The sequence below is a fragment of the Sinohyriopsis cumingii genome, chromosome 15, assembly GCF_028554795.1.
Source record: "Sinohyriopsis cumingii isolate HCF-2022 chromosome 15, ASM2855479v2, whole genome shotgun sequence".
In the NCBI taxonomy this organism is placed as follows: domain Eukaryota; kingdom Metazoa; phylum Mollusca; class Bivalvia; order Unionida; family Unionidae; genus Sinohyriopsis; species Sinohyriopsis cumingii.
In genome coordinates this window covers 36,639,578-36,700,525 of record NC_142975.1, presented here as the reverse complement: position 1 = coordinate 36,700,525, position 60,948 = coordinate 36,639,578, and the positions used below count along the sequence as shown (strand labels likewise).

Sequence of the window (60,948 nt, the reverse complement as noted above, 5' to 3'; positions counted from 1 at the left end):
TTTACAGAAACTGTGTCCGTTACAGATGCTTGGTTTGGTTTTTGCATTTTAAAGCCGAAAAGAACCACCAATCCACGAGAAGCTACTGGCAAGCTTTCTTAGATACCCACATTGGTCGAGTCACCCAAGGCCTCGATTACATATGAAATATGCTTCATAGGGTCTCAAAATGGAAATGTATACTCAAAAAAATAGATATGCACATTTTTCTTTTCCAGTTATAAATATGTCATCCAAGCTTTAATTTCAACAGTGTCCACTACAAAAATATATAAATGGAATATCAAGAAAGTATTTTACGTCCGAAGAAAGTGAACCCTAGAAAAAGAGTTGATTCGACACAGACGTAATCTAGAGTTACTTTCTAAAATAATCACTATTTTGTACAGCTCTTTGAACATTTCTGGCTCGTATGTTTCTCACACCTGTTCGAAATTTCTTTCAAACATTATGCTCGGACCGCTGACAACGCTTTTGCATGCAGCCAAACAGGTTGAAACAGAAAGGTTATCTTCATTCTTTTAACTGTTGTAGATCTTCTAAGATGAGATTCTAAAAGTACTTAGAAACGTCAAAAAGGAGCTCAAACCCATGGCTATTGGCATCAGAACTGGTCTATCGCATCAAATCATGTAATGGACACTTCCGTGCGTCTCAGCAGGTGGCCAAAACGTTGATATCCTTCATGTCTTCTGTTTTTGTAATTTTATAAACTAGTATAATTTTTGTAATTTCTTTGTTTTTATCTAACTGTTTGAACTTGTTGTTGCTTAAATCCTATCGTTGTCATCAATTTTGTCATTATTAAGGACAAATCCGTCGTTACTTCGTTTGCGATATTTGCACACATTGTTCAAGACATGTCAATAGTTAAATTACAGACTAACAGACTTTTAACTAGTCAACTACTTCTTTGAGGCCTACACAAGGCACTTCATGTGATATTTTTGCTCTGTGTTGAATAACTTAATTTATACAATATCCAGTCCGTAAATACAAATAAACATACTTCAAAAGATGAGGTGTATCGTCAGTAAACAAAATTGCAATGAAGTTAACACAACTGTCTTGGATTCTATTTCAGCTTTTTGTAACATTTACTATCCTCGGAAACTTTAAATTGACAATTACTGAATAATGGATTTTAAGTAGATAAATAAAGTTTAAAAGTGCCAATGAATGATTCATGAATCTAACGTAAATAAACTTTTAAATTGCCAATTAATAGTTAATTAATCTAAAAAAGATAAAACTAGATAGCTTATATGATCTGAAGGATGCTTATGGACCAAAAACAGATAATATCATGAATTCAGTCAAATTTTAAAGTTGTTATGAACATATGAATTAAAAACAATAATCAATCATTCATTGATACATATACAATTGTGAACATTTACTTGTTGTATATGGTGTACATGTACAAAGTAACCGTGCTGAAATAAGCTTATATTTCGTAAAGCTCATGCACGTAATATGGGAAGGGACTTTTGATTGGTGCCCTTTGGCGCGACTGTTAATCACACATCTTTTAGTCACGACTGGTGTGTCCCTACGCGTCTTCCTCCTCCCAGTCGCCCTGGGGCGAGCTTGTATTTTTTTGCCGATCACTTCCGAGTCACGCCGACCAAAACGCCGACCAGCATTTAGCGGCCGCATCGACAGAACTGCTTTCATTCTGTACGGAACAGCAACCGAAAGCAGATAGTAGGTCATTAAAAGACTATTTATGATAGTCCAACCTTTGGATTTAGTAACCGGAAACATAATTTATACTACATAAACAGAAGTAAGAAGCAAGGAACAAGAGGAATTTTTCACCATGTGGGGATTTATCTTTTTATCCGGTAAGAACACATGCACATAAACATATATATCCGTTTCAAACTTAACATTTATACGGAAAATGGTTTGTTTTCTTCCTTCTTTTATTTGGGGGAGGGGGTTAACCCACTGCAATAAATGGTCAAACTTAAATTTAATTACTGTTCCTCATCGAGTAATTGTAAGTTAATGATGTTTTTCTTTTTGTCTGAAAAGATAATGAAAATTTGACAAAATTATGTTTCTTATCGACAGGTACTGTAGCTATATTTCGTTATAGGACGATGTCTACTTCCAGATTTTGTTATTATCAGAGAGGACGCAATTGCTTTCTGTTTACTTTAGTTTTTTTTTATATATAGCAAAATTAATTGTTCCTTGTGAGTGATATCAAATACAGTTGACTATTTGCAAGAATCTGCTTAAAAGCATTAATAAATCTTTCATAAAAGGTCCCAGAATATCCTTAGTCCCCGTTGTTCTCTACTTTTCTCAAAAGTTAGTTTAGCTTATGTCCTTTTTAGTACACTATTAAGTTGACTTTAAAAAATTAGGTAATGACACTGTTAGAATATCGATGTAGGTCTTCTCTTTTTTTGCTTCATCAACCATGTTGATAGTCTACTGGCAATTCGACCATTGATTCAATACTGCATTTAACACTTGAACTAAATTTTTCGAATTTCAAGAAAATAGATCATACATACGTGAAACAAATTGACACAGAAGTGGCTTCCATTCAGTATATTTATTAGTGCGTAACAAGTGTGCTGATTTTTCCTCTATACGCATTGCAAAAAGTGGGTTTTGCTTGACTATTCCAAGTCCAACGGTAAATTGTGTCCACCATCTCGTTCAAATCGACTGAAATTGTCTGCCAGGGATCTCAGCAGATTGGTCTATTGAAATTTGGATTGGAAAAAATAAAACCAACACCACCGTTTCTACCTTGGGCAATAGTGGTGTGAGAGTATTAGAAATAACGAATCCCATAGTTCTTGGTTGTGATCTGTATCCAATAACGAAAGCAACTTTTGCAAAGGAGAATATTTGTCTTTCTATCCATATTGCAAAGAAGACACAATAAATCACAAAAGATGAAGTTAATACATATGTTCTTCTGTACTTTCTTAAAGCAAAGTATGACGTTGAAAATTATGATGCAGGATATATATATATATATATATATATATATATATATATATATATATATATATATATATATATATATATCAAGAAATAGCTACACGCTCATAGACCTCACGTTTGTTCTCTAGCTACAAGTTGTCAAAGGGGATGAATTAATTAAAATCAGATCTATTATTATTTATTATTGAATGCGGGAAAAAGAGATAAATTTTACATTTCATACACGTGACAATGGTCTTAAATCATAGAAAGTGCCACGTCAGCAGTTAATGTATAGGTAGGTTAAGTTTATTGTAGCAACTGTGGTGAATAGGAAGCGGTGTGGTGACAAAGGAAAGGTGTGACCCTTTGATCTTGTACCATTACCTTCAGTGACCACTTGATTGCACGTTGATTATACCATAAGTTAATTTGATTATCCTAATTCATCATCTAATGTTGGGTCGATACAGGTAAATCAACAGAAACCCTATATAATTTTATGTTATCATGATAGTTTCATAGTTGTTAATAAATTGAATATAGATCGATCTTTGTCATTGGGTAAATGGATGATTTTTCTAGAAATGTACATTTTAATTGTCACAGAATTACCATATCGGGTCATAAAATGACCACAGTAATATATGCATAATGTAGGTTTTGTATGTTTACTAAGAACTTGATAAGGAAAAAGCACTATCGAGTTGTCATCATTTATTGCTTCAGGCAAATTGCCCTTGTAACTGTCATGTATGTAGATTTGAATAAATATATGTCCTGATATAAGATTGAAAGAGTTTCCCATCAGACATAGGTAAATATTAATAGACTGATTGATGACTGACAATTTCCTCTTGACATTTTTATTACCGAACTTCCGTCCTTCTTCCCTTTTAATCGTTGTGGCTCAGTAGGTAGCGCGTAGGACGCGTGACTGGGTGAGGGTTCGAATCCTACAAACAATCATCCTAGATCAGTAACCCGTAGTATATCTTTGGGCAATGTACTTTACTCAGATTTTCTGAGCACTAAATAACTAAATAATTTCATGTGTTGCTGTGCCATTAAAACATTAAATCAAATGTTCTTTCCTTCTTTGGTTGCTTACATTCCGCCGTTCTCCATCAGCTATGAACCTGTCTTTGTACCTACATTTTATCTACTTTCCTTCATACATGCCAACCTATATATCTAATCACATACCTACAATATGTGCCCATGTATAATTAGCAGCTAGTTATTTTTAAGTTCAAGTTAACAGCATGTAGACCCTGACTGGAATAGAAATAGACAGATCGGACACTGCTGAATGCAGATCGATGCGTACTACATGCGTATAGATATTAAACACACACAAACCCATACCATATTTTAGGTGGGAACAGCAAATAACACAACTAATGACACACATAACAAATACAAATAAGCCACATAACATGAACACAGTATGTCCATATATAAAGACAGTTGTAACGCAGTATTATCCACCACCCAAAATAGTTTATATTGAAACAAAAAAGAACAACAAAACAAAATCGTATTACCATTTAAAATCTGTCAGATGAAAAGTTTTGGTCATTGTACATTTAGGGATAATTTATGACTACATTTTGTAACTTATATACTAGGCTATGCAAATAAATGACCATTAGACATTACAAGCTACAAAACTGATTTCGGAATCTGAAAATATTCCGAGTTCATAATAGAAAATTATCATCGATATATTGGGCTGCATTGTTTGAAAAAGGTATGCTTTAAATGCCGATCTGAAAGGATTCAAATTTGAAATGTCTTCATTAAATATACAACTTGAAGTGACAAAATGGTAATTATCACTGTATGTTCGCAAATCTTTGGCTCATGTAAAATGGAGAGTTCAAAACTTGTTATGACCCTGATTTAGTGGCAGCTGACCTACTCTATATTCCAATGCTATGATTCTCAAACTTCAGGTTATTACTTCTAGAGTTCAAGGTTATTTAAACAATATTTCAGATTATTTTGTGATACTTGGGAATTGTTTTGTTTCGATTTGAGACAGATATGATGCATTCAGTTTGAAGGGATAGGATTTTATCCGCAAGCTAAAGATTCTAGCATTCTGCTTCTTTCCAAAGATTTTCTGAAATGCAGTCAAAATCCTGAATAATAATAATAATAATAATAATAATAATAAAAGATTACAATGTGTGTGTGTGTGTGTGTGCGTGCGTGCGATATGGAGGTTTAACGTAGCTTGAACAATTATGCAGTAATATCGCTACGATATCTGCAGTATGTCAGTTTACTGGGGCATCATACCGCAGACATGAAGCATAAACGTCCCACCCAGTCCTAACACCAGGCCGACCAGTACTAACACTAACCAGTTAATGCTGAGCGCCTAGCGAGGCAGTTGTTAGTACCATTGTTTTATAGAAGTCATTGGTATGACTCGTTCGGGTTCGAAGCCGGGACCTCCTGAATCCGAACCACTAGGCCATCGGAGGAGTCTGATTACAATCAGAGTTTGCTGGTCATCACCTTGGCATCTGTCCGTCTACGGGAGACGATGGTATAGCTCCAGCGTAAGCTTTTCCTTCTTCTTCTTTCAAGCTCTCTTTTCAGCTTGCTTTATGTTCCTGTCTTCCTCGGCTTTTTGAACTCCCTGTCTGACAGCTAGACGCCAGGACATCACCATATCATTGATATGACACAAATAAAAATCTGGCATGATAAGAGACGTGCGGAATTTGGAAATTTACATTCCCAGCTTTTTGTATTCGAGGCATATTCACTGTTCCTTTTCACATCAGTCTAAAAGGTATACGAAGCACACAGTGTGTTCCCACGTAGTGATCATTTAGTGGTTTCAGACTTTCTTTACAACAACGATATTTCGTCTTTACCGCAGAACAATTATCTTCTTTTAAACTAGAATTATATATATATATATATATATATATATATATATATATATATATATATATATATATATATATATATATATATATATATATATATATATATATATATATGTATATATATATATATATAATGTAATAAAAATAAAATCCAATGTCGCCTCTTTCCCTTTCACCTCCTGTCCTCCCCCCCCAAAAAAAACCCAATAAAAAATTAAATCATAGTGGGATCAAATACATAAATGAATAAGAACGGAAATGTCCTGTCCTGTGTAAGTGTGATTTATTGTTGGGGTACAAAGTTTCCATTCTAAGCATGAAACGAAAGTGGCAGCTTTATGGCCTTTGATCAATTTGTCATAGATATCACTGACCTACCTTCTGCATGTTTATGGCCTTTGATCATTTTGGCATCAATATCAATGACCTACCTTCTGTATGTTTTTTTTTTGTGTTAGACACGTGTTTCATTACAAGTACTCGTCACCCAGTTTTGCTATGAAAATGGTACACGCAAGTAACGATGCACGTTTTTGCTACTTTGTTCCAAGTTCTTCGATTATTTTCGGAAATTGATTACGGCACGTTCAATTCCGTTCAAAGATTGCACCTGTTTAGAAAAACTAAGCAATCGGGGGAATTTAAAAATATTTTGAAAAATGAAAGTTAAAAAACACCAAAAAAAAAAAAAAATCAACAAAAAGACCCAACAAAACACACAACAAAACAAACAACGACAAACAATAATATTTTCAATGAACATTTTCTGTTTATTTTCAGTTTTTATATACACAGTTCAGGCACAGCCTCAAGCCCCGCCCTCGCAGTGTGTACAACAATTTGATGGCGCGTTCCGGAAGTGTTTTCAGGACAACGGTGGATACCAGTTAGAAATAATATTTTCACTGGTGACAAATGGTTCAAGCGGACCACTTCCGCCTAATATAAATAGACAGAATCTTGCACAGGCTGTTTGCGGGTATTGTACTGTTATATTATATCCTACTTTTCCCCTATTTCTTCCTTGAGAATGCTAAAGATGATACAATCCTGTAGTAAAGACTATTCTTTGTGGATCCATATTATTGGAGAGAGAGAGAGAGAGAGAGAGAGGTTCTTTTTCTCACGTAGCATCATGACCGATTCGTTAACGTATTCCAGTTATACGTTTCATAGAACAAACTGGTAGGGTTATCATAAAAATCATATATGTGTTCTCGGATTCAAAGCTTCACTACAAAATTAGGTAAGTTTGTTTTAACCTACAGATACACTGTGTAGAGCATCATTATTTTAGACTATGTGCACAAAAAACGGAGTTATTTACTAATAATTTTCACTAAAGATATTTAAAGTTGATCAAACCTGAATCATTTGTTGAACATGCACGTGTAATGCTAACAAAGTTACAACAGCACACGATAAAACGCCTAACTTACCGTAACTGCTAGAGTTGGAAATTATGGCATGATCTGTTTCACAACAACCAGCGATATAAAAGTGTGATGCTAGTTTTGCTGGGTAGCAGTTAAATTCCGTTTCAAGCAAAATGCGTAAGTCTTCATGGAACTGTTTATCTCATCCTTTAAACCTTCAGGAACAGGCAGAAAATTAGTGGCTGTATTTCTCCACTGCCAAGTCAGGCGTCTCAGCAATGTCAGCAGATGGAAGTCGGCATGATGGACGGCACTGTTCGCTCAATGCTACAGGGACTTGGCTCCATGTGCGGCGACCGTAAGTAGACCATCTTATTCATGCGAGAGAAAATGTAGAACCCTTATTGACGCTAGGCACTATGTTCAGCGACCGCAGATTTAATCCTTTATTCAGAAGTCATTCAATAGTCAGAAAAAATTGATACTTTTCAGGGCTTAAGCACCGTTTACTACCACTGCTACCAGTATCCATTAGCCAAAAATATTAAAGGATTTTTCAATCTCGACCACAATGTTTGGATACAGTAATTTGTTCGTTAATTCGTTAGCAATTAAATATAAAATCTTTCCAAATAGGTCCAGACTGCTTCTTTTCGTGGAGACATATGATTCCTTTCAATTTATATGCTGCTCTAGAGTCCAACTCAAAGGATATTAAATATGTTATTGTATCAAACGCATATTTAACTTTCTCCACACAATTACTCTATTTGTAACACTATATATGTAATACACAAGCTATTGTAAGTATGGACTATAAAATACCAATTTTGTAGCACTATATATGTAATAAACAAACTATTGTATGTATGGACTATAGAATGTCAATTTTACCTTACCAAATTTACAAACATTTTAGGAACCACCAAATTCAAGTAACAAATCTTTTTTGTATTTGTTTTGATCTTTAATCTTCTTTTCTCCGAATAGATATGACAAATTATTGAAAATATGGATTAGTAGACTGACTTGATTTTTTCTTCTTTCCTCTTTTCTTTTGTTCACACTTTGTAAATATTTAAATAAATCAGTTTCGTCGTATTTCTCTATTCTTGTTTAATTATAAACGTACATATTTCAGAACATCTATTCGTTGAACGCATATAAAATTATGTATTAAATCTACCTTTTTACACATCATTATTTTCAAGCTAAAATGTTACGCTGGTATAAAATAACTAATTTAGTGTACACACCATTTATGTCATTGCAGTTGTATCCGATATTTGGTATTTTTCCCTGCTTACATCATTCAGACCAACCGTAAATAGGTATAGGCTCAGCTAAGATGTTAATGTGTGATGGAGGTGCGTGTGGTACCAGTATTTATTTCATATTCGGTATAACCTTGGTTGTTTCCTTTAACGTAAGATTAATATTTCTGTCAGATTTACAATGAACCATATACTGTTTACATAGGAAGACAAAGGTGTTATGACGATATGGTCTTAAACTATGTAACAGAAAAGAAGTGAAACCAACAACGTAAGTAAAAATCAACAAATAATTTATTCATGTAGAATGCAAAGTGAAAATTGAAAATTCCTTTACATGATTGTGTACTAAGTTCCAGATAATTATAAATATTATATAACAAGTCCAAAAGTATTGAATATTCCGAATGAAGTCTAACATTCGCGAATGTCCTGAAGCACCAAAATGATTTAATCCAGAATGTCTTTGAATGAGTTCGCAATAATCCATAAGAAGTGTTTAGCCCAAATTGTCAATGAATATTAAATCAATTATTCGTCTAAAATTATATCTGAAAACAATTGCAAACTCTGATCATAGATTCCCAAAAGACGTACATGAAACAGGAATGATTACTTGTTTTCAAAAGTCTGTATTCTTGCATATTTCACTGGACCTGTAACGTAATAGATTCTCACGGAAAAACACACTAACTCCTCAACAAGGTCAGGTCTTGAACTTGAATTCAAGTAAACATCTTGTTTTCTTCTTAAAATCGTGACAAAAGTCAGATAGGCACAACCCTCAATCACAGACAAAAATTCAGCACAGATTATAAATATACCCAAGAAAAGACGTGTATGTGCATGTGTGTCTGCACGTGTATGTCTTTATGTGTCTTTGTGTGTGCGCGCGTGAGTTAGGTGATACTTACTCTGACAAGTGCCATTGAAAGAGAGCTCCCATAGGTGCTTTAATCAATGGGCACAGGGATATTCTTTGATTGATGAAACCTTATAAACCCTCCTGAACACCTGTTTCTTTTCCACACAGCGTGACACGCAAACATCACCTTAAGAGTAGTGTTTAGATATATTAAGATCAATATCAATAAAGCACGTGCGAATAACCTTTTTCAGATATGTTTAGATTAATCTCAAATTGCCTTTTTAAACAGCGGTTCAACCTCCACCCTGCCTGAAAAACTTTGATGCTGGATTTAGAGATTGTTTGCAGAAAATGAACATAGTTCCAGAACAGTTCTTCATGTTGCTCGCCAACCAGACATTGCCACAGGGTGTAAACAGGGACCAGGTTAAGAATATGGTCTGCAAGTGAGTGGGAGTTGATATTGTTTCTTAATTTAATCATCAATTTATTTCCTAGCTGCATCCAACCACATGCTGATATTAATACATAGGTTTTAATTGAATTAATTATGGTTTCACTGACATGGATAAAAATCAGACCCCATTGTAAAATATTGTGAACAAATAGATCCTTGTCAAAACACATCTACCAATATACTTAACTTTAAGATTTGCTATAAAGACATGCTTGCCGAATGCGTCATATACAATGTAACAATTTGTCGGCGTTCTTACACCGTGACTCCTCCTATAACAAGGTACTACGAGAATAGTCCATTCAGAATACAGCCATGATTAGGCAACCCATACACCTCTCAGTTCAAATTCATTGATAAGAAGGAACCAAATGGCTCGAAACTGGGTGATAATTTCACCTATATATTTTTTGTGATCCATCAGTGATTACCACCGTACAATTATTTACGTTACGGACGTCTAACATGTCCGGTATATTCTTGTATACATATTATACCAAAACAAGGGAGTATAGCAGTGACCTTGACACTACACCAAACGATTCTCACTTATCATGTCTTTCCAGCATTCTGCCACAGCATTCCCAAGTCACATTTCCTCTACTTCCTTCTCCTCGCATAACGTTCCCAGGATATAATCTTTATTACATACTGTAGTTACTGATTGCCAGACATTGGCACAGGATCATTATTGTTTCCTACACATGTTCTTTTTTATTCTTAAGCCTGGAATTAGGTCGTAGCTATTTAAATCCCCGTACTAATGACACTCATCTTCTATATTGCCATTCCGTTCGTTTTTTGTTATTGAATTTTTATTCAGATCCTAACATATTAAAATGAAAGTAGTTTCCACTTTGTATACCGATCTGCATTTGATGTTGTCATTACTGAATTCTTTATCCTATGTCATTCAAACGTGTGTGTATATATATATATATATATATATATATATATATATATATATATATATATATATATATATATACAGACACACACACACACACACAACACATTGATTAATTGTTGCACACAATCTTGCAGCGACCAAGCAAAGACTACCATGATATCATGCGGTACAGGTGTTGTGAGCAAACTTCAACAACAGTGTACTCCACAAGAGCAGGTCATGGTGGGCACAACTTTGCAAAACATGCTCGGCGCTTATGAAGGAATGTGTACGTATATATTAATATATAACGCCATTAATCTCTCTTTTACTCTTTATTTATTAAAAAAGCCCAGACCGATGGAGATTAATAATAATATGTGTAGATTACATGGATATGAAGTTACCTATCAGATAGAGTCAGTCACGTGATGTAGAGAGTTACAACGCAGAGCTAATCAGATACTTAATTGCCCATTTACATTTCAGGAAAAATTGACAGGGCATACATTTAAAAAAATGTCATTGCATATAACATTCGTTGACTGATGTCAATTAAAATGCAAGCGATTATAGCATTAACGAATACAATTGGCTAGTAATTAATTTTATCTCTGTGTGCATTGTAAATATGTCAAAGTCAATTTTAATCAAATTTAAGAATATATTTGTCACGGACCATATTACCATGTCCAATCTGCACAATACTCAAACTTTTAAACATGTTAACGTGCAAGCAATAGCAAACAATGTATATAGTGCTATTAAAATCAAGTCAATGTTTCATACAAATATAGAAATCAATGAATGTCATAAGTATAAACCAATCAGAGATCGTCATTCGTTTGTTTGATTAGGTAATACACTTTACATTTATCATTATAACTCCTTTAAAGTTCAGAATGTATTTTGTCGTTCAATTATGCTGTATTGGGTTTTGAGACATCCGTTGTCTAATCTTTATAAGCTTTGTTTTAAATGCAACGTATATGGCTATTTTTTTAAAGTTCTTACATGGGACTTGGACAATGTCTGAATAAACCCAATTTCATCTTTCAGAAACGAAGTTCTGCCGTGTATGCTAAACTTATTGATTGTTACACAATCTTGACCATATTGCGTCTCTTTACTCTAGGTACAGGAAAAGTTGTACAACCTGGTCAATGTATGGCACACTTTGAAAGCGGTATGGATGCATGTGCCCAGAAGACCTTTAATATTCCGATGCAGACAATTATGATGGTAATTAGCAATCAAAAACCGCCTCCAGGTGTTGATGTAGATGCTATAAAGAAAACAGTCTGCGAGTAAGTAAGAATACATGAGTCCTTATACTGAAATATGGTTGTGCCTTCAGAGTCTTGGATACTGATCAGTTTAAGTTAAATGACATCAAATGCAGCAATGGTAATCATTTCTGAAAGTAAACCATACTGGTATATTCAGCAATGATTCCTGTAAACAGTAGCGTCACTAGGGTTGGTGTCACAGAGTGCAGTAACTCATGGTGTCACCCCCCATGGACATCCTTGTTGCACAAAAATTCAAACATTTTATAGACAGTCATTTTGGCGACACCCGCTCTTATGGTGTCACCTGGTGCGATCCGCCCCCCGCCCCCCAGTGACGCCACTGCCTGTAAAGATGATCTTTAATTGCTTGACATGACATTATGTGATTTAAGGTAATTCATTATGTTATTCCTTAAGTTTTCACGTTAATTCCAAATCCCTTGTGACTTGACCTGTCCACTAACTGTAATAAAGACTGTCCGGTCCGAATCTGTATATATGACAATGCGTGTGAGCGGAGTTATACATTGCTGAATTACCTCCCCTTACAAAGTGATTGACAACGATTAGGTACGATATAATACATACTGCATGATAATGAAGGTCCTCTTGGTACTATATGGACTGGTCAATCAACCCCAAAATGGTACAATGACCAAAGGTCCATCTTTGCGTGACTGTTTGGTCCATAAGATGCCATAAGACTCTGAATATCATGCAGTACTAAAATTGCTAAATTTAACATGAAATTAATTTCTATGCATACCAAAGAAAACTTTTAATCAATATTATTTTAATTTTGCAATCCTGGAGCTTTCCAAAGAAATCGTGTGCAACGAAAGTAAATAATGAGAAATTCATCAGAAACAGAAAACTGAAGGAAACAAATATACGATTAAAGCGATTTCGAAGAAAGAAAAGGAGTACTTTGAATCTGTGAACCTCAATATACCAATCTATCCATCAAACCTTCAAAAGTAAACTCAATGAGGATGAAAAGGTAAAGCGCGAATGTCCTTTATCACTCGAAAAATGCACTACAACGTTAAAAAGGATGCATTTAAATACGAGTTTGGGCCCTGATGACATTCCATGCGAGTTTTACACGACTTTAATAATTATTTTATTGATACCTTTAACTCCAGTCTCCAAAAAGGAAGACTACAAGATTCACAAAATCTTGATATAAGAACTCTAATTCCAAAAAAGGATGTGACTGACATTTCCAATCACAGTCCTATCACTTTATTGAGTATTGACCATGAAATTGCCAGTAAAGCCATTGCAAACAGAACCATAACCGTTCTCCCAAGGGTTATGCATGATCGGCAGGCAGCCTGTATTAAAGCTATATATATATATATATATATATATATATATATATATATATATATATATATATATATATATATATTTGCATGCATCTCTTTGGCTGCTTTTAAATATTACTGAACATGCATAAAAAACAGAATCTCCAGCTCTCCTCTCATTTGCTGATCTTGTAAAAGCCTTATGCAGCTGGGATCATTCTTTCATGTACTAAACCATTGAATTTCTGAATCAGTAACCGATCCCATTGGTATCAGTTTGGCACTAATTAACCATGAAACGTCACTTTAATCCCAACAAAGGTCTAGAATTAGACAAGGCCAGGAAATATCACCTGAATCAGTGAATAAAGGATGACAATTCCCCGATGAACTGGAATCTAATTACAAATAACGAGGATGGTATTTGTTATTATTAAGAAATGTTTTGTTGCTACAGTCCTTACTGGCTAGGCATTTTGCTCTGTTTTGTCATATATCTTAATGCCACCGTGTGTTCAAGCTATCAGAGCTCATCGACATATTAAAGGATGGAATACTTACTCATGTGATAATGCAAAAGTATAAAATATTTATATATACTATTGTCTGTAATTTCACTGCAATACATACTACATCTCTCTTCAGTAAATGGAAAAATGCAGAAGAATGCGGCAAAAATGTGATTGCCAATTCCGGTTGCGCCCGTAACCAGGTCCTAGGAGTTGAGGCCGCTTTCGCTAGCATTATGATTGGCATAGCAACAGCGTGTGGCGATACATGTAAGTCAGTATGTATGTATGTATGTATGTATGTATGTATGTATGCATTCATGCATGCATGCATGCATGCATGTATGTATGTATGTATGTATGTATGTATGTATGTATGTATGCATGCATCATGCCATGGAGAGATGCTTGCTCCTATGTTCACTGGTTTAATTATGTGTAACTAAGGAAATGTTTAGACATCGGCGATGGTATGGAATCTTCGCTAAGCAACACTGTGGCAATATCTAGCTCCTACAAGTGTAAATGTTGAAAAAAGTTGTCAAATGAGAGAGAGAGAGAGGTTCTGCTGTTCGATAGATGATTAATTGAGTACATGAGCGAATGACTTTCGCAGTGCAGGTGTAACACAGCCTCATGTCCTCTACCGCTAAAAACTAGAAACAAAGCTTTAGGTCCTTTAAAGTTTATGCAGCGACCTAGTGCTGATAAGGAATCAGACATGAAGGCTATATCCCAAATTAGCTTTAACAGCGTACACTATTTATATCAGGAATCTTGAGAATCAGGCTCAACATTGCTCCGTCAAATTTCAACAATATGATGGAGAAGGTCTTATGGAGTCTTGCAAAGGGGTAGGCAGATGAGCCATATTATGGTGAAATCACCAGAGAGCTTGGGGCACCTCAAAATTCGTTTGAAATATATCAATTTGTGAATTTGGATCTTATATTTCTTCCGAAGGTATTCATGGTCGCCGAGTCATTTTTGTAACGACTATTCGTTCCAAAGGTCTGTCACACTTGAGAAAAACTTTGACATCCCATAATATTTTATTTACAATAATTCAATTGAATTATTCTACAGCAATTCCAGGAGCGTGCCTACTAACCATACAGCACGATTTTGGATCCTGTTTCTCGAAGGTAGGGTTGGATCAGAAGACGTACGTTAACAACCGTACCGAGTCTGCAGGAGCTCTGATTGGCGCTAACAAGCAGGATGCCGAAGTGTACTGCAGGTGAGTAAATTAGTATAAAGTTAAAGGAATTGTTTTCAGACTACTATGCCACTTCTCGATTATATGTATTACAAACTGACGAAATTAGTATTGTCAATAACTTGCATTTACGTCTTACTGCCATCTTGTAAAATGTCGGTGTTTACTTTTTTATCTAATGGAAGTCAAGATTTCATTCATTATATTCAGTTCTTCTTTCACTAGCTCTTGATATTCTTAAACATAATTTTAAAAGTCACATAGTAACAATCACATGTGCCTTTTTGTAAAACTTAACTTCAGCAAGTAAAATTTATTTGTGTATTGTGTTATCCAAACAGCAAGAAACACGATCTGTTCACGTGCATGCAAGACATTCTACACAAATGTCCAGGGGCCGAGCAAACAATGTCCATGACTGGTTTTGACATACATGCCATGGAACGAGCTGTTGGAATACTATGCAACGATGTTGATGGTAAGCAAAGAAGTTTTGCTGGTTAGCCTTTGAGGGACTTATACGTCAAAATTCAGATTGTTTATCTGTCTCAGTCTGATGAGAATATTTGTCTCAGTCTGATGAGAATATTTGTCTCAGTCTGACGAGAATATTTGTCTCAGTCTGATGAGAATATTTGCCTACTCAAAGCATTTGATTATGAATAATCGCAGAGCAAAACGCAGAGTCAACTAAGCGGATGGGTAGGGGATCACAGTAAATAGTCAGACGATCATAATGTTTGGATATTTCTGGTGTGCAAGGTATATCAGTTTACAGACTAAATTGAAGAAAACGTTTTTAAAAAAGACTTTATTTCTTCCTTATCTTAGTAATTAATTCACTGGAGCATATACCATATCAAAATCCTGTTTTCTCTAGGGATTATTCAAATGCAAAAGAAGATAATGTTGAGCTTGATTGATTTTCTGGAATCAAGATTGGCAACAAGCAATTCGTGTAGTTTCGTTGAAAGTTTTATGAAAAGCGTGCCAGATGGGACACTTGAATTGTCTTATTGACGAACAGCTGCCGGTAATATGCAAATGATAATGTCAACAATGTAATATTCACCTGTACTTCCTGACATAATATATTTCATTAGAAATGGACGGTTTCTTCGGTTTATGTGTCTTTGAGTCAATCAGTCTATTTAAATGTCCATATGACTGTATATTTATCAATTTGTATCTGTCTACCTATCTGTTTATCTATCTTGTTTTGACAGAATATCTTGAAGGATTAAATTGTTTCGGTACACCAACCGAACAAGCCATAGCATGCATGAACAAAATGACAAGCGATATAACAACGCTCTCTACTCAGCAACTGACTCAGAAACTGGACATGGATGCTTTCCTGACGGACTTCTGCAGGTAGGTTCGAATCTGCGCATGTAAAGTAAGAAGAACGTTCTGAAAAATAGTTTGATATTGTTAATTCGATTATTTTTTTTTATTTCTGTCTTACATTTTAAAGAAAAACTACCTTCCTATGTATTTAAAAGTTGTTAAATCCCCCACTCATTTGATGGTAAAACACTAAACATTGATTTCCAACAGATGTCACAGCACTGCACTATGATTTTAATTAGAATTCACAACACTGTGCAGTGATGTTAATTAGATGACACAACACTGCACAGTGATTTCCATTGTATGTCACAACACTGCACAGTGATTTTAATTTGGTGCCACAAAACTGCCCAGTGATTTTCAGTAGATGTTACAACACTGCACAGTGATTTCCATTAAGTTCCCCCCAAAAGCACACCAGTACAGTGTTCTTGGTTTGGAGGAAAGAACCAATCGTCTGTTCCACTTCTACATATTTTTCAAGGTGGTCATTTTGTTAAATCCCTCATGGTTTTTAATATTTAGTAATGTTCTGATTTCTTCGTTAACACCACTGACCATATTGCTTTAAAGTAGGCGTAGTTTACTTGCTAATATTGCTATTTATTTTTCTCCTCTTTTTTTGTCTCGAAGTTTTCTTTAAGATAACATCCATTATTAATATTATTATTATTATTTCTGTTATATATATATATATATATATATATATATATATATATATATATATATATGTATTAGTTCTCGTGTACGTCACGTGACCTGCGACGCAAAGGCTTGGCCATCATGTAACCCCAAGGCAGTTGATCTGAAAAACAAGTTTGAGTGTCAACTAATACCCACCAAGTGTTTGAAAACACACGTGAACGAAATTTCTGGAGTCTGCCCTAACACCGGTGAGCTTCTTGTTTAAATATATATGATTGTAATATAAAGAGATCACATTATAGCCAAAAACATGAAACAATACTGGATTTCTACAAAAACAAACGATCCAACTGAAAATGACCCCGCATCACCACCAAAACATGAAGAATTAAAATGATATAAATCACAACCGAAATATGAGCGTAAATGGAAAAGAAAGACACGAGGAACAGATATGTCAATGTTATGGTAACAACAAAAAACATGTCACGAGCTTTACAGGTAAAAATATTTCCAAGATATAAAACAATACTCGATTTTAAGAAATCTCTCAATCCTTACCGGCCAAATAATAATTAGCTAGTATCAATGGGTGAATTGTATAGGGTCATGCTTATAATAGTTATTAGCAAAGGGAAAATCTCGTAGTGTCCGGCTCATAACATCAATTAGCAATGGGTGAATCGCACAGGGTCCCGCTCATGGCAGCTATTAGGAATTGATCCATCGTATATGATCCTTTTCATAATATCAATTAGCAATGGATGAATCGCATAGTTTTTTGCTAATAATAGTTGCTAGGATTTGGTGAATCGCGCAGGGTCCAGCTCACTTCAATTGGCTTAGCGAAGCTTTAAACATAAAATTATGTTGAGAAAACAAGTAAAGAAAAGATGGTCATTGAGGGCAATAACTCATCCAAACGATGATGTATAATGGTGGTAAGTAACATATACTACGCCTTCAGAGTATTAAAATGCTTGCCAGCGTAGGAATCATATAACAGGATTGGCACTTAGGAACCATATCAAAAGAATTTGCACGTATGAACCATTTTCAGAAGAAATGGCATTTAGAAACTATACCAAAAGGATTGACACTTACGAACCATATCAAAACGATTGCACTTCAGAAGAACCATATTGAAAAAATTGGCACCTAGGAACAATTATCAGATGGACTGGCACTTAGGAACAATATCAAAAGTATTGGCAATTAGGAGCCATATAAAAAGGATTGGCACTTAGGAGTCATATAAAAAGGACTGGTACTTAAGAACAATATCAGAAGGATTGGCCCTTCGGAGCCATTTTCAGAAGAACTGGCACTTAGGAACAATTTCAGAAGTATTGGCAATTAGGAGCCATATAAAAAGGACTGGCACTTAAGAACAATATCAGAAGGATTGGCCCTTCGGAGCCATTTTCAGAAGAACTGGCACTTAGGAACAATATCAAAAGTATTGGCAATTAGGAGCCATATAAAAAGGACTGGCACTTAAGAACAATATCAGGCATTTCGAACCATATCAAAAGGGTTGGCATTTCTGAACCGTTATCAGAAGGATCGGGACTTTGGAACCATATTAAAAGGATTGGCACTTAGGAACCATATCAACAGGACAGGCATTTCGGCAATATTATCAGAAGGATCGGCACTTCGGAACCATATTAAAAGGATTATCACTTAAGAACCATATCAAATGGATTGGCACTTCAGAACAATTTTTAAAAGGATTGACATTTCGGCACCATTATCAGAAGGACTTCGGAAACATATTCAAAGGATTGGCACTTAGGAACCTTATAAAAATGATTGGCACTTCAGAATTATATCACAAAGATTAACATTTCGGCACCATTTTTAAAGGACTGGCACTTAGGAACCATCTCAAAATGATTGGCACTTCGAAACCATATCAAACATATATGCAGAAATCAAACATGTTCAAGGTCTTATCAGAATAATCTGAATACTAAGTTTGGTTCAAATCCAACAGTCCTTGGTAAAGTATTGATGCAGAAATCAAAAGCATGAGGAAGGACAGTTAGTGACCTGAACTCCTGTAAATGATGGTGTAGAAAGCTATAAATTAAACGTATTCTTGGTTTTGTCAAGATATTTATTATTATGGAGTTAAACGCCATTTTTTTAGCACAAGATAGGTTATACATGGCGGCCAGTATAACAATTTGAGGAACAACAATGGAAAATCCCGTGAAGAGCCACGGACCCACGGGAGGCTACTGGAATGCTTTCTCATGTACCCACATTGACCGTGCCCGAGACTCGAACCCGCGCAGACAGGTGAGATGGCAGAGATACGTAACAGTGAGCGTTTCTAGACCACTCGGGACTCCTTTTTGTCAAGACAAATATGCATTCTAATTTTGATCGAAATCAAACAATCGTTTCAGAAGGAATACTCAGGGGTAATATTAATTCTGAAAATCAATTTTTTTCTTGATCATTTTAAACATAAAGTAAGGGGCCAAATTTAGTTGAAAGTCAATTATCCATAGTCATGTGGACACATAACCAGGGGCAATAACTCTGGTAACAAACATCATTGAATGTTTGATATGAATTTCATTCAAGATATATTGAGCATCGGCTGCATGACAGACTAATTGAATTTCAACAATATTTGGTAAATGCGTGGAGCAGAAAGGCAGGTAAGGAGAACAGATAATCAAGGGTCATAACGATTCTTTAGGATGAATTAGAATGTAGAAAATCAAACGTTCGAGAGATTTTATGAATATAAATATTCAAACCGGTTTGGTTAAATTTAAACTATTTCCAGTAAAGTTATCTTGCAGAAGCTAAATTGTTTACGGTCGGATGTATCGATGGACAACATAACTATTATAGGACTAGGCCGACTTTGTTGGGCGGGGCTGGATTAATAAACCTACTGGATGTAAAGTAAATACACAGTAAGGTACGTCCAGAGAGTCCACTTATGAAGAAGGCATTTTCTGTTCATTGGAGATAGTTTTTAACTCTGCTGTTTATAGATCACAAGACCTTATCGGATGATTTGTTATCCGTCTTCAGTCCTCTGATGTCCATCCATCCGTTAGCACAAAATGGTTTAAGCTAAGTCTCCTAATCTTCTTAGAGGATTGCCATGAATCTTTACACAAACATTTATCTGGTGGTTTAGTTGGTCATAAATGAAATAGTACTGATTGGACATCCAGTATGACCAACACAACAGCTATTTTGAAACTCCTGGTATATCTACTGTGGCTGGACTGATAAAACTTCTAATGGTATCTAGGTGTCCTTAAATGAAAATGGCACCTTTTCAGACGTCTAGTAAGATGGCCTCCACTGCAACCATCTTGAAAATCTTGTTATTGCTTCTAATGAAAGGAACGTCAGATTAGCATGGAGTTTTCCCATAACACTTCTTATGATATCTAGTTGGACCTACAAAGTGTCAATTGGATGTCCAATATATCTGCCAAAGTGGTCATCTTGAAAGTCCTTTTGATCCTTTTCCTCCTGAATAGATGGTCACCTTTGCATGGGGTTTTCACTCAATACTTCTGTTGATGTCTAGGGTGCTAGTCTTATCTCTAGTATGGTCACCATACCAGCCTTATTGAAAAGCTTGTGATTGCAACGGACAGGCAGATTGATGTGCGTTTTTAGAAGATTTGATGTGTATGTCCGAAATGAAACTTGTGCTGCACAGACATCTAATATGACCACTACAGTGTCATCTTCATAATTTATTTTATCACTGTTTCTCCAGCATAAATGGTTATATCAGTATCGGCTCCTTCATTGAAAGACTTCGTATGATATCTGGTTGGTTGACAATGAAAATAGTGCCGATTTGACTTCCAGTATGGTTGAAACAATGTCCATCTTGTTAACGCTACTGTTACTAGATTGTGAATGATATCGACATTGTGCTGCCACCAAAAGATTTGGTATATGGAGACTAAGTGGTCCTAAATGAAATTGGTGCTAATTTGATATGCAATATGGCTGCCTTGACAGCCATCTTGAAGACTGTGCTATCGAAACTCCTGTAAAAGAGAAAGTGATGACGTTTTTAACAGAAGACTTCTTATGATGCCTTGTTGGTCCTAAATGAAAATGTTGCCAATATGACATCCAGGTTCAGTATCTTCTTTGAATAATTTGATATTGCTGAAAATATTAAAGCTGGTTTCAACACTCAGTAGTTGAAATTACAAAACGGTCTTTCTTAAATTTTTAGTTGTCATGTTTCTTTGACCTTTTCTTACCTGAGACCAATACTTATTCCATATACTATGAGTGTTTGAAACTAAAATCTGGGAAATGGGATAATTTATCATTGAGGAAAAACTAATAATAGTTCGATACCGAACACTTACACTTAAAAGAGTTTAGTACAGGATTACATTCAATTAGACATTGTTAAATGCTTTGAAAATGAGGGTACAGTATATGCTGTTGGATATTACTGCAATGTTAAGGGTGACACTGAAAATTTAAAATACCACTATGATTATAATATTTGGATTTCCTAGCCTGATGTTCAGTCAAAATGCAATGATACCAGTTTTAGCATTTACGTTTTTTTCCCCATAAAGTACATTATGGAATCAGGCAATTTTATCTTACATGTATGTATGTATGTATGTATGTATGTATGTATGTATTCATGTATGTATGTTCTGACCCTCTCCTATTTATGTCCACAGAGACCATGCCGGTTGCTGATATTGATAAAAAGACTAACCCAGACTGTGCTACAAATATCCTCAGCAGTCTGAACTCTTGTTTCCAGCAATATCAAGTTGACCCAGACATGTTTCTTATCAACATCACACACGACAGAAGAAATTTCCTTGGAGATATTAGCAAGGCCCAAAACCTCTGCAGGTAATGTGGACATACTGTTTTGGATAGCATTGGTCAACTTCAGAGAGTTTTATGACAAAAGATTTTGGTTTAACAACCAGTGATGCATTTTGGCTATTGTGACCAGAAATATTGCATAAATCAGTTGCTTTGGTGGCCTTGTTGGATCCCCTGATGCATTTGTTTCCTTCAATTATGCTTGATGTTTCCAGCATTTCATAATTAAGGATGACTTATTTTTGTTGTTACAAATCCATAACCCAGTCCAGTTTATTCTTAATTAGGCAAGGCAAGGAGCTTTGATATAGTTTTCTATCCGTAGTGTCCATTTCCAGACCTATTAGAGCTTACCGTCAGTTATACCAATTTGTTTTAATATATGTTCATCACGTAAGAGGCTTGACAATATTTTCATTGATTAAGGCGTAGTCAACGTTTTCCTAAGCAGTCTAGATCATTACTTCCCATATGCAAAGTTTCTTTCTACACTCAAATTACATTCTAAGCGAAACTTAAATACATTTCAAGAGCTTGCCTGGATACAGGTCATACTCTTTACAAATTTAGATGTGGAGCAGGTTGTACATACCTTTGTCAAAATATGGTGGATTACGTTTGGAATTTTTTTTTACAGCAAGATTGTACAAATAAGACTATTTACATATAACAGGAAAAATGTAATCTATTCTTCACTATATATCTTTTTCGAACAAACGTCTTTCTTTTGAAATCTGTTTCATATTGTTTCTTTCTTAGTTACTCAGAAATATCTAAATACAATAATCTACATATTTCATACGAAAAAAGAATATTTTTTCCCTTGAAAATAAAATCATAGATAATTGGTTAGCTTTTAAAAAACGCGATTTTAAGTAAAGCTGTTACTACCAAGTTGGATTTTGAGGACATGTCTCCTGTATCCGTAAAACGCTACTTTTTGTAAGAAATTAGATTTGTGAGGAACAACAGAATGCAGATTGTCGAGATGTTGTTGGCAAAGTAGTTTGTATGATAAAGACCTTACATGACAGAAAATATTGCCAAAAATCTTGCACTTGCTCGCTATGTTTAAAAGTCCATCTGTCTAGAAATAATACGTACATTTGCTTGCTTGATTAATAAAATAGGCGAGAATCCGTCTTTACTTCGTGACAAAAAGATTGGTAAAACTTGGATGAATAAGTTTTGTAATTAGTACGTTACTAATAATTTTATTTTAAGAGTATCGCTTGTATTCATATTGAGATACACACAACCAGCATGTCAACATGAGAAATGGCGTAATTCAGTATAGATGGGTAACTAATAAACATGGCATAATTAACAAATTAGTTTAAAAAAAGTAAGTTGAAATTGGTCTAATAGATCAGATCGTTTATAAGAAGTTGTTTTGAAACTGTTCTTAGAATGTAAAACCTATTAACAGTAAGTGTAAGGTTTTCGGGATGGCTGATGATGATTTGTATCATTATTATAATTATTATTATTATTATTCGATGCTTTATGCATATAAAACAATTTTGTGACTTAACGCAGTTATGTCATCTTTCAGTTCAAAGGGACAGTTGTTCCAGTGCATGAGAGGAGTCATTTCAGACTGTACAGGTGCACGTGATGCCCTTGCTTACTGGGGTCATCAGCAGTCGGCTCTAGAGGCTGGCGTGGATGTCATTTGTAGTGATCTTACTTGTAAGTTAACTTCTCCTCAGTCGCACACATATTGCGCCCCTATTAAATCATCCGCAGCATCTCACTTGAATTCAATACATTCATCATATTGTTATAGATCAGACTTTTCCTAATCTAATTATTCCAATGCATTTCCGATGGAATTTGTATAACCTTCCATCGCTCGGTCTTTCGAACTCTCTGCCTCTCCGTACATTTATATCATCCTTATATTTCAAATGGATGTCATCTATATTAAGTACATATATTTCCCAGGTTGTTCCTGAAGGTGGAAAAGGGAAAGTTCAAATAAACATAAATGACGTATTATAGTGACATCATATGATATTTTTGTTTTATAAAGTTTATATTTTCAGTAACAGGATGAGGACAGAATATACATAATATTTTGACTTTTAATCTCTGGGTCAAGGTCCATACAAAATGATGGAGAGGGTGGAGGGATGGGTGTTGCAAGGGCTTGGTCAGTGGGTACTGAGAACAAGCATTAAAAAGTGTTATGATTTGCAATGGAATGTAGTTGTAGTTTTATTTGGCATATGTTTCATAATAAATTGAGAACTTGTTTGTTGCAAAAGCTTGTTATTGCTATTTACTCAAAATAAAATTTAGTTCTTATAGAAAAAATAGTTTTTGGTGAAAACAATAAAGAGAAACTATTTCTTTTGTATTCATACAACAGATGTTGATACCAGTATTTTATGAACATTTTTTCAGACAAATATCATTGTAAATAACAAAATGCATATTACTACTTTATACAATAAGATATAGGTCACACCGTATTAATAAGGTGAATCCATTTATTTTTAGTGTATGGGAAAAGTCTGCAATGCTTCCAAAATGGCAATGCTGCTATACAGCAATGTGTATCCACTACAGAAAACAAGATGATTCAGTTGACCCGAAATCAGATCGATAACAAACTGTCCGCAGACAAGTATTTCAGAGATTTCTGCCAGTATGTATTCCTTTTGTACACACACACACACACACACACACATGAACACATGCATGCACATGTGCGCGCGAACACACACCGGTAAGTCCTTTAAGTTTATAGCCAATTGCTTCCATTTTTGAATGATAAGTGGGAGTTACTCGACACTGCCTGACTGATCCATGAACAAAACGGTATAATTTAATAGAAATATAATTTTGAAATAAACTTTCCGTGTTATCAGAAATAAGAGAATAAATAAAAAAAAGAATCTAGCGTTTTATGTTATTTAAACAACGACATTAACAATATGTCGCCAACATTCAAGTATTTTGTATTCAACAACTACAGTGTGTTCCAAATGTACATCAGGTGATCCAATTGTGGTCACGTTTTCCTAAGTACAGTTTATACTGTTATTAGAGTCTTATATGCAATAATTTGTGTTTTGAGGCTAAATTTGTTAATTAACTCCGGAGTCACTCCATGTCTTGTCTTGTCATACTGCGTGTGCTGTACAGCGTAGCAGGGAGGGTTTCCAGTCAAGAGATATGTGTGAGGCTTGGCTTGTTGTCATAGTATGTTTTCTCAATGACTCTGATACTCCAGCTATCCATTTTTCCCTTCGTTTTCCTTTTCATTTAAATCATATTTTTTTTTTGTTGTAAGCTTGAGCTGCGGGTTGTTGGGGGTTCTTTCTGATGATGTGTCCTACCATTTAATTCTTTGTGTCTCAATGTGGTCTAAGACAGGTTTTGTTTCAGCTATTTTTCTGACTGTCTTGTTACTTATCAGATCCGTTTTGTTTTGTTTAACATTTCTTAAGCACTTCATTTCACATGTGATGGACTTTTTCATGTGCTTCTTGTTTAGTACCCAAGACTGGTATTAATCGCAGAGAGTTGGGATGAAGATAATATTTATTAGTTGTCTTTTTGTTTACATGGAGATATTTGGGTGTTTTGTGATAAGAGTTAATCGATAATTTACAATTTTATTCCGTGCAGCTCAGATAAAAATAGGCTATTTCAAATGAACATGACACAATCATACAGTTTAAAACTTAAGTACTGAAAATATATATTTATAGAAAGGTCATGCGCTAAACTTTCTCATGTTGCAAAATATCTTTCCAAAATAAAAGAAAGCAGTGAACGTGGAGCATATCTAAAATGCTCTCAGAGTGAAGAAAAATATGTTGATAACAGCAGAATTAAAAATTTTGAACTCGGTGAAAACTTACTGTAATTATCAGTTATGACTAAATCATATCATAACTTACTGTAATTATCAATTATGACTAAATCATATCATAACTTACTGTAATTATCAATTATGACTAAATCATATCATAACTTGCTGTAATTATCAATTATGACTAAATCATACCATAACTTGCTGTAATTATCAATTATGACTAAATCATACCATAACTTACTGTAATTATCAATTATGACTAAATCATATCATAACTTGCTGTAATTATCAATTATGACTAAATCATACCATAACTTGCTGTAATTATCAATTATGACTAAATCATACCATAACTTGCTGTAATTATCAATTATGACTAAATCATACCATAACTTACTGTAATTATCAATTATGACTAAATCATACCATAACTTGCTGTAATTATCAATTATGACTAAATCATACCATAACTTGCTGTAATTATCAATTATGACTAAATCATACCATAACTTACTGTAATTATCAATTATGACTAAATCATACCATAACTTACTGTAATTATTAATTATGACTAAATCATACCATAACTTACTGTAATTATCAATTATGACTAAATCATACTATAACTTACTGTAATTATCAATTATGACAAAATCATACCATAACTTGCTGTAATTATCAATTATGACTAAATCATACCATAACTTACTGTAATTATCAATTATGACTAAATCATACCATAACTTACTGTAATTATCAATTATGACTAAATCATACCATAACTTACTGTAATTATCAATTATGACTAAATCATATCATAACTTGCTGTAATTATCAATTATGACTAAATCATATCATAACTTGCTGTAATTATCAATTATGACTAAATCATACCATAACTTACTGTAATTATCATTTATGACTAAATCATACCATAACTTGCTGTAATTATCAATTATGACTAAATCATACCATAGCTTACTGTAATTATCAATTATGACTAAATCATACCATAACTTACTGTAATTATCAATTATGACTAAATCATACCATAACTTGCTGTAATTATCATAATTAACTTGCTGTAATTATCAATTATGACTAAATCATATCATAACTTACTGTAATTATCAATTATGACTAAATCATACCATAACTTGCTGTAATTATCAATTATGACTAAATCATACCATAACTTACTGTAATTATCAATTATGACTAAATCATACCATAACTTACTGTAATTATTAATTATGACTAAATCATACCATAACTTACTGTAATTATCAATTGTGACTAAATTATACCATAACTTGCTTCGCTATTACAAATTATTATATCAATCTCCATATATCTTTTCATTGTAACTAGAGATTCATATAGACTCAATATCGTTCGTTATAGAAAGATACAACTGTGCTGATAATAAGAATAATACATATACATCATTAATAATAATGGATTATCATCATAATTGCAGGTTGCGAATGGACCACCTGTCATGTGATCTGAATGCATGGAAAGCAACATGTCCACAAGATGTCATCGGAATGAAGACCGAATTCGAGTGCAAGCTCATACAAGATCAGTGCCGAAATCTGCAGGTTGCCACTATGAAAAACATTTGTAATGATCAAACTTATGCTAAAAACATTCGTCAACCTGGTAGTGGTGGCAGTAGCAGTGCCAGCAAGATTGGCGGTGGTAGTAATGATTCTACAGCCATTACAGGGTCATTGCTCAATGTCATTGGGGTTGTTGTTTCCTTTTTATCTGCAATAGCAGCTCTGTTATGAGTTCATGAATTTTAGGAATTAATCATTGTTAATGTTGCAAAATGTGTGATTTTTATCCAGTGCAGTAACTTAATTTGTCATCCAGTTGTTGTTGGTTTTTTTTTTTTTTTTTTTTTTTTTTTTTTTTTTTTTTTTTTTTAAATTATAGTTTTCATGTTGACAACTGTTTTCATTAACACATGCTGTTTCTTTCATCCCAAGCATTTGATAATTTTTTGTTTCTGAAATAAATTTTCAGAAAGTTTGTTTCTCAGTATTTCAAGATTTCCTTAGCTGTAGCTAACGTGCAAAGCAATTCTGGACCAGTAAAAGTAAGGGTCCATTTTTGAATGTATAATTTTGATAAATCCATACTTTCACAATCTAGAATTCAGGTTTATTGAAGTGTTATCAATATAATTAAAATGTAAAAGATGTGGATTGATATTATTTTCAATTATAACTGTACTCATCAGCCTCGGATTTTGCTTCTGGATAGAAATAACAGAAACCGGATGTTGCAGCAGTTCTACTGTTTTCATTGATAATTTAACAAATAAAATATTTGTTCATAACAAGTCTGTGAGATAATAACCACACAACTGATTGTGGAGTACGAATATATAAATTACAAAAGAATGAAGTTCGGGCAAATGGGCAATAATCATACATTACTTCTTGTCAATATTATTATCTTCACAAATAGATACACTTGCAGACTATGATTTACCAAGTAAAGTCAATGTGCTACATGGATATAATTTTCAATATTTTAAATTTTCAAAGTTTATATCCAGGAAATGTTGTATGTATTTAAATTATTATTTATTTATATTTTTGTACGTAGCAGCATAAACAAGACAAGATGTAGCAATATATTACCTTTAAACTATTTATTTATAACAGACACTATTTTGTACAAATAATGCTTTCGGTATTGCACAATGGAAGTAGAACATAATTCATCTTTATTAAAGTGTCTTGATTGCTGCAGATATCTTGCTGTTAGGAGTGAATCAATAGCGAGGTAGTATGTTACGTGAACACATAACTTTTTCTGCGTGATGCTAATATTTACGTTGTCACTGAATTCTGTAAACTAGAGATAGCTATTTCCATTCTCTTTTCTTCTTTAGAGGTGTTATTTTTTCTGTTTTTTCTGGTTATGTCGTTTGGCTTTGGTGATAAATACAGTCCAAGAATGACAAGAAAACCCGAGTAAACCGAGTGATTTTACCTTTCAAAAACGGGGCCTCTCATCCCTTTATATTACGAATAGAGATCAAAGAAGTTTGAGGTAACGCCACGTGAAACGCATTATAAAACAGGAAATCGTATGAGGAAGTGTGCTTGTTTGTTTCAATTTATAATTAGCACAATTGTTTAAGTTTTTCTATAGCATACAATATAATCTATGTATGCCAATATCGACATGATAGACAACAGTTTTGTCACGAGGATCTTACCATGAATTCATGGTTGAATATCAGTGAATAAACGGATGAGCCAAATACTTAAAAGGTGCGTTAGTAAATTATTCCTCCATGGGATTCCAAATTCCTGATGATGCTCCCAGCAGGAGCGGATGTGGAAGACGCGCTTTTCAGAAAACGTTTCCTTAAAAAATGCATCACAGAATTGACCTCAGACCAGATAAATTTTAATGATTTATTAAGCTGTCTTGTTCATTTTGAGATCTGCAGTCAGATATTTTCAAAAAGAAATCATATTATGTAAAATAAAACTTTACTTTTCAAAATAAATATCAGTTCTTACAAAATGTCGTTTTGTTTTCTGTTTCATTTCCCAGTATTTGTTGTTGTTGTTGTGGGGTTTAACGTCATTTTTTCAGCACCTGATAGGCTATACATGCCGGCCAGTATAATTGGTGGAGGAAGAACCACTGACTCACGAGAAGCTACTGGCAGGCTTTCTCATGTACCAACGTTAGCCGAGCCTGAGACTTGAACTCACGCAGACAGAGGTGAGATGGCAGTGATCCGTAATGGTTAGCGCTTTAGACCACTCGGCAACTCGGGGCCCCTTGCCAATATTTGGTCGGAACTAATATATCTAACGAGGATCGTTGACTGCTGTCGTGGAAATGTGAGGAGCATAGAAAAAAATATTTCATACAATCAATTTTGAATTTTAAGACATTTGTCATTATATTTCATTATAATTGACATTATTCATTTTCACAGACTCTTATCGCACGCAATTAACTGCTTCTTATGTAAGTCTGAATTTTCTTGGGGTTTCCTTTCTCTTCTAGAAGCATTGAGTCACCAGTACGGATGTTGCTGTTCCCTACTGAAACAAACAATAATGACTAAATTTATATCACGCTCTTTGTAGTTTCTAATAAATATTAATGGTATATTCTCCACCGAAATCAGTCAACATTTTCAAATATGGTCAATCTTTTTAATCGATTCTTTTAAGAGGTTGCGAGAGCAATTTTGTTCTTCTTGTTTCTTTGTGTTTGTTTGCTCCTTTTTGATTAACCATAATAATAACACCGTGAAATTTGTTAAAAATACATTGAAACAACAATGGAAGCTCTATTTTAATATTCAAATAATCAGACACAGTCTATAGACATACAATTACGTTCTGGCACAATAATGATACTACTGTCAAAATTATTTATATGATAAAATCTCAGATAGATTGCAAATGACATACTTTTTTTTGCTAATTCAAAACAACTATATTCGTCCTAGTTTATGAATGAAAGACTGTGCGTACATTGTCAGCATCAGTTAGCATGAATGTGCAAATGTATTTTATTTGCAGACACTAAATATATTATTGCATTGCGTGATAATATTTATCTTTACTATAAGGCAGCAAAACTTTTTTGAGAGACATTTCATTCGAAATCTTACTAAAATGCTAAAATTTAAGAGTATGTGTACATGGGCTTTTACCCTCATTCTAATTGAATTTTAGTATGCTCCCATACGGGCAACTAGACAATAATAATCTAGACGGACAAAGTTGGTTTTCAAAACAAAAGACTGATGTTTCGGTTCTTACCAGAGTTGAATTTTTTTTTACCAATACAGCTGAGAATTAACCCATGGTTCGTAGCGGTCATTGCACAGTAAAATCAGAAAGAAGCGATATATAAATTTGCAGCTAGAAAATAGGTTCAAAATGTGGATCCAAAATAAAAATCAAATTAGGTATTTGAACACATAAAGCTACCTAGCGAGTCAGGTGGACTAAATATATTGGTTTTTTGTGGAGCAATGCATCAAACACCAAAGGCTACAATGGCTAATTAAATGATTAAATAAAAGATAGCCTGTTACCATTAAATGAAAACCTTCATGCGAACGCATGAAGCGAGTCAAGTAGTCCGAAAGACTCTGGGGAGTAGATTATATTATGTGGGACTTGTGCATAATATGATAGCAACAATGAAATTGGCGTGTGTGTGTGTGTGTGTGTGTGTGTGTGTGTGTGTGTGTGATTTGGATTTTTAACATAGCTTTAAAAAATTTCAGTCATATTGCTATGATGTTTGCAGTGTGGCAGTTTACAGTGATGTCTTGCACTGGGGCATCATGCTGCAGACAAGTAGCATGCTGTCCCAACCAGACACATTTTCCTGACACCAGGCCGACCAGTTCTAACACTAACCTCTTAATGCTGTGCACCAAGCGAGGCAGCTGTTAGTACCATATCTGTATGTCTTTGGTATGATTTGGCCGGGGATGGAACCCACAACCTTCCGCATCCGAGGCAGACGCTCTAACCAATAGGCCATGGGAGCGGTCAACAATGAAATGAAAAGCAAAAGAAAAGAAAAGAAATTTAATATTAATGAACTCAAACTCAGCTCGTAGCGTGATGATGCATCTCCGATGTAATTATCCCCATTAGTAGAAACTACAGACTGCAAAGTTATGCAGACATCTATGATAAAAGTCAAATATCACATATTAAATTATAACATAAACAACCCAAACACGTAGAATATGTGACCAGTTTCACTTTATTGCTTCATCAGACGGAATTCAAACTGAATTCAATATCATTGCTCATGCTATTAAATATACATGCATTCTGTTCTAAGTGATCAATAAAATGATAAATATGACATAAACAAGATGACATCATAGCTTACATTTTTAACTTAATTGTCTTATATTTTAACGAATAATTGACATGGAGATATGCATATGCCGCACAGATTAATGGTATTTCAATACTTAAAAATACATGAAACTGGATCTGAAAGATACATATATCTCTATTGATAACTATCTCTACATTTTATGAATAAATAGAGATAAACAGTTTTATTAATATTTTGATTATGCATAATGCGCATTTAATAAAGATATGAAAATATAAATAAATAAATATAACAAAAAAATATATTTTGATATATTATTGACAACTGTTCAATATTTCATCAGAACTCAATTTATATTGTAAAAATTATGGTGTGCATTATACTTAAAATCATGTATTTTATAAATAGTTAATTGTACTGTATTTAGAATTAATTTAGAAATGTACTTTAATTTTTAAAGTATTAGTTAACTTATTTTTATGATATTAGTTTATACTTTCACCTAGTTATTTCGTAAATTAGAATAATGAAACAATATTCGTAACTAATTCTAAAAAAGAACATAATTAAAATAAATATCATTGGTTCTGATTAATTTAAACTGGTCTAAACGTTAAAAGTTAATAGTCAAATAAACATAGGATATGTGGTGAGATCTATGAAAGCAGTTCTAAGGAACCCAGTGTCTAACATACATCCAGCTGCCGGTGAGTATAACCACTGTTAAAAAAAATAAACATTGTTGACAACAATGATGTTTCCAGAAAAGTTACCAATATTTCACACCACTTTTGCATCAGTAATACAAGATGCTGGGCACTCACACCACACTGCCATTACGGAAGATGACAAATATCAATTAGCTGCATAACTCAAATGAACAAGGTCTAATGCAATGGGCTAAAAATTAAGGGTTTTTCTCCTTGAAAGTGAAATAACACATTATTCACCATACTTAACATTTTTACTAGTCTGTAAAATTTGATAAACTATTGCCTAATTATGTAGCAGGAAATTCCAAGCCCACAGACCAATGTCATGAGGTCAATGCATCAAACACACTGTAGTCTCATGAATAAAATGCAAGTGTCAATGTAACACAAATCTATCACCACACTGCCTGAGAAAATGTACAACTTTACCAGCCTGATTTACAGATTTATGTAATAAGTAACGCAATATGCCCCCATAACATATATGGTGGATCATACAAAACCCACAAATTTTTACCTGACATGACATATTATGTGCAAAACTATGAAAAACTGAAACACAAAAGCTGACACTTGCTAAAATGTCATTCTTCCCATTTTTTTGAAAGAAATATATATATTATTTATATCTTTATTTATTGAATCCAATCAAAGATTAGGATTATATGTTATCAAAGTATTCAAGTATACATACAAATATGGATAGAACAAAAATGAATACAGCACAAAAGTACAAAGTTAATTTGTCACCAGTTAATGAGTAATGTGTACATAATGATCTATACACAAATTAATTGTTAGGTATCCCATGTGGTTCATTATAAACAAGTTATGCTGTACTAGCATGATGCACACACTATTAATATGATTAAAAAATTATACACATATTAATTCCAATTTCATAAATCAAAATAGTTGTTGTAGTACAGCTATATTTGGCACTTGTTCCTACAGATTTTGTTTACATTTCTTTATCATTAGGAACTCAACTTTAAACGAGTACTATATGCCAGTGCTCTGCTGAAGTGCCCTTAAATCCTAAATACACATACATACTAAGCCAACAGCTGTGGTAACATTATTTTAGCTGACTGAATCAAAGAAGACATTATTCAAAAATAAGAGGCAGAAATTGTTTCCAACTGAATAACTAATATAAATGAAATCGTAAAAGAACACATGAACAACAATAACATCTGAACAGTTTATATTCTATATTACAAACCTACCATGAGATGTTTGTGAAGCATGCATGCAATATCATACATTACAAGATCTTTTCCTCTTTTCGTCCCCCATGGATGAAATTCTCCAACAGGTTTACTGCATAACTCAACCTAAAAAGAAAGCAATATACAAAATGAATACATAGATGTTAACTTTTAAGATCCAAACTAAATCTGCTGCTCAACATTTTGCTTCATGGAAGGTTTAATTGACTCATTATCCAACACAAAAAGGAACTAAAAAGGCATAATTAAAAAGATGTATTTAATAAAGGTCACCATATGATTTCTTCACCTTGAAACTCCATGTCAGTATGATTGAAAATGAATTAAAAAAACAAAGTTTTTTTTGGAAAATGATGCTTATAGAGTTTTTGTCCCAGAATCTGAAGTACATTTACTAACCACTCAACACAATGGACAACTTGTTGACATTTGATAATACTGACACAAGTTCAATCATTCTGGATACTTTAATTTGGAAAAAAATACCAGACAGATATAAACACAGCCAGTGTAAGAGAAAGGAACAACAACTAGTGTCCTGCATACTAATTTCAACAAACAAGCACACTGTGACTGTATGAAGGAGTTTTGCATAATTGAGAAAATGAAAACAGTCATGAACTTTATCACAAAATTAGACAACGTTTATATAAATTCCATTAACCAATTCACAAATCCATTAAAAATTAATTAAGAAAAATATGAAATATTACCTTTCACCATGTCGCTTGTTACAGAAACGTAGAGGGAACTCATGCTTGCATACAGATCTGAAAATACCAGTCACATCAAGCTTTGAATTTTTTATTTTTGATCTTAGAATATTTCCAGCCTGGAAACTGGAACAACCCTGAAAAGTATCAGTATATTTTAGTCATGAATATTAGAGATAGTACTTGGTATACTGTACTGATAGTACTTGGTCTACTGTACTGATAGTACTTAGTATACTGTACTGATAGTACTTGGTATACTGTACTTGTAGCACTTGGTGTACTGTACTGTCTATAATTTGGTTATGCCTCTTTTTATGTATCATCAATTCATACAGTTTTGATTATAGTTTTTCATTTAATTCTATAACTTTCATAAAAGTAAAAAGATAATGGAGAAATGTGTACTGATCAATTATTTAATATGTAATATTGTTATCTATAATTTATTATGTAACATTGTTATCTATAATTTATTATTTAATATTGTTATCTATAATTTATTATGTAATATTGTTATCTATAATTATTTGGAAACCCCAATTAAATGAATGCTCTCTTTCACTTCGTTTATAAAATTTCCCATTCTACTAAGTAAAACAACAATTTATTCCTCTATCCCTGCACCCATCTTCTCGCTCTCTTATCACTGAGAAAAATTATTCTATTTTTCTGAAAAATGTGTCGTCTGCATAATGATCATTTATTGGTGGGTAACATCTGTCTATTTGAGTCATTATGTTTTAGGAATGACAGGTCCTCAATAAACTTTAAAGTTTTTACTGCTTTCACAACACTGATACCTACTTCTGATCTTTTAGGATCACCGTAGCTATCCACAAAGCTGTCAACATGGTCCTGGTTCATGAAGTAGCTATTTTCATGTCTTGCTTTCTCCAGACCATGTCGAAGCTCGCAATACTCTTTGTGAACTAACCCAAAGTTTGCATCCATGCAAATTACTTTTGTAAATCCCTGTTTAACATTATGAGAGTAATTATTTCCTCATTCAAAAAGAAAACCATTTTATGAATGAATATGGATAAAGATGATTAATTCTCAGACGTTTTCTTCTAATATTTATTTTGCACTTCACACTATAAAGTTTAGATTTGCTAGCTTAAAAGGTATTATACAAAAAATATTGTCACAAAATATAAGTTCAAAAATGAAGTCAATCACATGTGGCTTATATACAGGTATTAGAAGGGAAAGCAATTGCCACGGCCCATTTTGGTATTGAATTTTGGAAAACTCCCAGGAAGTATATCAAACGAGCCGTAAAATATTTTAAACCTATGTATACAATTACAAATAAGGGCCAAATAAAATCATTAAAATCATTTAATATTCTAACCGTAATATTTGTAAATGAGACTATATATACTGTTCTTATCTACTTTAAAGATGTACAGTCATTGATTATAAAGTATGAAACATAAAAGATTACTTCTAAATGTTAGAATGGAAAAATGCAGAATATTCAAAACAGAGCATCCTTGTAACGTATTTACTTTGTATCTTTGACAGGTATTATTAATGATTTATACTCTTATGCCAAATGTTTCTCTACTTGCCAAAAATTTCCAATTACTATACTAAATTACATTTTTAATAATGCATATCAGTTGACACACAAAGGTTGATTTTCTCCACGTTTAATAATAGTTTAGAATAAAATGAAAAAGAATTTATTACAATCTTTGACTCTTACAATATATGGAGAAATAGAATACTAATAATGTAAAGAAAGCTCAAACAGTATTACCATTACAAAGTATATACCTCTCTTATATTAGGAATTTGATATTTTTTCATGCCGGAAAGAGCATCACAAAAAGATCTCAGGGACAGCTGGCCCTCCAACTGCAACATGGTGGCTTGTTCCATTAGGTCCCTATGAACAGCTACTCTTGGTAACTCTGCATTTTTTGTAATCATATCATTAAATATCTTTTATCTTATAGGTGATATCTAATGTTGTAAAGCGCTTAGAGCTTCTAAAGATTAGGCGCTAGGCAAAGTCCTCATTATTATTGTTATTATTATTTATATTAGCCCAGCAGTTGTTATCAACTTCAAAAACTTAAGTATTCATTATATCTTTAGGTTTTACTTAAAGCACTATCAAACTACAAGGCAAACTAGATCAAAGAACACATTTACAGTGATGACATCATTCATTTTGATAAGTTAGTGGACTTGCCTAATTGACGTGACAAGATAAGAAATGATGCAGATGTTGCTTTTAGTGTCTTATAAGACTCAATGCTGATGTTTAAGTGTGGAAAATAAGAAGCAATGGTGAAACTTGGGGGTAAACACTAAAAGTATGTAAAAATCTGAGACACACACTGTTCTTTAAAAGTTAGTCAGGTTTACATATACAAATATTTAGAAAATTAATATATCTGAAACTATTTGTGAAGGTTGAAAACCAATTACACACCACATGAATGAATAAAGGTACAAAAGGCAGTTCATGTATAACTGATTTTCAGGTTTAATGAGTTAAGAAATCCAATCTAATATTAAGTTAAATTCTTATATTGAAAAACAACTATTAAAATAAAATAATAAATTTCAGGAAATACAAAACACTATATTAAACAGTTTACAAATAGTGTCTAAGCACAAAAGAAAGGTACATGCAGGTATACGAAGTTCATATATGGTGTTAGTAACGTAAAGTTTTGTTGATCATGTGATTAGATTTTTGTAACCAATCAAATTCCTTATTACAAATTTTGGGTAAAAAAATAATTCAAATTTGCATTCCATATGATTTGTAATATTTTCAGTAGTATGCAAATTCCTGACAATCTATACACTGTATTACTGCAAAAGATCAGGTGTTCACATAGGATAAAATAAAACCTGTATTCAATGAACACAAATACTGCCAAAACAAGTTGCAAGAAAGGCATCATATAAAGAAAACTGTCAGTCCATTAAATTACATCATTTACAAGAAAGTAGTGTGGTCATTCCTGAATGGTTGTCCAATAAAAAAACTACGGTATTTCAAGTTACTCCTTACTGGGCAAAATGTCATCTGACAATAAGTAACTCAAGAACATCAGCCAATGAATGTGGGCCAACATGAGGATGGCATGGAGGCTGTATTTTCATAGTTAATATTGTTTCCTTACTGTGACCGTAACACCATGAACACAATTGTTTTGAGGGTGGGGGGAGAGGGTGTGTTAAGATAAGTAATGAGTATTGTGTTGATATTTGTATAGCTTCCATCTTACATAATCATTAACATGAGCCTGTAATATGATGTCAGTTTATATTCCATATTTGGGGAGTATGAAATAGAACAGTCTGATGGACTTCATTACAAGACATCTGACAATAATAAGCAAGTGTGCTGCAATCAAGACATCGGATTATGTCCTGTTCCTCTCTGCAACACTTTCTGCAACCCTAAAAAGTTTGCTCTTAGAGCAGACCAAGCTTTTACCTTCTGCGCTGGTATCTTTTCAGGGGTCATCAACCTTAAAATAAAAAAACCTAGTAATTTCTCAGAATAGACTGTTTTTGTAAGATCAGTTATTATGCTGCATCTCAAAAATAAATGTTCATGACATTATGATGCCACTGATATGTCACTTATTACAAAGGTGTATTAGAGCACTATGAACTCTGCACGAGACAAGATGCAAAATGACCAACATAGCTTTGACTTATGTCTCTTTAACAATAATGAAAAATTAAGTTTGTAATAACATTTACTAACCGCAATAATAGTGTGAAATAAAATGACGAAGTAAACAAAACTGTAAGTTGGAAATCTAAAGCACTTTTAACCTAACCAATATAACCCCAATAACCGAGTCATAATGGGAAAAATCACAAACTCCTTCTTTTTATTCGGAATTTACAAAGATATTGATGATATTCAAATGCACAAATTTTAAGAATTTCTAAATACTCATTCAGCCATTATGTTCTCAGCAATTCTGGCAGGTTACTTTTCCACTTGTGTTTCTAGGTAGTGGCCTTTGGGGATAAATATACAAGCATGTGTTAGTAATGCAAACAAATGCAAACCAACGAATGCAATTTTAGGTCAGTTTGGATTGCTTGGGATTTATCAAAGCAGTGTGTATGCATATTTTATACAATCAAACTGACTACCATCACATAATAAATTTTGTAATGCATTCAAATTTAATTACTGGCTTTAAGTCGAAAGGTTTCAACATAATTCTTCTTGCTAAAAAGCACAGTTTCTGTTTCATGACAATTCAAACAGTACTTACAAGACAAGACTTGATGTATAGATGTTTAAAATTATAGCAAACATACTTGATTACACACCAACTCCAATACAACATTATAATCCTATGTACCATGAGTTTGTCTGAATCACAATACTGTCTTAAGTCTCAAATGCTTGAATAGCATATGGCTGATAAAGCTTCATTCTGGCAGGTATGTGTTCTCAAAACACCTTGCATGCAAAATTCGATTTACTCCAAACATGGGATTAAACCAGTTATTTCACATTATTATCTACAAACCTGCAATGATCCTTAGCACAATATAAATAATCTTTTAATAAGAAAAATACTCAAACAGTTCAGAAGCAATCATCCTTGTAAGCTTGATGGGAAAAATCTTGTTTTATATTTTAATAAACAATCACAATTGAGGACATGTGGGAATCATTACATAAGTATTCTTAAAACCCTAAGTTTGTCACTAGCATTTTCATACGGAACATGTACAAATTCAAGTAGTTAGAATTTTTAATTCTTTCATATCACCTTATCTGAAAAGTTCATTTTCTAATAAAAAACAAATTATCCAAAAGAAAATCTTTGTCAATATTGAAAAAGTCAAGTCAATTAATAGGCTTAGGTTTTCCAATTCCCACTGAGAACATGACTTGCCTACAACCTAACTGTGTTAGTTTACGGCTTTAACTATGTTCAATACACCCAACCGTTTTATTGCTGCCACTAACTTTTATATGCATTATTTGCTTTCAATATGTGTTTGTTCTTCATTTCTTTTTGTTGGACTTAAATATTGATAAAAATTTTATCATAATACAGCAGTACAGCATAAACTGTGGTTTTATGCTAAGAAAGTTTCTCACAGGGTTGTAAACTTCTGGAAGTTAACTGTTTACTGGGGTATGCACAATGTCATATATGACTTGGATTATGGTAAACTATTGACCTCTATCTTCCCAATGGATAATAGCACATAACCCTGTAGATCAAACCTTTTGGTTAGCATCCTGAAATATGGACATCTCTGTAGACCCCTATTTTATTACATTTCACTACATTACTTGAACACTATCATCATACAAGTTCAAACATGTTTTAGTGTTACTTTCTGCTAAACATCATCATATAATTGTCTTTAAAAAAAACTCTGGTTTATCTAAAGTATGTAAACTTACACTAAACAGCAGTACCCATTAAGACCGTATCTACATTTTATAGTTATTTTTCAAGATCCATAAATATAATTTTTGTAAATTAACAAAACTTTATGCATAGGAAATATCTCTATCACCTGCATCGTCATGAGAAGCTTGTAATGATGATGCTGAGGAACTTGGAATGCTCTTAAATTCAAGCAATGGCAGTAGACTGAAATCCACTGGAATGAACTGAGGAGATCCTCGAAAATGAAAATCTTACATATTCTGTTCTTCTTCTTGATCCAGAATACACAATTTTCTTCACTTTTGGGAATATTTTCAAGAATCGCATCATTTTCTGCAGAGCACACAATTCTAAGAATTCATAATAACTGCTACTTGTAAGATTTTGATAGTATCATGCACTGTTTTTCGTCCCATCATAAAAGACTGTCAGATTCAATACAGTGAAAAATCATCTTTTCCAGTCATTTTAATCGTTTTTCTTTTTAACTGCAATATGTGTTGCCTATATCCTGTGTACTGCATGGGATCGCCATCACATTTTAAATCAATGACATCTGACCTATAGCTGTGCAACTTATATATACTTTCGAGTATGCCAGTACTAAATAGGAAAACCCTAAGTTTTATGACTGCAACGATCATTTGCAATTGCTTTTGTTTAAGCACTGTATAATTTAAAGATTTATTTCACGAAGGGGTGGGAGAAAACTAAATAACTTATATCAATACAATGACCTTCCAAATGATTACAATGGTAACCAGTATGCATAATTCCAGCCTAACATTTACTCAAACTAAAGCCTATGCATATAGATGATATAATTATATTCATTATAAAATTAGTCATATAGGCCAAATCTAATACTGTAAAGATACAGATATCTCTAAGAAGTAGATTTTATCTTCGATATAACAATTCTCAATTTTGCTTCCTGATCCTACACGCGCTAACTGCTATTTTATGTTAAAAGAAACAAATTCATACTTTCAAAGATATACAAGAACGTTTGTTAAAAATACGCTGATAAAATCTTCAAAGCAAGAACGCTTCTTTGAACTAGGCTGATAAAATGTTCTAAATAAGGCAGTATTCTCGGCTTGAAAATGGCGGTGAGGCTTTGGTGCTGGAGCAATTGGCAAACGAAATGAAGCGAGAGTAGACGATTGGTCAACAGAATGTTGTCTTGAACAGCTTGACACGATCGCTTGATGGAGAACGGTATACCGTATCAAGTGATAAAGGGACTAACACAGTAGATATATTTTCCATTGAAGAGAGAGAATCCAGTAGTATGGGATGTAACATTAACAACTTCTCCATCAAAATCTCATTTTGAATCCGTTTATGATTTGTAACCCACAGCATGCAGCTTGCTATAAAACGCAGCGAATAAAAGAATAACTATTTTTGTTGCCGTTTTGATTTAATCTGTCCGATTTCATGTAGATAAACTGTTAAGTGTTATGTACATATCACAGATCTAATATCTTTGATTTTCAGTAGATAACCCGTACGTTGTTATACAGATCAAACAGACCTAATTTGTCAGATTTCCAGTAGACAAACTTTACTTTGTATATACAGATCACACAGACCTAATCTGTCCGATTTCCAGTAGACAAACTATACGTTGTATGTACAGATCACACAGATCTAATATGTCCGATTTCCAGTAGATAAACTGTAAGTTGTATGTACGGATCACACAGATCTAATCTGTCCAATTTCATTTAGATAAACTGTAAGTTGTATGTACAGATCACAGATCTAATACCTTAGATTTTCAGTAGGTAACCCGTACGTTGTATGCACATATCACACATACCTAATTTGTCAGATTTCCAGTAGACAAACTTTACTTTGTATATACAGATCACACAGACCTAATCTGTCCGATTTCCAGTAGATAAACTATACGTTGTATGTACAGATCACACAGATCTAATATGTCCGATTTCCAGTAGATAAACTGTAAGTTGTATGTACGGATCACACAGATCTAATCTGTCCAATTTCATTTAGATAAACTGTAAGTTGTATGTACAGATCACAGATCTAATACCTTAGATTTTCAGTAGGTAACCCGTACGTTGTATGCACATATCACACATACCTAATTTGTCAGATTTCCAGTAGATAAACTGTACGTTGTATGTACAAATCACACAGATCTAATTTGTCAGATTTCCAGTAGATAAACTGTACGTTGTATGTACAAATCACACAGATCTAATTTGTCAGATTTCCAGTAGATAAACTGTAAGTTGTATGTACAGATCACACAGATCTAATTTGTCAGATTTCCAGTAGATAAACTATACGTTGTATGTACAGATCACACAGATCTAATTTGTCAGATTTCCAGTAGATAAACTGTACGTTGTATGTACAAATCACACAGATCTAATTTGTCAGATTTCCAGTAGATAAACTGTACGTTGTATGTACAGATCACACAGATCTAATTTGTCAGATTTCCAGTAGATAAACTATACGTTGTATGTACAGATCACACAGATCTAATATGTCCGATTTCCAGTAGATAAACTGTAAGTTGTATGTACGGATCACACAGATCTAATCTGTCCAATTTCATTTAGATAAACTGTAAGTTGTATGTACAGATCACAGATCTAATACCTTAGATTTTCAGTAGGTAACCCGTACGTTGTATGCACATATCACACATACCTAATTTGCCAGATTTCCAGTAGATAAACTGTACGTTGTATGTACAAATCACACAGATCTAATTTGTCAGATTTCCAGTAGATAAACTGTACGTTGTATGTACAAATCACACAGATCTAATTTGTCAGATTTCCAGTAGATAAACTGTACGTTGTATGTACAAATCACACAGATCTAATTTGTCAGATTTCCAGTAGATAAACTATACGTTGTATGTACAGATCACACAGATCTAATTTGTCAGATTTCCAGTAGATAAACTGTACGTTGTATGTACAAATCACACAGATCTAATTTGTCAGATTTCCAGTAGATAAACTGTACGTTGTATGTACAGATCACACAGATCTAATTTGTCAGATTTCCAGTAGATAAACTATACGTTGTATGTACAGATCACACAGATCTAATATGTCCGATTTCCAGTAGATAAACTGTAAGTTGTATGTACGGATCACACAGATCTAATCTGTCCAATTTCATTTAGATAAACTGTAAGTTGTATGTACAGATCACAGATCTAATACCTTAGATTTTCAGTAGGTAACCCGTACGTTGTATGCACATATCACACATACCTAATTTGCCAGATTTCCAGTAGATAAACTGTACGTTGTATGTACAAATCACACAGATCTAATTTGTCAGATTTCCAGTAGATAAACTGTACGTTGTATGTACAAATCACACAGATCTAATTTGTCAGATTTCCAGTAGATAAACTGTACGTTGTATGTACAAATCACACAGATCTAATCGAGCTTTCATTAACATTTACTTTGCTTTTCTTGGGGGGGGGAGGGCAACATTGTTAAATAATTTTAATTCTGCAGCTCTGACAGGGTATTAATGTTGTCAGCTATCTTGCTTTTAAAGCCGGCAATTTTTGGGCTGAAATCATTTTTATTTAATGTTTAATTCCTTTATCATTTTGTTGTTAATTTTTCAGTTCTCGATGAAATTGTGAAGCGTGCTAGTCTCCCGTATATTTGTTAAATTGCTTCCATATCAGCCTTAGATGCATCTGTCTTAGTGTTCATATTCTGCTTGATTAGCTGTATATATTTTTGAATATTAAACACTGCTTGATTGGCTGTATATATTCTAGAATATAAGACGCTTGTTGATTGTATATATATATTCTTGAATATTAGAGGCTGTTTGATTGGCTGTAGATATTCTTGAATACTAAACACTGCTCGATTGGTTGTATATATTCTTGAATATTAGACTCTGTTTGATTGGCTTTATGTATCCTTGAATATTAGACGATGTTTGATTGGCTGTACATATTCTTGAATATTAGACGCTGCTTGATTGGCTGTACATATTCTTGAATATTAGACGCTGCTTGATTGGCTATATATATATTTGAGTATCAGACACTGCTCGATTAGCTGTTTATATCCTTGAATATCAAACGACGATCCTTTTACTATTTTTCTTTCTGTCTTCAGTTTGTTTACTCTCCGAAGCACTGAGTGAACTTTTCCTTTCTATTTGATATTTGGTGTGATCTTGTCTTTTTCTATAGCTAAAATGTTTGCCAGCTTTTGTAATACGAATCTGATCCTGCTAAGGTCTTTTCTCTGTTTTGTTTTAAACTATCGTCCCCAGTTTTGCGATTTAAGGAACACATATCGTTGTACAAGGCGACTATTAGTTGTATTGGTTTAATTTACGGGATCACACACATTTATGATACGGTAATTGTTGAGGCTTAAATGACCAGTTACTGAGTTTCCTAATGATAAGAAAACTGTGATGGCTGGTTTCATTATCATGTTGTCGACAGAATTCAGCGTAATAATGGTAGATGGTAGGATTTAATGCTTTTGACACTTCTATGTAGATCAATAAATTCTCTATATCTTTGCCAAAGTTACTATTAATGTTTAAAGAAACAAGAGTAGAACTATACTGCATGACCTAATTTATCAGATGTTACTCCCATACAATCTAAAAATGTTTCCATGCCAATCCCAATCCGTCTGTCTAAAACCTCTATTTTATTCGAAATTTCTGGGCCAAAACTTTAATGTTGTTAATAATTTTAAGTGTAAAGTTGATTCCATTGTCAGTTGACAGTGAAGTGCAGAATAATACAGTGGATAACTTTTCTGAATAAAACAGACAGCTTGTACACTGTAGTGTTAACTGTGGTATTACTGTGTAGCTGGCTCGTTTTTAGATTTGGTTTGATATTAGCTCAGGAATATAACTATCCAGAGACATTAACTCCTCTTCATGTGTTTTGTTTATTGGATAACACTTTTATCCCATGCACTATCATGTATTCCATTATGAACTGGCCACAGAACCTGAAATAATTAACTTTACAACTTATTCAATTGAAAACCACAATTACAGCAATTTTAAAAACATTTGGTTGGCTTCCGTAAAAAGAAATTTTAAAGCTATATGATACAAATTTTGTTGATAATATTTGTTTTGTTTCAGCCGTACTTTTTATGCATGTACATGCAACATATTGGCCCAAAATGTTGAAGCATTTTAGTTGCATATTTCTTTTGTTTATTCAAGGGTAATAAATGCGCCCGCTAAATATCCACGCGCTAAAATGAAGCCTATTGTGAAAGGACTCAGTGAAAATTGAATAATGAATTATACAATTTCTTTAATAAATAATTTTGAAGTTGGACCTACTGGTACGATAAACATCGCATCCAAAGCATTTATGAAAGTGTGATTGGAGGTTTAAATGTCGCACTGTAAAGAGACTTACTCCAATGCTTTGTTTCACTCGACGTGAATGTAACAGCGTGCCATTTATTAGCATTTATTAGCTGGAGAAAGATAAAGCATTGATGGCATCGGACTGGCAACGACCAAACTTCGCCTTATATATTAACATTGTCTTTTCATTTTGTTTAGTAATGGTGTTGATTTTTTGTGTCTCTGATATACTGTTTCGTAGAGGCTTTGCCATTTTATCAGCTGTTAAAACAGAAACAATTTTAAGACTAAATGCTGGAACCAGTTGAGACTATAAAAGGCAATGGTAAAGTTGACAGCTTCTCTTATCTTACCTCCGATGGACCAGTTGGGATCATACACGGTAATAGTAAAATTGATGAATTTCTCTCATCTTGCCCACGCACCCAACCATTTGGGACATACAAGGTCATGGTAGAGTTGATGACTTTTTCTTATCTTGACACCAAATGACCAATTGGGATCCTTCTAACTTTACAGACTATTCAGGCAAGTATTTGTTTTATTTTTGTTGAAAAATCACAACATAACCACCCAAAGTCACAAAGAATAAACAGTCGTGTATTGGAAAAAGTGTGTATCAGGATGGAAAACGCACTTGATGTTGAATACATTATTTGAAGCTCCAAAATCTGATACGGTTTAATTTAGGTAAGTAGCAGAAGGCAACCTCAAACGAATGCACTTTTTGTTGCTTTCCTTGGTAAATACCATTAAATCCGCGGTTTTCTCAAACATTCAACAATGGTCAGCACAAAAATTCCCTGTGTTATAATATAATGGTTTGAAGTTTGTTTCACAAAAAAAATTGCAGGAAAAAAAGTAAAACGAGGATAGTTACACTCTCGTTAAGCTAAATTTTTGGCATTGGTGCCATCTAATGTGGAACGTAGCGCATGTAGAAAAGACACGAAAGACACGAGAAGAATCGAATAGTTTAAAAGCTGTGTCTGCTGCATGACATGCGTAAATTGAAATTGTACTTAACCTTTTCTATTCTATTTCGGAGACAGATGCAATAAGTGTGCCTGAGAATGAAAAGGTAATTTAAATATGTCGATTCGATGAGAGAATTACAACTGGGGCTCGATTCACCTAGAAGTGTTAATGAAATATATATGCTAATGTAGTGAACCAATCTTTAAGTTTGCAGACATTGATATGTCAATAAGTAAGGGGAAAGGTTGACATGCTAATGTGTTTATAAACTCATAAGTCAAACGAAAGGTTGATATGCTAATGTGCATAAGGAGTACTTGATATTGTAACGTTCAGGAAGACAAGTTGTTATAGTAATGTGTAGAAAGGAAAGTTAATACGATAATAAGTAGAAGGAACAGATGCTGTGCCAGTTAATAAGATAATGATCAATTAACATCGTCTCTAATTACATCTTACTCACCTAAATGTAAGGTGAATTTCCTCGAAGTCTTAGAGTGATTGTTTCTTGTCATATGTTGAAACCGGTCGCATAATCGTTTTTAAAAAGTAAACGACAATGACGTGCTACAAGTCGAACTGTGTGAAATTTTAATTTTCTAGTAGTTTATTTGTACCGATAAAGCTCCGTTCAGAGCTAATCACTTGTAAATTATTCGGTACTTGTTTAAGAAGTTCAATCCGATGATAATACATTTTAAATCTGACTTTGTATTTTATTTTAAATGACAACATATTATGCTAATCCGTTGTGATTTTAATCTTAAATAGATGTTTCATGTCATGATCAAAGTTGACCACATTTTCTTATCTTATCTTACCTTCGAAGAAACAGTTGGATCATACACGGTAATAGTAAATAGTAAAATAGATTATTCATGACATGGTCAAAGTCTTGCATGGTTTATGTTATTACATTTAGGGAAAATAAAACACAACGGAATCAAGTACAAGTTTTTGCAAATAACAGAGAACTAGACTTGAATAATATAGACTGATAATAAATGATTTAACGTATAACAGATGTAAGTGTCACCTGTCCATTTAATATTAAGAACTTTGGAGCCCAAATTACTCCTAGTGGCGATTTAATGTTTACATATAATGTTGATAATAAACATCGAAATAAATATACACGGCGGAGATGTTGTTTAAATGCGGAAGATATATCATAACCAAGATTCAAACGTTTCTCTATTTTTGAAATAATATTTTTAATATGACGCCACTATTAAATTAATTATAACGTAGGCGGATAATTCCACGAAACTGTTACAAATAAATATATTTTTCCAGTTAGTATTTAAAACCTGTTTATCTTTGAATACTTCTGATGTCAGGTAACAACTGACACAACAAACTAGGGGGAAAAACATCGAACAATTAGACACTTCACTACACATAACCCATTAAAACCCCTTTATGTAAAAACAGATAAGCTCACGTCGTTTTAATTAACGTTGACAATTTCAGCACAAAGCGTGAAATATAAATGGAAATTGTGCTTTCATTCGAAAGACAAACAAATTGCTGGACCTTTTTTTATCGTACTTCTAAACCTGTAGGCTATAAAACTGTCAGAAAGGAAAATAAAGCTATGTCATTATCATTCAATATTTGTTGTGGAACAAAGAAAATGGGTGTCGCGATGATACGATTCCTACACAGAGACGGATTGATAGACACACAAATATATAGATACATGGATAAATTTACACACTGATAGATACACAAATAGACCGTGTTATTCATGTTTGATAATATCGATCAATGGGTAAAAGTCACAAACTTTACATACAGCTATTGGTACATTGGAAACCGAGAAATTCAAATGAGCTTTCGAAAATGAACTTCTGGTTTACTTCATTGCTGCAAATAAAACCTCTATTGATGTGCAGGCAAAATTTAGTTACTATTCGGTAATTTCATTCATTCTGCAAAAACCATGACAAAAACGATAATGATTTTTGCCTTTAACGTTAGCCAAGATTAATGAAACTGAAAGGAATTCATAAGATTATGATTTATCTCGATCTAGGAGGGAAAGATCCACAAGAAACAGCCATTTATAAAAGTTCATGCCGTATTAGTGTAGAGTATGCCTTAACTCATGTCTGAAAATGTTATCGAGAGAGTGGTGCATGATAAATTTATATTGATAAATATTGAATTATGGGAATCGAGATTTACGCATCAATCCCAACAAAATGAAGAAGTCTACTTCATAAAAATATGGATGAAATGAAGAAATGGTTACCTTAGTTTCATTATTAATGCTTTTGTTTAGTTACAGCACATATAGGTCTTCTTTGCTGTATCTGTTTCTTTCCATCCTTTAAATCTGTTGTTGAACAATTCATTCAATACTATTTGCATGTGTTTGTGAATGCTAAATGGTACTAGAATTGATAGCGTACGCTTAATTATCATTTTATTTGGAGAATATGCAAAGTACAGGCACTGTGTCTACATTAATTTTATTTAGACAATATGCAAACTACAGGCACTGTGTCGACGTTATTTTTAGTTGGACAATATGCAAACTACAGACACTGTGTCGACATTATTTTTATTTGGACAATATGCAAACTACAGGCACTGTGTCGACATTATTTTTTATTTGGACAATATGCAAACTACAGGCACTGTGTCTACATGATTGAGGCAAAACATATGATTAACAAAATAATAAGTTATATTTTTAGAGAAAAACAAGATGATTTATTTAGCTATTCATTTATCTTAATTTCTAACTAATTATTGATATGTTTTATTTCAATTTCTCGCCAGTGTTTAATGTATTTTGTTCATGGTGTGAAGCTTTAGCCCCCAGCATACATTTCATCATTACACATACATATTAGCTGAAAAGAAATACTAGTATGTCGCTGTTGATTTATTTTTGGAACTGATTGTGATTTATATACCTGCACATACCTCACAACATTTTTATTGGAGCGAAGCTTTAACCTGTCAGAAGTGTCACATACTGCATTTTATTTATTTATGAATTTAAAGCATCTCTCTTAATTTCGGCTTCCGGTATGCCACTGCAATTTCTTTCGCACTGTTTGTGCCATTCAAACTCTTTCCATTTCAAAGCTTCTGTTGCTAGAGTAGCGTGGCTTCCATTTTGCACGGTTGTCATGGATATGGCTGCAATGGTTGTCAATGCGTAATACATCTCGATGCAGAAATAGTAGTATTGCTTAGTAGATTTAAGACTTAGAAATTGTAAAATTTAATGTTGTACTGAAAATACTTCATAAAAGGAGGTAAAATTGCATTTTATCATATAGCCATGTGTTTTGTGAATATTATACTTTCCTATTTTCGTGTTTCATATGTGAATATCATTGTTTCGTTACTCCATGACATCAACTTAGACCAACACTTTCATTAAAGGAACATAACAGTCTCGCATCTCTCAAAGTAAAAGGAGAATTTCATGTCAGTTATATTGACGGAATATATTTTTCCATGTTGGTAAGGGGTCCCTGGGCAGTCGAGTGGTCGAAAGCGCCCACCTGTACCGATCACTGTCATCTCACCTCTGTCCGTGTGGGATCGAATCTCAGGATCGGCCAGTATGGGTACGTGAGAAATCTTGTCAGTAGCTTTCCGTTGGTCAGTAGTTCATTCTGAGGATTTGTCGGGTTCATCATCCACCAGTTACACTGACCGCCATGTATAGCATATCATGCGTTGAAATGTCGCGTTGAACCAAACATCCAGGACACATGGTGGCTATATTAACATGTTATTGTACTCAACGTTGCATGCAGCTAATATAAAATGCTTAGATCCTCATTGTTGTATGCAGCAAATACAAAATGCTTGGATCCTCATTGTTGTATGCAGATAAAACAAAATGCTTAGATTCTCATTGTTGTATGCAGCTAATATAAAATGGTTGGATCCTCATTGGTACATGCAGCTATTACAACTTGTTGTTCATATGGAAAGAACAGTCACTCACCAGTATTACCCGTTTATAAATTATATATAGTGTAGAGTATATGTAGGTGAATTGGCGTAATGACTAGGGTCATCAGCACAATACCATGGGAATAATAACTAGGGCCAACGGTACCATACCATGCACATAGGCCATCGGCACAATACCAAGCACACAATGACTAGGGCCATCGGTACAATATCATGCACACAATGAATAGGGCCATAGGTACAATACCATCGACACATTGACTAGGGCCATCGGTACAAAACAATGCACACAATGGCTAGGTCTATCGGTAAAATACCATGCACATACTGACTAGGGTTATCGGTACAATATCATGCACATAATGACTAGGACCATCAGTACAATGCCATGCAAACAATGACTAGGGCCATCGGTACAATACCACGCACATAATGACTAGGACCATCGGTACAATACCATGCACACAATAACTAGAACCATCCGTTCAATACCATACACATAATGACTAGGACCATCGGTACAATACCATGCACACAATAACTAGAACCATCGGTACAATACCATACACATAATGACTAGGACCATCGGTACAATACCATGCACACAATAACAAGGGCCATCGGTACAATGCACAATACCATGTACATAATTATTAGAGCCATCGGTACAAAACCAGGCACATACTGACTAGGGCCATCGCTACAATACCAGGCACATCATAACTAGGTCCATCGGTACAATGCCATGTACACAATGACTAGGGCCATCGGTATAATACCACGAACATACTGACTAGTGCCATCGGTACCATACCATGCGCATACTGACTAGGGCCATCGGTACAATACCACTCACATACTGACTAGCGCCATCGGTATAATACCACGCACATAATGACTAGGGACATCAGTACAATACCATGCACACAATGACTAGCGCCATCGGTATAATACCACGCACATACTGACTAGGGCTATCGGTACAATACCACGCACATAGTGACAAGTGCCATCGGTACAATATCATGCACATAATGACTAGGGCCATCAGTACAATACGACGCACATAATGACTAGGGCCATTAGTACAATACCATGCACACAATAACTAGGGCCATCGGTACAATACCACGCACATACTGACTAGGGCCATCGGTACAATACCACGCACATAGTGATTAGTGCCATCGGTGCAATATCATGCACATAATGACTAGGGTCATCAGTACAATACCATGCACACAATGACTTGGGCCATCGGTACAATGCCACGCACAAAATGACTGGGACATCGGTACAATACCACGTATATAGTGACTAGGGCCATCGGTACAATATCATGCACATAATGACTAGGACCATCGGTACAATACCATGCTCATAATGACATGGGATATTGGTACAATGACATGGACATAATTACAAAGGCCATCTTAATAATGAAATGCACACAGTGACTAGGACCATCCTTACAGTAAAACACACAATGACTAGGGCCATGCACATAATGACTAGGACCATCGGTACAATACCTCGCACACAATGACCAGGGCCGTTAGTACAATAACATGAACACAATGACCAGGGCTACCGGTATAATACCATGAAAACAATGACTAGGCCCATCTGTACAATACCATGCACATAATGATTATGACCATCGGTACAATACCACGCACATAATGATCAATGCCATCCGTACAATAACATGGACAGAATGACTTGGGCATCAGTACAATTACACGAACACAATGACTAGGCCATCAGTACAATTTCATGGATACAATGACTAGGCCATCTGTATAATAACATGCAAAAAATGACTAGGGCCATTGGTACAATACCACAGACACAATGAGTAGGGTCATCAGTACAATAACACAAACAGAATTAATTGGGCAATCATTACCATACCTCGCACATAATGACTAGTGCGATCGGTACAATACCATGCCATCAATTATTGTCGCCATAGGTACAATAACACGCACATTCTGATTGTGGCATCAGAACAATATCATGCACATAATGAATTGGAACACTGGTACACTACCATGCACATACTGACTAGGGCCATCGGTACAATACCACGCATATACTGAATAGGGCCATCGGTACAATACCATGCACATACTGACAAGGGCCATCGGTACAATACCATGCACATACTGGCTAGGGCCATAGGTAAAATACCACGCACATACTGTCTAGGGCCATCGGTACAGTATCATGCACATGCTGACTATGGCAATCGGTACCATACTATGCACATACTGACTAGGGCCATCGGTACAATACCACGCACATACTGACTAGGGCCATCGGTACAATACCACGCACATACTGACTATGGCCATCAGTACCATATCGTGCACACATTGACTAGGGCCATCAGTACAATACCTTGGCCATCGGTATAATACCACGCACATAATGACTAGGGCCATCAGTACAATACCAAGCACATACTGACTAGGGTCATCAATACAATACCATGCACACAATGCCTAGGGCCATCGGTATAATAACACGCACATAATGACTATGGCCATCAGTACTATACCATGCACATACTGACTAGGGCCATCGGTACAATACCAAGTACATAATGCCTAGGGCCATCGGTACAATAACACGCACATAATGAATATGGCCATCAGTACTATACCACGCACATACTGACTAGGGCCATCAGTACAATACCTACAATACCAAGCACATAATGACTAGGGTCATCAGTACAATAACACGCACATAATGAATATAGCCATCTTTACTATACCACGCACATACTGACTAGGGCCATCGGTACAATACCAAGCACATAATGCCTAGGGCCATCGGTACAATAACACGCACATAATGAATATGTCCATCAGTACTATACTACGCACATACTGACTAGGGCCATCGGTACAATACCAAGCACATAATGCCTAGGGCCATCGGTACAATAACACGCACATAATGACTAGGGCCATCAGTACCTTACCACGGCCATAATGACGACGACCATCGGTACAATATCATGCACATACTGACTAGGACCATCGGTACAATGCCATGCACATGATGACAAGGGCCATCGGTACAATATCATGCACATAATTACAAAGGCCATCTTAATAATGAAATGCACACAATGACTAGGACCATCCTTACAATAAAACACACAACAATGACTAGGGCCATGCACGTAATGACTAGGACCATCGGTACAATACCTCGTACACAATGAATAGGGCCGTTAGTACAATAACATGAGCACAATGACTAGGGCTACCGGTTCAATACCATGGACACAATTTCTAGGCCCATCTGTACCATACCACGCACATAATGAATAGGGCCGTTATCACAATAGCATGCACACAATGACTATGGCCTTCGGTATAATACCACGCACACAATGACTAGGGCCATCAGTACAATACCACATACACAATGACTAGGGCCATCAGTACAATAACACGCCATTAATTACTGGGGCCATAGGTACAATACCACGCACATTCTGACTGCGGCATCTGTACAATATCATGCACATAATGACTTGGAACATTGCTACAATACCATGCACATACTGACTACTGCCATCGGTACAATATCATGCACATACTGACTAGGGCCATCGGTAGAATACCAAGCACATACTGACTAGGGCCATCGGTACAATATCATTGCACACAATGACTTGGACCATTGGTACAATACCACGCACATACTGACTAGGGCCACAGGTACAATATCATGCACATACTGACTAGGGACATCGGTACAATACCAAGCACATACTGACCAGGGCCATGGGTACAATATCATGCACATACTGACTAGGGTCATCGGTACAATACCAAGCACATACTGACTAGGGCTATCGGTACAATATCATTGCACACAATGACTTGGACCATAGGTACAATGCCACGCACATACTGACTACTGCCATCGGTAAAATATCATGCACACACTGACTAGGGCCATCGGTACAATGCCAAGCACATACTGACTAGGGTCATCGGTACAATACCACGCACATAATGACTAGGGCCATCAGTACAATAACACAAACATAATTAATTGGGCAATCGGTACAATACCATGCTATTGATTACTGGGGCCATAGGTACAATACCACGCACATTCTGACTGGGGCATCGGTATAATATCATGCACACAATGACTAGGACCATCGGCACAATACCATGAACATAATGACTAGGGCCATCGGTACAGTATCATGCACATAATAACAAAGGCCATTGGAATAATGAAATGCACACAATGGCTAGGACCATGCACATAATGACTAGGATCATCGGTACAATACCTCGCACACAATGAATAGGGCCGTTAGTACAATAACATGAACACAACGACTAGGGCTAACGGTGCAATACCATAGACACAATTACTGGGTCCATCGGTACAATACCATGGACATAATGATCAGGGCCATCGGTACAATACCACGCACATAACGGTCAGGGCCATCAGTACAATACCATGGACAGAATGACTTGGGCCATCAGTACAATTTCATTAACAATATGCCTAGGCCATCGGTATAATAAAATGAAAAAAATGACTAGGGCCATGGTACAATACCACATACACAATGACTAGGGCCATCAGTACAATAACACGCCATGACTTACTGGGGCCATAGGTACATTCTGACTGCGGCATATGTACAATATCATGCACACAGTGACTTGGACCATTGGTATAATGCCACGCACATACTGACTGCTGCCATCTGTAAAATATCATGCACACACTGACTAGGGCCATCGGTACAATACCAAGCACATACTGACTAGGGCCATCGGTACAATATCATTGCACACAATGACTTGGACCATCGGTACAATAGCACGCACATACTGACTATGGACATCGGTATAATATCATGCACACAATGACTAGGGCCATCATTATGATACCATGTACATAATGACTAGGGCCATCGGTAAAATACCATGCACACAGTGATTTGGGCCGTCGGTACAATAACACGCACATAATGACTACGGCCATCGGTACAATATCATGCACATACTGACTAGGACAATCGGTACAATACCATGCACATAATGACAAGGGCCATCGGAATAGTGAAATGCACACAATGACTAGGACCATACTTACAATAAAACACACACAATGGCTAGGGCCATGCACGTAATGTTAGTACAATAACATGAACACAATGACTAGGGCTACCGGTTCAATACCATGGGCACAATTACTAGGCCCATCGGTACAATACCACGCACATAAAGATCAGGGCCATCGGTACAATACCACGCACATAACGAATAGGGCCGTTATCACAATAACATGGACACAATGGCTATGGCCATCTGTACAATACCACGCACACAATGACTAGGGCCATCAGTACAATACCATGCACACAATGACTAGGGCCATCTGTACAAAACCACGCCCATACTGACTAGGCCATCAGTACAATACCATGCACATAATGACTAGGGCCATCGGTATAATACCACGCCCATACTGACTAGGGCCATCGGTAAAATATCATGCACATAATTACAAAGGCCATCGGAATAATGAAAAGCACACAATGACTCGGACCATTGGTACAATACCCCGCACATAATGATTAAGGCCATCGTTACAATACCACGCACATAATGATCAGGGCCACCAGTACAATAACATGGACAGAATGACTTGGGCCATCAGTACAATTTCATGGACATAATGACTAGGCCATCTGTATAATAACATGCAAAAAATGACTAGAGCCATCGGTACAATACCAAGTACATACTGACTAGGGCCATCGGTACAATACCAAGCACATACTGACTAGGGCCATCGGTACAATATCATTGCACACACTGACTTGGACCATTGGTACAATACCACGCACATACTGACTAGGCCATGGGTACAATATCATGCACATACTGACTAGGGCCATCGGTACAATACCATGCCCATACTGACTAGGGCCATCGGTACAATACCAGGCACATACTGACTAGGGCCATCGGTACAATATCATGCACACAATGACTAGAGCCATCGGTACAATATCATTGCACACAATGACTAGGGCCATCGGTAGAATATCATGCACATACTGACTCTGGCCATCGGTGCAATACCACGCACATACTTACTAGGACCATCGGTACAATATCATGCACACAATGACTAGGGCCTTCGGTCGAATATAATGCACATACTGACTAGGGTCATCGGTACAATACCATGTACATAATGACTAGGATCATCAGTAAAATACCATGCTCATAATGACTAGGGCCATCATTACAATATCATATACATACTGACTTCTACCATCAGTGCAATACCATGCACAAAATGTCTAGGGCCATCGGTACAATTCCACCCACATACTATCTAGGGCTATCGGTGCAATACCACGCACATACTGACTAGGGCCATCAGTACAATACCTTGAACATAATGACCGGTTAGCCTTTTTGGGCAGCCAGTCATATCTTGTCAAGCTTTTGAAAAAATCTATCGTGTGATTAATCTTCCAATGTGATTATTTGTTATATATTAATGTACAATGCGAAAAGTTTAAAAAGATTTTAAAACGTTTTGAAAACTGAATATAATATCATATAAGAGAACACTCATAATTGTCCTGGACTTTAGAATAAGGAAGTGATTACATTTATTTGGCAGTCATGAGACAGCAAATCGAAGATGCCAATTAAACAAGTTCTAAGTCTGGAGACTGTTCAGGTAGCCTAGCGGTTAGTGCGTCCGCGTCGGATGTAAGAGGTCGTGGGTTCGAACCTCGACCGAGTCATACCAAATACTTACAAAAATGGTACTAAGAGCTGCCTCGCTTTGCGCTCAGCACTAAGAGGTTAATGTTAGGACTAGTCGGCCTGGTGTCAGGATGTGACTGGGTGGGATATAATGCAATATGTCTACGGCATGATGCCATAGTTCTTGACATCAATATAAACTGCCACACTGCAGGCAAGGTTAAAAATCCAAATCATTCACACACATTCACTCAAAGTCTGGAAATTCTCTTTGCAGCTTATGCTGGTCCTGTAACAGCTAGAAATTGTAGCATAGGAGGGAATTTTAATTCACCTATCGATAACTGTACATGTAAATTGACTAGTGCTTCAGGGCGTTCCCAATTGATTGCTTCTCTATCAGATTGCTGGCCACCTTTGAATAATGGCGTAATCTTCTATCTGTCTTTTACTTAATTTTCCTTTTTTTGTCGGAGTCCGATAAGTGTGAAGTTGAGATGATGTTCACACCCTAGCAGAATTTACTAAATAATATACATTGTTAAAATAAATGTTAATTTTGTATCACCATTTTTGTTTTAGTTGGCGTATACTAAGGTGTAGGAGACTCATTGCCAAAAGGTTATTAAATCTATCTGGATGGGGCTGAACACCCAAATTAACCTATTTGGAAAGAAAAGTTGAACGATTTGAGAAACAAAGACACACAAACATTTCTGATTACTTTCCTACAATCTTGAACTAACCTGTCTAACGGCTTGTGCCTTTTTGCGAGCAACGTGACACGATGTATCTATCCAGAGAAAGGACCCTCACTTCAAATTAATCTATATAAAGTCTTATACTTTTTGGGACGAACCTACTTAAGTCATTTTTTTTCTGTTAAACTGAATACTCAGAATTCATAAGTCCTTTGACTGTTGCATCTAGAAACTTATCAGTCGTTGTGGATATTCAATGCTGAGCAAATTTAATTTACAGATCACATGTCTCTGCAAATCAGATCCATTGATTTAGTACTGCACGCTTCTCGCTTCTGTAAAACTACTGCCCATATTTTGAAGGGCGTCTGCGTACTCTTATTTATTATTTTTTTTTTGTATGATTCATGACACACCAGCACGTTAAAGGTTATATATACTTAAGCTAGTAGATTATTGAGGCTTTGCATGTTAATACACTACGGTAGTTGATATAGGCTGATCAGATGGAAGGAATCGAACCCTAACCAGTCTTGTTATGGGTCCAGCACCTTAATCACTGAGACGACGTAAATCCCTAAATCCTGTTTAATACAAACCGTTTTCAAAGAATGTTTATTATGATGATTTCTTTTTTTAAATAATAAATCTTTGTATTTTTATGTAAAATTACACATTATACCATAACACTGACATATTTTCATGAGACATTCTCAAAGAGAACTATAAAGTGAATTAAAAAACTCTTTGGTTTCCATGCTTATGGACCTCACACTACATTGTATTAATGCACTGATACACTTTACTTACGCCGTAGGTGAAAAACCCCTCTGTAATGATGTGAACTTGACAAAGATTGAATATGATTATTTTGTGATCGATATTACTGTCCAATTGCTGTCTTTTTTATATTGCACCGTTGTACATGTATCACAGCTATGTCAATTTTGCACATTTTGTGTTAAGGGTCGTATATGGATGCAAATAAGTTCTTCATATCTCGTTCCATCAATGACTGACTATTTGAATTTAGGACGCTTGCGCTCATCAGAGCATGTGCGTCCAAATCGCTCCATCAATGAAAACGTAGTTTACTATAGGTTTAAATGATCATGGTTGGATAGTTAATAATAATAATAATAATAATAATAATAATAATTAACAACAACAACAACAACAATAATAATAATAATAATAATAATATAATGATATGATAAGATTACAAAAACAAACACCATGAAATTAGAAAACATTAAAAAATATGCTGAGAATATTTAAGGTAGGAAACATTATTGGGTCTTTATGTTTGTTCTTGCAGTCGAAATAAGTGAGTTTTGAGAGCCCTCTTGAATGTGATCACTGTGTCTTTGTGTCTAAGTTCAGTGGGCAATTCATTCCACGTTGCTGGGCCCTGGTATGCAAAAGAAAGCTGTCGATATGACTGTTTTCATAGCGGGAATAATGAGTATACGATTGTCAGAAGAGGAGCGTAAGTATCTTGCTGGTGTGTACACATGGGTGAGGGCGGATAGGTATGTTGGACTAGAGTCCGACAGTGAAACGTAGCACAGAGAACAAATTTTGTGTTTGATTCTGGATCGAATGGATAGCCAGTGTAGGGTACAGAGCAGCGGGGAGGTGTGCTCTGATCGTGGTACTCTAAGTATGATCCGAGCAGCTGTGTTTTTAACTTTTTGAAGTTTCTGGAGCAGATATTGAGATGAACCAGACATAATTGAGTTACAATAGTCTAGTCTTGAAAGTTCTAATGAACACACAAGTATAATAATCGAAGTGTAATTTGTACGTAATCATTCGCACAATAATACAATGGCTTTGTGTTCACTTTGTGAATAATCAGTTAAATGTACACTTCGATATATATTCAGACATCGTCGTTTAGTACTTATTATTATATTAGTTTCCTTTTTAGTCGTAAATCAGCAATTCTATCGGCAAATGATTTGATTTTAGCAGAGACAAATGTAACAAATATATATGAATGACTTCTCCTAGCAATCAGTTTCCTTTCATGAGACTCTTTATATGGGGTCAGAATACTTTGGAGCATCTGCGCTGGCCAGGCGTGGTCGAGTCACTTCGTTCGTCGTCGATGCTTACGAGCAACTTAGTGGATGAACAATCCATGCCTAGCGACGATGATGTAGCCCATACAAAGTAACGACACACTAGTTAACGAGGGTAACGATAGCTTTTTATTGAGAAAATACGTGTTACATGTTTAATATAATTTGCTTTTGATATCTATATATTTCAATATTTTTAAAATGAACAGAGAAACAAGCAAGAGCCGAAATACACAAACATAAAAGCAAACGTACAAAACCTCACATGCGCGTCAATTAGATGTGACATACATTGCTATTTGGTTATATAGCATTAATATTGAAGAAGAAAAGCTGTCCGTTCTTCAGACTCAGTGTGGAAGAAAAATTGCAGTAATGCAAGATGGTACAGTTGCTCATTAAACTTACCGTCAGATGTTGAAACCCTATAATAGTCCAGACCTTCTTGCACTAAAACACTCAACCCTGGCAAAGAGTGGGCAGAGACCACGTTTCATTGAACGTACATTTGAAATCGATTTAGAATTGAAAATGGTCACAAAATATACCAATACATCCAAAATGTCAGATCAGTATTACATTACTAAGTGACCAGTTATATCCAATCACATGACAGAAAACGCAGCCAATTCAAAATAATAAATTTTAGTTCAGCTACCCAAATAATTTGAAATTATGACGTATTTATCAGAAAAGCAACATTTATATTAAACAAATCTTTCTGGCTGTACAAAAGGGATACTTTCAAAAGACTAAATGATATCATATAACATTCTGATTTTCCATATGTCGGAATTGTGTAGATGTTAACGATGTTCTGATAACTCTCACCTTAATATTCACCAAAGGGATTCAAATCTGATCAAATCTGATCTCTTCTCACATTGTAAGCGTTTCTGCATACGATAGATGCTGGTATGATGGATGGGACAAATTACTAAGAAACATGATCACATGCGGACAAACGAAATCGTAATAAGTCACCAAAGGGTTCGGTCGAATTATGGAAAACTCAGAAACAAGGTTGACACAAATGAAAAAGTGCAAAAGCACCATTCTTTGGCAGCTATGGCAGATAATTTAAGTTCTAACTCACAAAACTAGAAACGAATCAAGTATCTAATCAAGCAAACTAAGTTGACTGCCAAATCGACACATTCAATACACGAGAAATATTGGACTAGTAGAATAGCATCCACAGATGCTGAAAAGAGCGTTGGATTAGTATCACGAGTGAATAACATAAACAAATACTTTCCTCAAGTGCTTTATACAACAAAGGAAAAATTTGCAAGCATTCTCGTGACAGATCGTATGATGTTTGTTCTTAATACAATACCAACATACAATAGATATGTGGAGCACCGCTC

General features: G+C 34.8%; 1 protein-coding gene across 1 annotated transcript; it reads left to right on the top strand.

Annotated features, from left to right (window-relative positions):
- Positions 1-1,720: 1,720 nt before the first annotated feature.
- LOC149781615 (uncharacterized) lies at positions 1,721-29,303 on the top strand. The gene is made up of 15 exons (XM_089934767.1): positions 1,721-1,847; positions 6,642-6,840; positions 7,459-7,595; positions 9,669-9,825; positions 10,881-11,014; positions 11,861-12,032; positions 13,973-14,106; positions 14,923-15,076; positions 15,397-15,533; positions 16,282-16,429; positions 17,147-17,301; positions 21,763-21,943; positions 23,475-23,611; positions 24,425-24,572; positions 27,229-29,303. Exons 1-15 carry the CDS (start codon positions 1,823-1,825, stop codon positions 27,542-27,544), a joined length of 2,334 nt encoding a protein of 777 aa, XP_089790893.1. The 5' UTR covers positions 1,721-1,822; the 3' UTR covers positions 27,545-29,303.
- The last annotated feature ends 31,645 nt before the right edge of the window (positions 29,304-60,948 follow it).

Excerpts from the sequence above, each read along its gene's own strand:
- LOC149781615 (XM_089934767.1), top strand. The coding sequence starts at position 1,823 with ATGTGGGGATTTATCTTTTTATCCG. Across the intron at positions 15,077-15,396 it reads GATGCCGAAGTGTACTGCAG|CAAGAAACACGATCTGTTCA; the intron begins GTGAGTAAATTA and ends TTATCCAAACAG. Across the intron at positions 21,944-23,474 it reads AAGGCCCAAAACCTCTGCAG|TTCAAAGGGACAGTTGTTCC; the intron begins GTAATGTGGACA and ends GTCATCTTTCAG.